At 38.5% G+C, this 72,089-nt stretch overlaps 2 protein-coding genes across 2 annotated transcripts; one reads left to right on the forward strand and one right to left on the reverse strand.

Moving 5' to 3' along the window:
- The first annotated feature begins 26,716 nt into the window (after window positions 1-26,716).
- LOC104221504 (endoglucanase 25-like) lies at window positions 26,717-30,631 on the forward strand. The gene is made up of 6 exons (XM_009772578.2): window positions 26,717-27,397; window positions 27,952-28,262; window positions 28,609-29,067; window positions 29,213-29,348; window positions 29,433-29,605; window positions 29,907-30,631. Exons 1-6 carry the CDS (start codon window positions 27,019-27,021, stop codon window positions 30,306-30,308), a joined length of 1,860 nt encoding a protein of 619 aa, XP_009770880.1. The 5' UTR covers window positions 26,717-27,018; the 3' UTR covers window positions 30,309-30,631.
- Window positions 30,632-31,853: 1,222 nt separating this feature from the next.
- LOC104221503 (zinc finger CCCH domain-containing protein 48-like) lies at window positions 31,854-52,797 on the reverse strand. The gene is made up of 3 exons (XM_009772577.2): window positions 52,596-52,797; window positions 49,468-49,529; window positions 31,854-33,423 (listed from the first exon to the last, which is right to left on the reverse strand). Exons 1-3 carry the CDS (start codon window positions 52,795-52,797, stop codon window positions 32,110-32,112), a joined length of 1,578 nt encoding a protein of 525 aa, XP_009770879.2. The 3' UTR covers window positions 31,854-32,109.
- Between the last annotated feature and the right edge of the window lie 19,292 nt (window positions 52,798-72,089).

Below are 72,089 nucleotides of genomic sequence, written 5' to 3' on the forward strand. Positions count from 1 at the left end.
CCAAATCAAATTACCCCCCCACAGCCCAATCCAGGCAGCCCCAAGTCTGGTCCAATCCAGCAAATCCAAACGACGACGTTTGGTCCCGCTTCATCAAGGACCGTTGGATTAAATCAATCCAACGGCTGAGATACCTTGCCCTTACCCGGAACCCTCTACCCGACCCATTGACCCGACTCAGCCGACCCTGGCATTAAACCAAACGACATCGTTTGGTTTAATGAACTGATCCTGGCCCTTCATTCTACTTGATCTAACGGTTAGTATCAATTCACCTTCCCCCTATATAAATCCCAAATCCCTACCCCGGCCCCTAGCCAAACACCCCCCTCCTTCCCTGTTCATCATCCCTTCCGAAACTCACCCCTAACCCTAGCCGCCCTAGGATCCCACCGCCTGAAACCCGGCGGCATCAACGCCGCCGGTCACCAAAATAACACCCCAGAACCCCCTGAACACCCTTTATCCGAATATGTTAGCCTCTTTGCTCGAATCTTCCTGAAGGTTCTCGAATCTTCAAGCCAAACTCAGATCTAAACCTAACAGCCCCAAATCGACACCATAGTTTCCCCTAACCACCCTAAGTATGGATCTGTTGCTTGTTTGGATCGAATCACTTCCGAGCTTCTCGAATCTTCTTTTGAAGATTCGGACCAAACAAGAACAAACTCAGATTTGTTCTAAATTGACACCAAATGACCCCTAGGTTACCCTCACCCTTGTGTCGTATTTGGTCCCCCTCGAATCTAACCAGAAATGGTTAAGTCCCAAATCGAATCTTCAAAAAACCTAGAAATACCAGACTCTTGGATTCTGCCCAAATTAAATAAAGATTGAGGTTTAATCGACCTTAGTCGAAGTATTTTCAGTGGAAAATACTTCGACTAAGGTCTGTTTGATTTCAAACAAAGTCCGAATCCAAGTTGAGTTCGAGTCCGTATGAAGTTTGAAGATTCAGAGGTATTTTTCTATTTCTTTTGTGTATTCTACGTGTATTGTTGTTTGTCTTAATAGCCTGTTAATTTTTCATGATTTTATTTGATTAATTCTGTCATCTTTGTCTCATGACCGTCTATATGATCAAATATAAAACTATTTCTGTTGGTTGTGATTATTTACAATGTAAGTAATCGACTCGATTAAGTTCGTCGATTAGTTATAATGTGAATTCTCATTTATGATAATGCTAATGGAAACAGTCTGCTTCTATTGTTATAGACTGATTATGGACAAATGTTGTAAATAGTCTACTGATTAATATTTGTCAATTAAATCATGTTTGTTTGCAAATCAGTAAATTCAAATGTATGATGTGTATATATTGTTTTCTGAACAGGGCATTGTCAGTATATTGACAATGCTCCTGTGTATGTTTGATCTTGATTCAATGTTTAAGTCCAGTCTGAATTGTTATAATGATTTCATTGATATGTTGTTATGATGTTAGTTCTGAATTCAGTGTGATTTTACAAATGTTGATTAGATGTAATTGTGTTAGAAGGTTACATTCTTAGTTAGGATTCAGTCCAAAACTTTAGGATTGGTTATAGCTGCTTAAACAGATTTTAAAATCTGTATTGTTAGATTCTGAATTTAAGGCAATTATTGAAATCTGAAAAAATGTTATCCTCCTAGAATCAGTCCGTTGTTTGTGCAATTATTTTTGTGTGAATATTATTCAGTTTGAATCTGAAATCTTTCCGTCAAGTTTCTGTCACTGTTCATCTGGGTTAACGGGTCTTGTTCAGACTTGCTGTGTTATCGGTACATTCTACTGATTTTGTTATTGCTGCTACTGCTGAAATTTACTTCTTCTACCTTCATTTCTAGGTATTTATCTCTTAAAGTTCTATGTTGGAAAAAGATTCAGCATGACAAATCAATGAAGCTTGAATTGCAATTCTGTTTTCCATTTGTCTAAGTTCATTAGTTTAAATTTCATTTTTTTATTTCATGTTAGTTAACTAGTAGTGAATTCAATTTGGTAGCTATGAGTTCATTGTCTTATTTTGAAATTCATATAAAGCTTTGTAATAATGTTAGCCGTTCTGAAATCTCATTTGTTTAGTTATATTTGAACTGTCAAGGTAGGAAACTTGGCGTAAAGTTGGCCATTATTTAAACTTTATGGTATTGTTAGCTAAGTATAGCATAATATGGAAATATCAAGGAAAATATGCTATTAGTTTATTTTGTTAGTTAATTGTTGTTTAAGGCTAGATAATGATTGGTTGCATTTTATTCATATATGGTGTAATAGTGATTATGGTTAACATCAATAGTCAGAAGTTGCATTAGTATCCACTACTATGTTCGCAAACGTCAAAATATGGCGAATAATGTTGTATGCAATATCATTTTATTAAGTCAATTAGGTAGATTTGTTCTTTTTTAAAAAAAAAATAAAAATAATAACAAATGGCCTAGGAATGTTATAATGTGAAAGTTAGTAACAATGGTTCACATAAATTAAGAATCCAATCGGTTCGACGATTATATACATCTTACGTTTAACCATAAGCAGAATTAACAAAATAATTAGGCCTATTAGATTAAAAGCAAGTATATGAGAATAAGATGAGATATACAAATTGCAATACTTTATATCCATGACAATTAGAAATAGAATTGTCACTAAATAAATAATGAAAAATTGTTCAAAAATACTTCTTCCCTTCATAAATCATTTTTGTCAGTTTCATATACAATTCATTCTTTGGCATATATATGTTGTATTTGCTAAAATCATATTTTTATTCTTTCTTTGAATTTGAATAGTTGGGTTGAATACAATTTATATCCGGAAATTATAATTGACGGACAACATTTAATAAATTGTGAATTTCTTTTAAAAGAATTCAAAGACATCCCTTAAATATGAATTTCTCAGTATTCTCATATAAAATGTGTGGATATAACAAACAATTTGTGAAAACTCATAATACCGTTAAGAATATTTGGTGTAATTAGGGATACGTTCGCGTAACCTGATTATACCGATAAAAGCAATTCGAATTATGCGTACGCGCAATTTCAAGCGAATATTTAATATAAGGGATTTCTTCGAGGATGTCAAAATAGTTTCATATAAACCGAGACGTGCAGTTCATTGTCTAAATATAAGGATGATGACGTTCATAATTTTATTTTAAATCACGCACATATGAATTTGTAATAAAGGAAATAATATGGTCAAATTTTATTGTGTACACGTACGCGTGGCACGATTCCCGATAATTATAAAAGGTATATAATACGAATATACGTACGCGTAATTCGTTTATATATTTGTAAACAATAAGTAAAAGCGGTAGTAAAATCATGCAATAAAAACGTATTTAGTAAAAATCAAGATAATTAAGCCAATAATAAAAACAGTTAAGCGACCGTGCTAGAACCACGGAATTCAGAAATGCCTAACACCTTCTTCCGGATTAACAGAATTCCTTACTCAGGATTTCTGGTTCACAGAATAACAAACAGAGTCATATTCTCCTCGATTCAGGGATTTAAAAATTGGTGACTTGGGACGCCTTAAAATTCCCAGGTGGCGACTCTGAAATAATTAAATAAATCCTGTTTCGACTGTCCTTCAATTGGAGAAAACTCCCCACGCGCCCCGCAAGCGCGGTAAAAAGGAGGTGCGACAATTATTATCTTTGGAGAAGGCAGCGAAATTCACTAAACAGTCCATCCCAAATTCTAAGTACTTATTATGATTAATTGTTGAGGGCCCTGCAATTTACATTTTTATTTGGCGAGGCTCGTCTCATTATTTTAGAAGGAACATCCTAAAGCGACTACATTTCTAATGTGTTTGTCTCTAAAAATAGAAGAAAAGATGCATGCTAATTCAATTATATGCTTTGGCCAAATCCAGATTTTTGTTAATCGTTTGATTAATTATTTACAGGGTGAAGAAACGTTGTACCTCATGAAACATGCTTTTAATTTGATAGAAGAATTATATACAAGATTGATGAAATGCTACAACTACTACAAGCGCTCCTTAAATTTAACTCATTTAGACAGGATTAATTAAAACCACTTATTAGAGGATGCGACTAATAATATTTGAAACTCATCCTATAAACTGCCTAATGAAGCTGAAACTCGAGAATCTAAAACTGTATTGTATGTTTTGCGAAATTGAAACGGACCGTTCACCCTACATATTCAAAACATGCTGAAGAACGAGTTTGAATTAACAATCACACTAATGGTTGCATATGCCATGAATTATAGTTACATCCTGTATACCATTAAACGAATTACATATCGTGGTTTAGATCAGCATAAGCTTCGATTAAATACACACTTGCTAATATATTCTCTATTGAACTACAAACTAAAATTTGCATAACTTAACAACATTTATAAAGGGCTGTAAGTAGAACAAACAGATGATTATAATTCCTTCAGACTTTTCAATTCATGCTTTTCATTGTTACAATCAGTTACACAAATATGGGGGCTTGAAATGTGTACCTGGAAATGCTTACAACGAAGAAGCAGGGAAGTCAGTTAGAGCAATAGTAGCATACACCAAACAGCAGCAGTAACAACAGATAGTAACAGAACAAATCCCAGTGCAAGATGCAACTATAGCCAATGGAAAAATAGCCAAATGATAGCAGCACACAGTGGGGTAGAATCAAAACTTCAGATAGACCAAATTCAAGACATAAAACAATGCAACCCACAACCAGTAAACTTAGTTAAGACTTGGGAGGATCAGAATTGATTGAACAGGTTCGAAACAAGTGAAATCCAACAACAATAGGGAAAAGTTTCTGATTTTTTGTTTCTGTGTCTTCTATCTCTCAATGAGTATCTGTATGTGCCTCTCTATCTCCTCCAACCTCTAATCTTTTAGTCTAAAAATCCAGTTCCCAAATCTCCAAAATCAGTTCTCCTTTTAATTCCCAATTTCAGTCCCCTCTAATCTGTCTGAGTTTCTTCAAAAATTTAGTCTGATCTTATTTCCTAATTTTTGTTCCTAGTCCCAATCCCCTTCTAATGGAACTTCTGCCTGTTCTTATAGCCTAACATCAGCTTTCACAGCCTATTAAACAACTCAGAACCTATTCCTTTTCAGCTGTTTTTCCCACTCAAAAATTTAAAATTAGGGAACCCCCCATGATATTCCCTGACAGTCCTTTTAATTGGTTTATTAAACTGAAAGCAGATATGGGCAGCAAGAATATAATCTGACAGCATATGCTGTCAAACTATTTTAATCTTAACAAAGGCCTTTATGCACATGTTGTGCACAAGTGCACATGCCACCAATTCAGATTGCAGCTAACAATCCAATCTTTTCATTTTCAGATTCAAATACAGCAACTATAAGTAGCCATACTTGATTCTTACTTTGATTCAAACAAAGTTCCAGCAGGCAATAGATCAAATTGTTACCATTCGAACAACTGAAATTAATCGACGACATATGTCGACTCGACTATACTAATCATAACATGTACAATCGAAAACCATGATCAGAACTCTAACAGTATCAACCTACAATTCAAATTGTACTGACTAAGCAAAAGTTGTACTGGTGAATCAATTAATCAGTCAATTTCAAAGTTCAATTGATTGCACAGCTCATACACATATACCCATTATCAAAGAATAGAAGAAAGACTCGATCAAACACAGAGGTTCAGGCAAGGCGGACAGGACACAGTCGACCAACAATTGAGAAATAAAATCAACTAACATTTTGGGGCAATAAACAAACATTCAATTACAACAAGACTCATGAACTGATAGAAAAGAACACAAAAATACCTGAAATCTTGAAAATCAGCAAACCCTAACTCGGATTCGAATTGATCTTTCTTAGGGTTGAACGGACTTTAATCGAAGTGTTCTCAAATGAGAAACACTTCGATTAAGGTCCATTAGACCCTAATCACTTGGTTCAAACAGACACAGATCAGTCACGAGGAACCCTAGGGCTCCTAAAAGCAGATCTGGGATTTATGTTTCCCTGGTTAGATTCGGACCAAACCAAGCATGGTTTGGTCACGAGGGAGGTTCGGGGACTGTCTGGTGTGAAACTGGGGTCCGACTCGAATCTTCAAATGAAGATTCGAGAAGGTGGGAGGGGATTCGAGCTAAGTGGCTGGTGGATTTGGGTTCAGGATGGTGAGGTGCATCTATGGTGTTAAGGTGAGGGCCACCGGCGTTCATGCCGCCGGGTTTTTGGTGAAGGGAAATGGGGGCGGCTAGGGTTCCGGGGTTTGTGGTGAGGACGATGAAAGGTAGGGGGGTCTGGCTAGGGGCGTGCGGTAAAGGAATGGGATTATATAGTAAGTGAGTGGTCGATTCCTGGCCGTCGGATGGAGTGAGATGAAGGGTCAGGATCTTTTGGCTGGTAAGGAACGGTGTCGTTTCAACCTAAAGGGGGTTGGGTCGGTCCGGGTGGAATGGGTCGGGTTTGTTCGTGGGTATGGGGAATGCGATCTTGGCCGTTTATCATTCTGAGATCAACGGCCCAGATCAGACCAGATCAAAACGACGTCGTTTGGACGCTCTTGAGATCAGCTGGTCTGGACCGGGGCAAGCACATGCTTTGGGCTCAATTTGGGCCTCGGATTTTGAATGGGAACAAGCCCAAACCTGATTTCAGGCCAATTTTGCACTCTTTTCTTTTATTTTTCATTTTTAAAACAAAACCTAATTAAACAAAATTAAAATCCATTAATTAAACACTTAATACAATTATTCACGCATATTAAAATGTTTAAAAGTAGGTAAAATTAAACAAGGCAACAATCAGGACAAAATGCATATTTTATGATTTTCCATTTAATAACCGGATTACGGTTCAAACTACGCATGACACACATTTTTTGTATTTTGTTTTAATAAAAATAAAATGGGCAAAAATCATAAATAATTAACAACATACCACGTAAAAATCCAAAAATTGTACAGCAAGACCAATTGCTATTATTTTTGTTTCTTTTGGAGTGATTGTCGCGTAAAACAAAAATCACGTGCTCACAATTGGCGAAGAAGATTCTTCGAGCAGGGTACTATTGGCTCACTATGGAGCGTGATTGTATCAATTTCGTGCGAAAATGCCATCAGTGTTAGATACACAGAGATTTGATTCACTCTCCGCCAACAGAATTGCACACAATATCAGCACCATAGCCATTTGTTGCATGGGGCATGGATGTCATTGGACTGATTGAACCTGCAGCTTCCAACGGTCATAGGTTCATTCTAGTGACCATCGACTATTTCAATAAGTGGGTTGAAGCTAAAACTTTCAAGTCGGTAACCAAGAAGGCAGTGGTAGATTTTGTTCATTCTCATATCATCTGTAGATTTGGGATCCCAAAAGTGATCATCACGGACAATGGTGCTAATCTTAACAGCGGCTTGATGAAAGAAGTATGTCAGTAGTTCAAGATTACACACCGCAATTCCACCCCATATCGTCCCAAGGCGAATGGAGCAGTTGAAGAGGCCAACAAAAACATAAAGAAGATACTTCGGAAAATGGTAGAAGGTTCGAGACATTGGCATGAAAATTACCATTTGCATTATTGGGATATCACACTACTGTTCATACTTCAGTAGGTGTAACTCCTTATTTGTTGGTATACGGAACTGAAGTAGTAATACCGGCGGAGGTTGAAATTCCATCCCTTCGGATTGTCGCGGAAGCTGAGATTGATGATGACGAGTGGGTCAAAGCCCGGTTGGAGCAGTTGAACCTGATTGATGAAAAGAGATTGGCAGCTGTGTGTCATGGCCAGTTATATCAAAAGAGAATGGCAAGAGCATATAACAAAAGGGTGCGTCCCCGAAAGTTTAAAGTGGGCCAGCAAGTGCTAAAACGCATCCTCCCACATCAGGTTGAGGCAAAGGGCAAGTTCGCCCCAAATTGGCAAGGGTCATTCATTGTAACCAGAGTGTTGTCCAATGGCGCTTTATGTTTAACAGATATTGAAGGGAAATGCGTCGACATGGATATCAATTCTAACGCAGTTAAGAGATATTATGTATGATTTCTTTTAATTGTAATTGTTGTTTGTTTGTACTTGGCACTTATCGGAGAATGAAATGACGGAGGCAACTTTTTCTTCTATCCAAACACTTTAACCTTTGTTTCCCCTTTTTGAGCCTTATTTATTCTTTCATATCCCTCTTTTGGAAGCAGTAATTAAAATGAAAGAAAAAGAGATGAGAAAAATAATGATAATAAAGACAAAAGGAAGTCACAAGAAAAATAAAGGAATTGGGAACTACGTTTGACCTGATTCCTCAAAGAAGGATACGTAGGCGCCTCGCGGCTCGGTCATAGTGTAACAAAAAAAACAAAAAATATCCCCAAGCAAGAAAAACTGGGGCAGAAGTTGTGTTTATAATTTTGGGAAAGAAAGTTGATTCCAAGAGTTGTAATGTTTTACCCATCAAAATTATTTTGAACCTTTTACCCTTTTTCTTTTAGCCATACACAAAAACCCATATTGATGTCCAAAAAAGACCTCCCGATCAGTATCCGAGAAGTGCCAAGTCATGCAAACGAAAGTCGGAAATAACACTCTGGTCCCCAGCAGAGAAGAGGATCATAAGCTGGAAATGAATTGGTAGCCGAAAGAATCCCCAGCAGAGAGAGTCATATCGATAACACTCCGATCCCCAGCTGGAAAAAATAAAATAAAATGAGAGAGTCTTATCGGTGAAAACCTTCACAGGCACCATAAGGCGACGGGAGTTGAGAGAAATGAGAGAGTCTTATTAGTGAAAACCCCTCGAAGGGCACTATGAGGTGACAAGACAAGATTGGCGGAAAGGATCCGCATTTGGCAAAGGGTTGAGTGCCTGTTTATCCCCAACAAGATGAGGCCGTCCAAAAGCTTGATTGATACAAATAGACTGGGATGATTAATCCGGAATGCATGACATGATCATTAGGATCGGTTATATCATTCAGATAAGTTCTTTTTTTTCCATCTCCCCAATATTTGTTCAGAAAGATTTCTTCTTTTTCTATCTTTTGAAATCATCATTTTTTCATTTCTTGGTCTAAAGACTTTATCTCCCCAGCAGTTTGTTTTTGAAAAGAATTTTTCAGAGCTTATTACCAGTTGCCAAGATGGTGCAAAAACACAATGTGGATAGGACGGGCAAAAGATAAGGCGACAAAGCGAAAAGAAGTTTGTCGCAAGACCAAATGATGAATGGGTCTAGATTCCAAGAGGATCAAATTTCCAGGGGAAGTTGGAGAAAAACAGAAAAAACAACAGTTGAAAAGTTATGGATCAAATTCCAAGAGGATCCCCAGCAGATTTGCGAGATGCAGGAACAACTCCGACAGATTATCGACCAAGTTCCGCGATGGTCGGACAACACAGAGCGGGGAAGGAAGAGAAAAGAAAAACCATCCCCGGCAGGAATATCATCCTCAACAAATAATATCATCCTCGGCAAGTTTTGTAATAAAGCGCAAAGCAGGGAAAGGAAAAAGGGAAGAACCATCCCCAGCAGGAGTGGCACGACCACTCACCACGTTTTAAACTAACAAATTTTTCTTTGATTTGAAGCAGGGAAAGGAAATGTTATTGACAGCGGGAAGACATGGCCACAAAGAAGATTATCAAACTGGGGCAGAAAATTTTCTCTCATTGCGATTTTTTTTTTTTGAAATCAGATAGCCACTTGGGGGAAGATGGAAGATAACACAAGTTTTAAAGGAAGTGGAATCCCCAGCAGTTTACGGGAGAAGGCAATACAAGTTTAAAGAAAGCAATTGATGAATCAAGATAACCCGAGTTTTAAGGGCAGTGGTATTTGAATTAGTGCCATCCCCACCAGTGTTGAAAGGAGGAAAGTAACTAGTCTTAAAGAGGGAAGATAATTCCCCAGTAGTGTTATCCCCGTCAGGTTTCAGAGAAGTGAAAACACCAGCCGGAGGGAAGTGATTCCAGTGGAAGGAAAGCGCCAACTTTAAAGGAAGTAGTCTTTGAAGTGGGAAAATGACATATTTTTGAATAAAACACCGGTGTTATCCCCAGCAGTTTTCGGAGGAATAAGACACTAGTTTTGAGGAAAGCAGTTGAAAAAAGATGATTCAAGTTAGAAGGAAAATGGTTCGGGAGGCAGGAAGGAGCAACGTCAGTAAAACACATTTTTTAGGAGTTGTTGAAGTCAGGAGCCCGCCTGGGGAATGGAGGTGTTACATTTTAAGAAGTTGTCGAGGTCAGGAGCCCGCCTAGAGAATGGAGGCTGAATTATTTTTGAAGTTGTTGTTGAAGTCAGGAGCCCGCCTGGAGAATGGAGGCAAAAATTTTAAGAAGTTGTTGAAGTCAGGAGCCCGCCTGGAGAATGGAGGTGTTATGTTTTAAGAAGTTGCTGAAGTCAGGAGCCCGCCTAGAGAATGGAGGCTGAATTATTTTTAAGGAGTTGTTGGAGTCAGGAGCCCGCCTGGAGAATGGAGGTGTTACATTTTAAGAAGTTGTCGAGGTCAGGAGCCCACCTGGAGAATGAAGGCTGAATTATTTTCGAAGTTGCTGTTGAAGTCAGGAGCCCGCCTGGAGAATGGAGGTGTTACGTTTTAAGAAGTTGTTGAAGTCAGGAGCCCGCCTGGAGAATGGAGGCTGATTTATTTTCAAAATTGTTGATGAAGTCAGGAGCCCACCTGGAGAATGGAGGCTGAATTATTTTTAAGTTGTTGTTGGAGTCAGGAGCCTGCCTGTAGAATGGAGGTTGTTAAATTTTAAGTTGAAGAAGTCAGGAGCCCGCATGTAGAATGGAGGTTGTTACATTTCAAGTTTTGAAGTTGGGAGCCCGCCCATATAACAGAGGAATACATCTCAGTCTTTACATTTCAAAGTCTGGAAGTTGGGAGCCCGCCCATATAACAGAGGAATACATTTCAGTCTTTACATTTCAAGTCTGGAAGTTAGGGAGCCCGCCCATATAACAAAGGAATACATTTTAGTCTTTACATTTCAAGTTTTGAAGTTAGGAGTCCGCCCATATAACAGAGGAATACATTGAAGTTTGAAGTCAGTAAAGCGGAGTGTTACAACGAAGGAAAAAAAAACCAGCAGAAATCAGAAGGAAGACCCCAAGTTGAGCCAGAAGTAAGGAAACGGCAGAGGTGTTATCTTTAAGAAGTTATATCGAAGTCAGGAGCCCGCCTGGAGAATAAAGGTGTTATATTTTAAAAAAGTAATTGGTGTTGAAGTCAGTAAAGCAGATGAATACAATCGAAATCCCCAGCGGGAAACAACAAAAATCCCCAGCAGAGGAAGGCAGTTCAAAATTCGATGGAAAAATAATGCGAAGCTCATGAGAAGGAAATAAACAGTTCGAGATCGGCAGTCAAGGGAGAATACAAGACAAATCAGAAGTAAAGAAATACCAGAGGAGTCACCGAGACATCAAAGCAACAAGAGATACAAGAGCACGGCTGAAGATCTAGATAAGATTTTGTAATTCATAGACTATAGTTCAGTCTAACTTCTTGTTTTCTTTTAGCATGGTGTAATAAGGAGGTTGACAAGCAGTAATAACAACATGCAAGCAGTAATAGCAAAAGGCAGTCCCATGGTAGTTCCAGCTACCAAAACTTCCCGAACTACATTAACCTGATTACCTTTTAGCCAGGGATATGTAGGAAACCTTCGAAGTAAAGGCTCGGTTAAATCTTTGCAAAAAATTGCTTCACACGAAGTATTCCAACGGACAAAAATCGCTCGTATCCAATCACTTTATCTTTGCACAAAAACCTTTTGTGTTTTCGGACAAAGAGGGGCAGCTGTGAGCACGTGATTTTTGCCCTATGTGAGAATGACTCCCAAAAATTCAAAATAAAATAATTTTCCTTTGTGTGCAATTTTGAGAATTTTCGTGGCATTTTTGGATAATTATTGGTATTTGTCTGTGCATGTTTATTTATTAAATTAATAAAAAATACAAAATATGTCACATTTGCATTTAGGATTTAATTCTACAATTAGGAGCAATTAAGTTTGTTTTACAAGAACAAAAAATCATAAAAATAATGTACGTTGCATTTTTAGCATTTAATGTCCAAATTGTATGATTTTATCGTAATTGCTATTTAATTGTGTGTTAATTGTTATTAAGAGTTAATTAGCATTTTTATAAATTAATTTAGTTTTATAGGCTAATTTAGGATTTTTAGAATTTTAGTTTTATTTAAAGAAAAAGAAGCAATGGAAATAAGAAGAAAATCGGACTGAGCCACCTTTTAAATTAAATCAACTAGGCCTAAACCAAATAACCCCTTATCCAACCCCAAAAACCCACCGACCCGGTCCGCCCCTAACCCAAACACCCCCCCCCTTCTTCCATTTTTCATTCCCAACCCCAAAAACCATAAACACCCGCCCCCTCTTCTTTCTCCTTCTTCTTCGAGCCAACCCTCCCATGGTTGCCTACCCCTCCAGCTCCAAGCGACCACCCCCATGGCTGCTTTCTTCTTCAGCGTCGTCCAAACGACCACGTCCATGGCTGCCCTCCGCCTTCATCAGTCACTGCTCCTCACGTCCAGCAGCAACCAAGCGACGAACATCTGCTGTTGCTGCTGCTTCCTTCATCTTCGTCGGAACAACCAGCCTCCCATCATGGCTGCTGCTGCTTCACCCATCGTCATGGCTACTACTACTTTGCCCGTCGTCGTCCAGCTGACGACCAGCAGCTCATGACCATGTCCCTCTCAAAACCAACCAGCCTCATCATCGTCCTCACTAGAAGCTCCTCCTCACGTCCACCATCATCATCGTCGTTCACCTCCAAACCAGCGACGCAACCAGCTCCACTGCCACGCCACTGCTTCTTCTTCCAAGCCACAACTGCTCACCTTAACTCCATCTCTAGTCAGTCGCAACACCAGCCAGCACACCACAAATAGTCGTTCATCTCCTTCAACCCCTGAATACACTTAGACCTAAGAGAAGACATTCGTTTCTATCATTTTCTCCATGAAGACCCAACCACAAAACTAGTTGTTGCTCCACGACCTCACACCAAACGACCCTCATCTCTTAAATCACTCTCAACTAGATCAAATGCCGATCTCCAGCCTTACCAATGACCCTTCCTCTCTAAAACACAATAGAACCACCAGTCCACCAGAAACCACGTGCACACATGCAAAACAGTTTTAAGCTGAGGTTGATTTGAGGTCTTCACCGTCCATTCGAGGTTCCGTTCGAGTCTGTGTCTATTAGTCAAGCACCGAAACAGTGTTGCGAACGAAGTTGTGTTTCATCGGAAGTTCAACATTGTTCGACGTCGGATCGTTAGCATAAAGGTCAGCCATAGTTCGTTCACGGATTTTTGTTGCTTTTTCTTTGGTTTCGTTTTAATATGTGGTTTCATTTTTGATAACATTTTCGCATGATATTCCTACTGCATATTCGTTGAAATTGTGTGTTTGCGCGTTTTGGATGACTTTCCTACTGTTTTGAGTTCGATTGATGCTCAAGTTTAGTGATTGAAATCTACTCGCTTGTTCCGTTAAGTTTGTTCTTATATGAATCTGACTCTGTTGTTAATTCATGAACGTTGTCGATTAGGGGTTTGTTTGGCGAGTTTGTTTAATCAGAGTTTGATTATTAATTTGAAATTGATTAGATGAATTGGTTATAGCTGCTAAAGTTTGGTTAATTGACTTAGGAGGATTGGATATAGTTGATGGGGTAGAATGGTAATTTCAGTAATTTTAGGGGCATTTTCGGGATTTTAAGTTTTAAAAAATAATTAATTTGAGTGCTCTGTCCACCAAGTACTAGTAATATTAAAATAATATATTATTTAATACATAGTGGGGGACAAGACATGTGGTAGTGAGAATTAATACATCGTTTAATATAGTGGGGGACAAAGCATGCAGTAGTGGGGAATAAGGGAATTAAATAAAGAAAAGACATGTGGTAGTGGAAATTAATACATTTGTTTAATATAGTGGGGGACAAGGCATGCAAGAGTGGAGAACAAAACATAATGGTATGAAAAGATTAAAAAATGATTGATTAAAATATGTTGCCCATACCTGTTTTGGGTTATAAATAGGGTCATTTCAAGACAGAAAAGGGGACTGGTTTTTGGAGAGAAAAAAAAAGATCGATTCTCTTTCAGTTTTTCGGAGGCTGGTTTTTGGAGAAAGAAAAAACGAGTTCTCTTTCAGTTTTTTTCAGAGAGTCTAGGCTGGATTTTTAACATTTAAAAGTTCAGTAATTTGAGGAACTAGTACTGTTGCGGTTTCAATTGGTTCTTCCTGAGTTTGCTATTGGTTATTGGCTACTGTTTTCATTGGTGGTCGCTGTTTAGTCTTTTACAAACTTTTGGGGCTGTTCTTTCGAGCTTGTTTGGTTTTCTTCAAATTTTTCTGAGCCTCCAATTTGGTTTGAATTGCTGCTGTTGGGTTGCTGTTGTTTTGCTGTGTTACTACTGTTGCTGACTGCTCCTTCATCTTCTTGTATTTCCATTATCCAGGTACATGTTCTAAAGCTCTCAAATTTAATGGAAAGGCAGTAAAGAGTTGTTGGAATGAATTTCTGAATTTCTCCTGTTTCTTTGTATTTAATTTAATGTATAAGCAGTAGTTCAGTTGATATCGCATAGCATGTATTAGAATGACTTTGGAATGCATAAACTGGACTATTGAATCTATTTCTACAAACATGTGAATATCAATTTTAATTAATCTTAGTTTGTGATTACTAGTTATGAAATATAGTGTTGTTAATTCTTTTTTTTAGTAGTCGTGTAATAGTTTCAAATAGGTTATGCCACGAAACAGGTTCAAATAGTTCGTGGAAATCAGCATGTTGGTTCAATAAGGTTAGTTCTGAAATTGCGAATTCGCTTGAGTAAGCAACATCATTTTAAATAGCAATGTGAATAATGTTAGTAACTAATATTCTCAAATGTTAGTGATTGATTTGGGCCTGATGTCAGTCTTTTAGCATTGACGCATTTCGTCGACAAGTCGTAAAAAGAGTTAAAAAAATGGCTTTGTATTGCACATAGTTAATTCCAATAGTTCAATTCATCTAATAATGTTAGTTTAAATTAATTAAAGAATAGTTAGTTTGTTTTGATATTACTGGGTGTCAATCTCGTGTTCTATTCATAATCTCAACTTTAGTGTTATTAACTAATAGAATAAGGAATGATACAATCTCCCTTGAGTAAGCTCTGTTGCAATTTTCCGTTTGGATTTGTCTTAATCTAATAAACAATAAGAGGCACGAGCTTATAAACATGTAACTAATTAGGACCTCTTCTCTTTTATTTTAGAGACGAACTTAATAGAAAATATAGCCACTTTAGGATTGTCTTTTCAAAAATAAACGAGATGAGCCTCGCCTAGTAAAACTCACCGATTGCGGGGCCCTCACAATTGTATATATATTAAATACTTAGAACTCGGGATCGGACGCTTAGCGAATTTCACGGCCTTTTTCCCAAAAGTAATAATGCGTTAGTCACTGCGCGTACTTTTAATAATTTACTTTCTTAAACTCGGGTGCACACTTATGTGACCCAAATCCAAATCTCAACGAAGTCGAAATATGTCGCTAATCACGGGTAAATTGATTGTGACGTGGTTCGAGATGCATTTCCACGACGTTGCAAATTCCTTTTAAAAATAATGAATGAGACGAGCCTCGACAAACAAAAGTACACAAAGTGCGGGGCCCTCTATACGTGTTGGTAAAATTACTTAGACTTCGGGATGGACCGTTTAGCAAAATTTCGCGGCCCTACCCAAAATAATGATACGCTAGTCGCTTTAGGTGCGTATTTAATAATGTTATCTTCTTAAACTCGAGTGCACATTTATGTGACCCAAATCCAAATTTCAATAGAGTTGAAATGTGTCAATAACCACGGGTGCATTGATGTGACGTGGTTCGAGATAAATTTTCACGATGTTACAATTCTCGGTAAAAATAATAATAATAAAAGCGGTACACAGTTAAAATTTGCACATAAATTCAATGTGTATTAAAAATCAGATAAACAAGCCGAATACGACAGTTGAGAGACCGTGCTAGAACCACGGAACTCGGGAATGCCTAACACCTTCTCCCGGGTTAACAGAATTTCTTACTCGAATTTCTGGTACGCAGAATGTTAAACAGAGTCAATCTTTTCCTCGATTCGGGATTTAACCGGTGACTTGGGACACCATAAATCTCCCAAGTGGCGACTCTGAATCTTTAAATAAAATCCTATTTCGATTGTCCTTTAATTGGAAAAACTCCCTTTGTGTCCCTTAGCGGGGGTGTAGGTGAAAAAGGAGGTGTGACACCAGGAGTGTAGCAACATGCAGTTTAGGCTCGTGTGTCGAGGAGCATCATGATTTGCAGTTTAGGCTCGTACGTCGAGGAGCGTCATGACTTGCAACTTCATGGATAATAATTCTTCAAAAACTTGTCGTTGATAGGGCCAATTCTCATACCATCTGCATCAACCAGCTTGTAAGCCCCACTTGAATAAGCTTCTTGTACGACATATGGCCCATCCCATTTTGAAGTGAACTTCCCTACAGGTTTATAGGAAGTCATTATGGGTCTTCGTACGGCAAGGACTTGATCTCCTACTTGAAAGGATCTCGGACGAACTCTTTTATTGAAGGCGCGAGACAATCGAGCATGATAACATTCAAGACTCTGTTGAGCTTCCAATCTCTTTTCATCAAGAGCTTCCAACTCTGCTAATCGAAGTCGAGCATTTTCTTCATCAGTGATCCTTTCTTGAATAGTAGTCGTAACGAAGGTATTTGACGCTCAAGTGGCAAGACAACTTCGACTCCATAAATGAGTGAATAAGGAGTCGCCTATGTTGGCGTGCGATGATTCGTTCTATATGCCCATAGAGCTTCTTCCATACGGTCATTCCAATCTCGTTTGGATTTGGAGACAATTTTCTTTAACAAGTTGCATAGAGTCTTGTTGAATGCCTCAGCTAGACCATTGGCGACAACATTGTACATCGAGGAGTTACGTTGCTTGAAGCCAAAAAGATCACAAATCCTGTTCATCACCCTATTATCGAATGGCTTTCCATTATCCGTTATTATGTAACGAGGAATACCAAAGCGTAGAAATAATGTTTACTCGGATGAAACTTGCAACATTTTCCTTTTTTACTTCCTTAAGAGCAACAACTTCACCCCATTTTGAGAAGTAGTCAGTTGCAGCCAAGATGTATAGGTGCCCACCAAAGGACTTTGGTAGTGGTCCAACAACATCCAATCCCCAAGCGTCAAATGGCCAGGATGCAACAGTCGGGTGCAACACTTCAGGAGGTTGATGAATAAAATTCGCATGGAATTGACAAGCCTTGCATCTTCGAGCGTAGTCCAAGCAATCTTTTACCATCGTTGGCCAATAATATCCCATCCTTTTTATATGGAAGTGGAGCTTTGGTCCGGACTGGTGTGACCCACATACCCCAGAATGTGCCTCTTGCAAAGCTTGGAGAGCTTCTTCTTCTCCTAGGCATCGCAAGAGTACTCCCTCGAATGACCTTCTGTATAGAGTATCCTTATAGTAAAGGAAGCGAGGTGCACGACGACGGATTTCAGTCCTTCTCCTCGGATTTTCTGGAAGTATCCCATAGCATAAGTAGTCGATAATGGGTTGTTGCCATTCTTCTTTCTCAACTTCAGAAACAGCAACAAGATGCTTGAGTTCGTTTTCTTCACCTTTGACCTCATTTGGCGGTGGTACTACCCATTTTTAGCAGACGGTAACTTGCACTTGGTCAAGCAGGGCTAATGATGAAGTTAGAGCGGCTAAAGGATCAGCCTTCTTGTTTTCTTTCCTTGGTACATACTGAATAGCCACATCGCTGAGCCACCCCATCAACCTTTTTGCGTAATCATGATATTGACGTAGTTCGAGCTTCTTGACCTCGTAACTACCCAAAAGCTGATTGACCACTAACTGGGAGTCACCAAAGACTTGCAATTGCAATTGCAATTGCTTCATATTAACGACCATTTCAAGCCCAAGTATTAATGCTTGATATTCAGCAACATTGTTGGAACAGAGTTGTGTCAAGGTGAAGGAGTATGGCAAGACTTCACCTTGAGGAGTGACAAATACTACACCAGCCCCAGCTCCCCCACGATGCGCAGCACCATCAAAGTACATTTTTCATGGAGGTTGAACTTCAATGACCATTGCGTCCTCATCAGGTAGTTCATCAGTTAGCTCCCAGTCATCAGGTATCGGATGATCTGCCAAGAAGTCTGCCAATGCTTGTCCTTTTACAGCCTTTTGAGGGATGTACAAAATCTCGAATCGTTGAAATTAGAGGTACCATCTCGCTAGTCGATCACTAAGAACAGGTTTTGACATCACAAACTTGATGGGGTTTGCTTTAGAAACAAGAAGGACAACATGAGCTTGAAAGTAGTGCTTCAACTTTTGAATTGAGAAGACTATCACCAAACACAACTTTTCAATTGGCGAATTATTCAACTCATTAGGTGTCATCATCCTGCTCAAGTAGTAAAGAGAGTTTTCTTTCCCCTCACTATTTTCTTGGGCCAACAGTGCTCCAACAGACCTTTCCTGCATCGCAATGTATAGTATAACGACTTTCCAGGTATAGGAGCTGCTAAAACCGGAGGCTTCATCAAGTAGGTTTTGATACTTTCGAAGGCATTGCTACAAGCTTGGTCCCACTTGAAAGGAACGCCTTTCTTCATGAGGAGACTAAACGGTTGGCACCTCCCAACCAGGTTTGATATGAATCTTCTAAGGTATGCTAGCTTTCCTTGCAGACTTTTCAATTCATGGATATCTCGAGGCTCAGGCATTTTCAAAATGGCATCCACTTTGGCTTGATCAATTTCGATCCCTCGATGTCGGACAATGAAACCAAGGAACTTTCCAGAAGTAACTCCAAAGGCACATTTCAACGGATTCATCCTAAGTTGGTACCTCCGGAGCAATTCAAATACCATCCTCAAGTCTTTCATGTGGTCGCCCTTCTCTCTTGATTTCACCACCAAGTCGTCAACATAGCATTCGACATTCTTGTGGAGAAGATCGTCAAAAATATTCTGCATAGCCCTTTGGTAAGTAGCACCAGCATTCTTCAATCCAAAAGGCATTACCTTGTAGCAATAAATACCCTTGGGGGTGCGAAACGCAGTAGGCTATTCATCTTTTGGTGCCATACGAATTTGGTTATAGCCCGACGAACCGTCTATGAAAGACATTGCCTCATAACCAGTAGTAGCATCGATCATCAGCTCTGGAATAGGAAACAAGAATTCATCTTTGGGACATGCATTATTGAGGTCCCTGAAGTAAACGCATACTCGAATCTGGCCATTCTTCTTCCTTACAGGGACAATACTTGAAACCCATGTTGGGTATTTAACTTCCCGAATAAATCTAGCTTCAATGAGCTTGTTAACTTCAGTTTCAATCAGGGGAACCAAGTCCGGCCTAAAACGCCTTTGAGCTTGCTTAACATGGCGAGCACCATTTCTGACTGCAAGGTGATGGACTACTACTTTCGGGTCCAAGCCAGGCATCTCTTTGTAACTCCAAGCAAAGACATCCCTGAATTCTTTGAGTAACTCAATATAAGTGCTCTCTTCATCAGTTTCTAGTAAAGCACTTAGGTAGGTGGGTCTTGGTTCCTCATCGGTGCCAAGGTTAACTTCTTTTAAGGCATCAACTGTCGTCTTCACTCCTTCTTCAGGTTTAGGTGGAGCATCTTTTGCATCTTCATCTTTTTGAGGGTCCCCATCATTGAAGGATATGTGATAACACGGCAAAACATCCTCCAATTCCGCATTATCTTCCATCGAAGACGAAACACCATTCTCGCCTTATATAGTGACATGATACGAAGTACCTACACTTTCTTCATCCTCGTCACGTTCTTTAGTGTAGACCACAATATATGGCTTTACCTTCAGTACTTCTTCACATGAAACCACCAGTTTTGTTTGTCGCCTCATTCTGGAAGGAACCAAACTCTGGAAATCCTTAGAGATCTCCTGATTTTTGGGTGAAGCGGGTGTTCTTGTATTTCGATGATTTTTCTGTAACTTATTCCCCTTATTTAATGGACCCAATCTCTCAAATACAGAAGTTCTCACAGTTGATTTTCCAAGCTGATCAAAGATAGAAGGCCTGCTAGAAGCGGCAGATTCGTCTTCTACAGTGATATAATTGCTACTCGCCCTTCTTATTGAGATGCGCACTAGTGATAGTTGCTTGTATCCCAGACCTTCACGGGGTTGCCTCGTTGAAGCTTCTGATGGGAGCTTCCCTAACTTTGACGGCTCGTTGGATTGTATTCAGCTTTTGCAAATAGCTTGTAAGCGTTAGGATCGAAACCTTCATCTGTTCGATTTGTAGGGAGTGCCACATTCTGCAAATGATTTTAGGCTACAAACCCTGCAAGCGGCTTTGAGGACAACTTTACTGCCTCAATTCGTTTTACCGGAAGAGTTAACTCCCTTAGCGTCTTGGTTTGGAGATTATGTGATCCGCCCTCGTCTTTATTCCTTTTAGGGACATATTGGAGCTCGGGACTTACTTTCTTTCCATAAGACGCAATACCCCCTTTATAAGATTTACTCACGTTGGCGGGTACCTCCTCAGTAACAGTTTTGGCTTTACCAATAGTCACATCAGCTCTTTTAGTTATGGGTTCATCATTCTTGCTTTTCATACCATCATCAACTTTCAGCTCCTTCACAATGCGGTTCTTCAGGTAGAACTTTGCATCGGCAAAGTGTGACTCAGCCTTGGTGAATGGCTCATCATCAGAAACTACCGTCTTCTCGACTTCACCCTCGTAGTATTTTAAACATTGATGGTAGGTAGATGGAACAACTTTATTCTCATGTATCCAAGGCCTCCCAAGCAAAACATTGTATGAAGTCTTCGCGTCGATCACATGCAGCCATGCACTTGATTGCATATCTTCAATAGTGATTCCCAGCCTGATCGTGCCTATGACTCTTTGCCCGCCTTGGTTAAATCCTTGGATCATCACATGACTTTCTGAGAGTTCGTTCATGGGAATACCAAGTTCTTTCACAGTATGGATTGGCAAAATGTTCACTGAGGATCCTCCATCAACCAAAATCCGATCTACCCTTTCATCGCGCATATAGCCAACCAGGTATAATGGGCGGTTATGAGGAGTGTCACCTAGCAAAAGATCGTCATTTGTGAACGTGACCTTTTCCTCACAAACATTAACTTCTTGAGGAGTGGACTGATGGGCTTTTCTGAATATGGTGCCAACGGTAGGTCATCACTCTTTTCTTCCCCTTTGTCAGCATGGCAACAAGAGGCATCAATGCCCTCATGGGAAATCTTCGTGCGAAACCAACTTGGTAAAAACTCCTCCAAGGTCACTGGATTTCGTGGCTTTTGAGGGTGGTGCATCTCCACTTTTGCTTTCTTCAAATGGCTAACTGGATTCTTTTTTATTGGTCTTTTTACCATCATCTTCCTTGTTGGTTGTTCCATTGATTCTTTTTGTGGGCTCCTTTTGTGGCGCCTACGACGAGTCACCAATGCCCAACCTTCATCATCATCAGGTTGGTTGACTTCAGCTTTGTCTCTCTCCAGTAATTCTTCATTTTTAATTTCTTTAAAATTACATAATTCATCCGGACTGAATGTGCCAAAGGTGATAGAGACTTGGTTTGCGCTTGCTTTCTCATCTTCAAGTACGATCTTCTTTTCGCGAGCCAAGTCCATGACTTTATCCTTGAAGACAAAGCACTTCTCTAGAGGGTGGCTTACAAGTCGGTGATATTTGCAGTAGTTTGGGTCATTTGTTTTCTCAGCTTCATTTAGTCGCTTCATCTCCGGAAGCTCGATGAGATTTAACTCGAGGAGTTCTTCGAAAATGGCTGGCACATCAGAATCCAGGAATGGGTACTCTTTCTCTTGCATTTCTTTTAGAGTCAGCTTCCCACTTGGCTTATCTTGAAACGAAGTGGATTTCATACTCTGCTTCTTGCTCTCTTTCGTCGTGAACTTCACAAGTGACGTATTGACATTCATAGCTTATTTGCTTTCAGACTTGGGTACGAACTTGCCCCACTTCCTGACTTCTTGCTTGTCATTCACTTTGCGAGGTTCATAGATGGGTAGCCTTTCATTTCCAGCGGAAGCCATGCTCAATTCCATATCATGGGCACGAGTTGCAAGTTCTTTAAATGTACTAGGCTTGATACCTTGCAAAATGTAGCGCAATCCCCAATGCGTGCCTTGGATGCACATCTCTATGCCTGAAGCTTCACTAAGCCTGTCTTTGCAGTTGAGGCTTGCATTCCTCCAACGATTGATAAAGTCAATAACTGGTTCCCCCTTTCGTTGACGAGTATTTGTAAGCTCTATCATACTCACTGTGCGTCTTGTGCTATAAAAGCGATTGAGGAACTCTTGCTCTAGTTGATCCCAGCTGTCGATAGATCCAGCCTCGAGGTCCGTGTACCAGTCAAAAACATTTCCTTTTAGCGAGCAGACAAACTGCTTGATGAGGTAACCTCCATAAATCCCAGCATTGTTGCACGTCTCAACGAATTGCGCAATATGTTGCTTTGAATTACCTTTACCATCAAATTGTTGAAACTTCGGAGGTTGATAGCCAGCAGGCATCTTCAACATATCGACCCTTGCAGTGTACGACTTTGCATATGTAAGGGAGGATTTGGCAGCAACTTCATATTTGTTCTTAATGGTTCCTTCGATGAACTCCTTCAGTTGATCGATTGGAATCATCCCTTCAGATGAGACAGGGATAGCCTTAGTGGATGCTGCTTGTCTTGGGGAGAGTCACTCTCTAGAACTTCTGGGAGCTTGCCGGGTGCATGGGTATATTCTTCTTCCATCAAGATTCCCACCCTATCTGTTAGCTTGTCAATTCTAGCCTCTTGATTTTGCATGCATTTGGTCAAGCCAGTGATTGCTTCCGTCAAGTTTGCCAACTGCTCCTCCATAGATGAAGTGTTTGTCACCATGGCTTGAATGATTGTCATGGATGACGGAGAGTAGCATGGATTTTCACATAGATTGATCCTTGACCGGCTCACGCTATGTGGTGTAAGTGGGGAGGATCCATCGCTTGAAGCATCATCATCTTCCTTCACAGCAGAGTGCTTGGAGCCGGAGAGGTCAAGCAAAGCAAGAGTTTTCTTGATCTTTTCAGCAACATCGCTTCCTCCTTCAGATGCGTTTGTAGAAGATCTTGCTCCTTTTGAGGATGAAGATCCGAAAATAGGGGTTGATGCAGACGACACTTGGGGTGCTTGTTGTCCTAAAGAGCTTGCTTTGCTCCTCGTAACTGGTCCGAAGCTTCCAAAGGTGACATCGAGGATGCTTTCCACATCAGCATAGAACCTGGAGTTAGCAGCCTTGGTGGATGTTGATTTGGAGTTGATTTTCTTCGAAGCCATTTCAATGTTCTTGAACTCTGGTGATTGAAAAGTTGAGATGAGAGGTAGAGATTATCCCACTGGGCGTGCCAGAATTTGTAGACAATAAATTTGCGTCGAGAAAATAAAATCAAGACCGAAAAATATCACAACAATCGTAGTATTTTATTTCAAATATTTGAGTGTACAATCTCTATGAATCCTCTGATTTTTCTTTTCAATGGTAAATAAATTCAAGGGCCTTTGAGCTTGATCTTGAATATGTATTTGTTGCCTCGAACGATGATCTTGTTCTTGAGCTTGGGCTTGATTGCTTGAACTTGACCTTGATTTGTTCTTCGTTCTTGAACTTGCACTTGATTTCTTGAACTTAAACTTGAAGCCTGAAACTTGTGGAGGAATTTGCAGCGTTTGATCCACGAGCTCTTTCTTGCTTCTTGTTATAACTTCTGGTGTCCTTTCTGAGTTATGAAGACTCCTATTTATAGTTGTGGAAGGGAAGAGTTGTGATAAGAACAAACTCTTTCCGACAAATCAAATTGAAGTGTGACATGACTGCATTTGATTGGCCAGAACATGTCACTTGCACACGTGGCACGATTTCATTGGCCTTTTAGCGCGACTGGACACGCCTTGTCATTTTGACACGTGGTATGGTCCTATTGACTCTTCCGCTTGACTTGGCACGCCACGTCATTTGACACGTGGCACCAAACTGGGCCTCTAGGAAGATGACATCTTGAGCTTAATGAAGCGGGCTCATCACTTTAGCTCAATTAAATGGGCTAGCCCAATGGATTAAGACTTATTTATTTAATCTATATATATTGGACTTATATAATTAATTCAATTATATTAGCCCATAATATTTATTTGGACTAGTATATTTAAATATAGTCCAAATTATTTATTGAATTTAAATTCAATAAATTTTACATGCCTACACCGTTCTAAAAGATAATTACCAGTAAATTGTGTATTTTTTTATTAATATATAATATATATATTTTATATACAATATATTTTTGTATATTTAGCTAGTCATGAATATAATTATTTTTTATTAACCGGTAATGCGTAACTTACATTAATTATTTTGTTCAATGTAGTTGATTATTGGGATCAATGAAAAAATAACATGGAGAAGAGACCAATAAATTAGGTTAGATAAGGGGAGGAGTAATTGACAAAACAACAAAGAAAAGTCCCTTCTAACTAAACAAATACTTCACCTCAAAAAAAGACATCCTTTGCCGACACTCCACGTGATGACTTTGTTATTTTTTCTTCTCTCACTCTCTCTCTCCTATCCTTCACATGCAGCCGCGTGATTATCTTTAACAAAATATTTTATTTATTCTTCTAGAGAAAACCGTTGAGTTGGCAACATTTGCTAACTAAACATGATATGTGGTCCAAGCTGGATTTGATGATTAACGTTAAGCATATTGTTATAGACTGGGATCTTTTCTTTTGGTTTTGTATATATTTATTTATTTGTTTGTTGGGTTAAAAATGACAATATATACTTATCAATAAATCTTACAAGCAAAGTATTACGTTGTCAAAGTTGTTTTAATCATATCGCACACTTGTTTGAATTAAACGCGTATGGAGGGGCAGGATCGAAGTGGGGAACCCTCTGTTTATCTCTTTTGAATTTCAACATGTAAACATGCCTTTTGCCTCAAAATGAATTGTCGAATATTGAATAAAAAGGACCCATATTAAAACCATATGTCAATTTATTCAAGCTCATTTTACTTTAAAAAAAGTATTCAATATTTTTCTAAATGATAAATAACAAGATTCGTTGCTAATAAAGGGTCAACACATCTAATGTTTTCTGTGATTTTCAATATCAAGTTATTAATCTTGTTTTATGTATTTTTAAAATATAGAATTTACTCTGTAATATCAATTTATTTGTAATTTACATATTAGCAATCACATAAAAATATTATAAATCACAACTTATTTCAAGTGAAAAATTGGGACAACAAAAGAGCATTTTGGAAGTAAATATTGGAGAAAGGAGAGTTTTTTTGTTTCTTTCCTTTTTTTTAAAGGAAAGTCTTAAATGAAAATACTTTTTTAATTGAACTAGGGATTTGGTTTGCCGCAAATCATTGCATGACAATAGCACTTCTCCTCTGGAGATTCTACAAACAGAAAAACCAGACCTCATAAATTACAAGTGGGGGATGGAATAATATTATTGTGTCCCTGTCTTTTTCCCAGCTGCAAAAATCATTTTAAAATGTACTTCGGACAAATAATTAAGAGTGTCATTTTTTAAATATTCAGACAATTTTATTTACTTTCATATTCTGTTGAACATGCTGTGGCTAAACGCAATCCAATATGTCAGCTGGTTCCCTCTTTGATAAGTATTACTCTAGCTGCCTCTTTCATCCGCCATCTGGCATTTGTTAGGTGTATGAAAATGATACCAAAAGCCTTGTAGTGAAAGTCAACTATGCAACTCAAGCATGAAAACAGTTTAGAAAGAAAAAGAAGAATGAATTATTAATCTAGACTAGATGTCGCTCATTTAATCGTTTACAATTAAAATAATCTGATGAATATATAATTTATATATATAATATCATATATTTATGTATACTAAGGTAAATAATGAATTCGAATGGTTATTATCAGTGTAAAGATCCGATAACAATTTACCAAAACACACAACATAATTCCAAAAGATAAATACCAATAACGAGGGTACTTAATTCAACAGCATTAATATGTGTCATTGAAGTGTATTTCTCATGCAGCATGCACAATGTTTTGCATGGATTACAATGGAAATATATACAATCATTTGTGTATTTTTAGACAGAGTAATTCTTTACCCAATCATGATGTACCAATAAGTAGTGAGTAATTCTTATGCAAGCTTAATGTCCCGACTAATTGACTAAATTACCTTTATCCACACACACAAAAAAAGTAAAATATTGGCCAATACTCTTACCTAGAAAATAGAAAGTAACTTTATTTGGCCATAAATAATATTTTTGTATTTGTGAAGAATGAAATTCACTATTATTTGAAATACTAACAAAATGTCTAAAAATTCATTTTAACGGCTAATTCAAGCTCACTTGTAAGGAAGTAAAACACAATTAGAGAAGGATTGCAATTAGACAGAGTGTCATTGTCCATTAGCTGTCTCGTCAGTGTCATCAACTAGTGTAGTAGTACAGCTTTTTTCTAGTATTATTATATTATTTCTTCTGCATTACTACACTGTTTTTTTTTTTTTTTTTGAGTTCGGTACCAGTAATATAAAAATATTATTTTATACAATCAAAATGCCCAAAAAACAGCACCATTACAGCTTCATATCCATTATTGCCACTAGATTTTCTATCCCACTTTCCCATTTTGGCCCTCCCCTCTCGATCCACACACAATTCTTCAACTAAAGTTGAGTCCTTAGCTGAATAAAAACAGTCGATCAAGACTTGCCCAGTTCAGCATTTTCTGAATCTTATAAAAAAGATCCAAAATTTGCATGTTTTGAGTTTGTGGGTTTCTTCTTTCAGCTCTATATTGAGTACCCAAAAATGAGTATGTACGGTAGGGATCCATGGGGAGGACCGTTGGAAATCCACGCCACAGATTCAGCCACAGACGATGACAGGAGCAGAAACTTGGGGGATTTTGATAGGGCGGCACTGTCGAGAAATCTGGACGAGACACAGCAAAGCTGGCTGTTGGGTCCAACGGAGCAAAAGAAGAAGAAGTATGTGGATCTTGGTTGTATTATTGTGAGTCGGAAGATTTTCAAGTGGACTGTGGGCAGTATTCTTGCCGCAGCTTTATTAGCTGGATTCATTACTATGATTGTTAAGCTTGCACCTAGACACAAACACCACAATCCCCCACCCGATAATTATACCGTCGCTCTCCATAAAGCCCTCATGTTCTTCAATGCCCAGAAATGTGAGTCATCTTTTTTATATTTGTTTTTTTTGGGGGTAAACTCTTCCAAATGTGTGCTTAAAAATGTCATTGTTATCTCATTGCATATTGGATCTTATTGTCTGGATTTGGCTTTTGATTGACTAATAGGTGGAAATGATATGTGTTATTGATGCATGCCTTAGTCCTCTGAAATAATCTTCTTGTTTTGTTTGCTTTAGTTTGGAAATATTTATTACTGAATTATTTTCCCCAAATTTTGGGTTGATTAAGATGATCAAGGTCATTTTATGAAGAAAAAAAATATTATCTTTCCACTTATTTTTATATGGTCTGTGGAATGGCTCTACGTGCTAATAAACAAAGGCCTTTGACTTAAGATTGGAAGATTACTGCATTAGTTGCTGTTTGTGATTTGAGATGCAAAAATATAATTTTGACTTAACTGATTTAACATTAGACTCTTATGGATTTTAGTGGTTCATTTTTTTAACCTAGTGTTTGAATGCTGTATCTCGGTCGTTTTTGGTGGTTATAGCTCAATTCTTTTGCTAATCCTCTGTTGGTATTTACAGCTGGAAAATTGCCCAAACACAACAATGTGTCATGGAGGGGAAATTCATGTTTGAAAGATGGCAAGTCAGATGATTCAACTATGTTCAAAAATTTGGTTGGGGGATATTATGATGCAGGAGATGCAATCAAGTTTAATTTTCCTCAGTCGTTTGCTCTCACCATGTTAAGTTGGAGTGTGATCGAGTATAGTGCAAAATATGAAGCTGCTGGTGAGCTCACTCATGTTAAAGATATTATTAAGTGGGGTACCGATTATCTCCTGAAGACCTTCAATTCCTCTGCTGATACCATAGACCGCATTGCTGCGCAGGTAACTATCATTTATTTTGCATTGTGTAAATGTGTAGATTACAATTTTCTCAACTAGAGAGTTAAAGTTTCTTCTATCATCAGTAATTAGCATTCAACTGGAACACGTTATCACTGCCTTGTTCGTTTGAGTCAGAATCATGATTATAACCATTATACTTCTCACACTTGTGACAACTGTAATCTCTTGGGTGTTTTTTTAACTTTCACCAATTCTCATTCTGGTTGCTTTTTGTAAATCAGCATCAATGACTGCCTGAGATTTTATTTTCACAGTGTTTGAGATCAATAATGAACTTACTTAGACTACTCGATCTCATTGGACGAATTCTGTTATATTTGTATAGGTTGGAAAAGGGGATACTTCCGGAGGGAGTACTGATCCCAATGATCACTATTGTTGGGTGCGTCCAGAAGATATTGATTACGATCGGCCCGTGACTGAATGTCACGGCTGCTCGGACCTTGCTGCAGAGATGGCTGCTGCTCTGGCTTCTGCCTCCATTGTTTTTAAGGACAATAAGGCTTATTCACAAAAACTTGCACATGGTGCTAAAACACTCTTCAAATTTTCTAGAGACCAGCGTGGTAGATACAGTGTCGGCAATGAAGCTGAAACCTTCTACAATTCTACTGGTTACTGGGATGAGTTTATATGGGGTGCAGCTTGGCTGTACTATGCTACTGGAAATTCTTCATATCTTCAGCTTGCTACCACTCCTGGTCTCGCCAAACATGCTGGTGCTTTTTGGGGAGGCCCTGATTATGGTGTGCTCAGCTGGGATAACAAGCTCACTGGAGCTCAAGTAAGTCAACATCGCCTCTTGTATTCTTGAATTATCTTCTAATATTCTTTTCCAGTTATTGTTATTGAGACTTGTAAACTAGGAGGTTTTATTTCTTAGAGGGTTCAATATTTTGCTGAAATGCTGCTTTTCATTTTCTCTTCAGGTGCTACTGAGCCGCATGAGACTGTTTTTGAGTCCCGGATATCCTTATGAAGAAATTTTAAAGACATTTCACAACCAGACGAGCATAATCATGTGCTCCTACTTGCCAATCTTCACTTCTTTTAACCGCACAAAAGGTAACCATGCTTTATCTGTTTTGCATGTAAAGTTTTTGTAATTTGATGTTCTTATTCTGAAACAAATCTTTTGGGCAATTCCAGGTGGGTTAATCCAGTTAAACCATGGAAGGCCTCAACCTCTTCAGTATGTAGTCAATGCAGCTTTCCTGGCTACCTTGTTTAGTGACTACCTTGAAGCTGCTGACACTCCTGGATGGTACTGTGGACCCAATTTCTACTCCACTGCTGTCCTGCGTCGATTCGCTGAGACCCAGGTAAATGAAACTCTGCTAATTTAAGTTAGTAAGAGTCTCCTTTCTTACTCTCGGGTTTCTCTTCTACTCTATCTTGTCAATGGTTGTGGTGCATGCTATTCCATAATCAACTTGATTTCTCTCTGCACCATGTGCTGAGGATGAGTGGACTAGATTGGCCTCATATATGGTGTAGGGACAGTTAATGATTGATAGTTAAGTGCTAGAGTGTGTAGATAACGAGGGACACAGTATAAGCATGTTCTGTTGTAAGGTGTAAACCATTTCTGGGGTTAACTTGGTTGTTTCTTCGACTTTGTAGATTGACTACATCCTTGGCAAGAATCCCAGGAAAATGAGTTATGTTGTTGGCTTTGGCAATCACTACCCTAAGCGCGTTCACCACAGAGGGGCGTCAATTCCTAAAAACAAGGTCAAGTATAACTGTAAAGGAGGATGGAAATGGAGGGATTCATCTAAGGCTAATCCGAATATTATTGTTGGAGCCATGGTTGCTGGACCAGACAAGCATGACGGTTTCCACGATGTCCGTAGTAATTACAATTATACAGAGCCTACTCTTGCTGGAAACGCTGGTTTAGTTGCAGCTCTCGTGGCTCTATCTGGAGATAGAGACATCGGAGTTGATAAGAACACGATATTCTCTGCAGTACCACCGATGTTCCCAACTCCACCTCCTCCACCAGCTCCTTGGAAACCATAATTCTTTTGATCTTTAAACATCGTCAGTACCTCTGTCTTGTGTGACTATAGGTTCCTTATTTTTGATACTGTGATTGATATTGGAGTCTGACCCCATGAATTTTGAAGTTAGATGAAAACAGGAATATGCACCTTGAACATATAAGCTTGGGCATGAATAGGACTAGCAACTGAATCTCTTGAAGAAATGCCCAATGGCATGTCTGTTTACTTGGAACGTATCAATATATGGTATGTATGTATGTGTATGTATGTATGTATGTATGTGACCAAACTAATAACGTATTCTTTGAACACTAGAATCTCACTTACTGGTTCTCATTACCTATTCTCCACTTTACATATGGAATTTTTTTTTTACAAGTAGGCAAAATATTTTATTAATTTAAAACAATGAGATGTTGCTGGACTTGTATAAAAGGTCAGTCTGAACTACAAAGCTTCTATATCTTGTAAAGATCTAAGTAAATTCTAAAATATTTTGGGGAAATGACATTGTATAATCGCTTTAAAATAATAGTCGAAAAAATGTAGATTATATATATATATATATATATATATATATTTTCGTATGAAAGGGGAGCCTTGCCTTGGCGTAAGTGATATCATGTGATCAGGAGGTTATGGGTTCAAGCCGTAGAAACAGTCTTTTGCAGAAATACAAGGTAAGACTGCGTGCAATAGACTCTTGTGGTCCGATCTTCCCCGAACCCCGCACATAGTGGGAGCTTAGTACATCGGGTTGCCCTTTTTTTTTTTTTTAATATATACATTTATGTATTATATATATATATATATATAAATTTTATACAATTTTCCAATTATCGGATATAAATAATTTCGGCCGCGGGCTAAAAGTGATTTTTGCCCAAATATTTTCCTCTTCATGTACAGCCAAGAGATCACATCATAAAGCTAAGGTGCTTAAACGTCTATACTTGAGGATATGGATAAGATGAAGCATTAACAAGACTCTATTTTACCACTCTATCTTTGATTATGGTGGCTAATTTCTTTTCCACCTTTTCTATAATCCCTTGCCAAAATATAAAAAAAATTGACTTGTGTGCTGCTCCAAAGGCATATCCAAAGAAGCGGTGGAAAATTGACCAATTTGGCATCCAAGTTACTGATTGACTGTCTAATCATTCCAAATTTCCACCTCATTCACATGGTATGTGTTGCTTTTATCCAGAGTAATAGTACGTAGTCCAGATGTTACCTCAAACGCCAAGACAACTCTCAAGTGTCTTAATTGAATCTCATTTGCAACAACCATTACCAAATGTATTGTCAGCATACAATGTGGGATATTTTAAGTGCAGAATTTCCTCCACTGTCTACTTTGAAGCCATTGATCTTAGTTATACAGTACAAATTAATTAGTGCAACATCTAACTAAAAGCTTCCATTACCAAAACAAACAAGTGTCGGACATGAAACTAAATCACGATCAACTAAAACAACAATGAATTCGTCCAAAGAGGGCCAAGAACACAAATGCATAAAAACATGAGTTAATATTCAAGAGTACACAAGACTGTATGAGCTACATCAGTATCCTTTGGATTTACATGAATACAAGTACAAAAACCAGAAGAAAAGGACTTGAGAGCTCAATGATAGTTAAAGCAACAAAACGGCAAGGCTATATAAGAGGTACTACCTCTGAGAAATCAAAATTGGTACTATTTGTATTCTTGTTTGCAATTGGTACATACATTTCCTCAACAGGAAAAGAAAAACAGAAGACAGTAATGCTAAAAACTACAGTGTCTCTTTGTAAATACGGCTACCCAATCTCAAGCTGTAGTTGTACTGCTGGATTGATGATCAGTTAACCACTTCCAGACTCTAACCTGACCTGATTCACCACCTGTAAACAATAAACCACCAGGACCAATCTCGATGCGCCGGACAGCCTGCTTAGAAAATATTCTCCCCCTCTCCGAAAAGGAAGGCAGATCATAAACGCGAACAGTATTATCACTGCAAGAGCACAGTAACACAGGCTTTGCTTCTGAGTCATGCACACCACATAGAGTCAGCACACCACTGTCCTCTTGATGGGTATATGTAACCTCCAAATTCCCGCTCTCGTTTGCAGCCCAGACCTTGATCGTTTTATCCAACGAACACGATAAAAGGAAGTCTTCCCAACAAAGAACAGACATAACTGTACTTGTATGATCTGTCAAGACTTGTAAACACTGAAAAGTTTCAAGGCTCCATACTCTTATTGACTTGTCCATGGAACCCGAATACAATATATTGCCCGCTCCAGCAAACAGCGATACCACGTGATGTGTGTGTCCTATCAATGTTGCAGCTCGTTCAAAATTACTCCCATTAACAAATCTCCAGGCTAATATCGGCCCCTCCTCTGTACCAGCAAAGAGCATATGATTATTGTCATCAAAGACAAGAGCATAGACTTGTCCAATTGGACCATTAAGGCTAAGGACAGTTCCTGTTTGAGTGTGTCTTGCTTTGACAAAATTAGGCAACCCCACAAAAATCCACGGCCCTTCAGTTAACATACAGCCAATTTCACCATCTAAATTGAAGACCCCTGCATCTGTTCCATATTGACAATCCCACAATCGCACAGTCTTGTCCGTGCTCCCCGAATAAAGCTTATCGGAACCTGAGGGCAGAGCAATACCTGTAACAACTTTTTCGTGCCCTTGGAGTTGCGCCAACAATGTGAAACAATTCCCTGTAGTCCAAGAATGCAAATACTTACAGCTGTTTCCATAGTTACACTTCTCTTTAACCCAATATTTACAAACAACTTTCTCCGTCTTATTATTATTCGTCACAACTACTCCACCACCACCAGCCGCAGTAGTAGTAGTAGTACTACTCCTCCGCCATGTATTATTGTTGTAATTCTTCTTCTTCTTCGGATTATGATCATCGGAAAACCGCTTCGCATATTGCTGCTGCTGCTGCTTTGGCCATGATGGTTCCACTAATTCTCTACTATGTAGAAATTGACAGGGAAACCTATTACAATTGCCAGCCAACCAATGTTTACATACTACTAATTTTTTAGTAGTACGTTGTTTGTGATCTTGTGAAGGATGAAGACGACCCATCAGCCCCAGTTGTAACTGTTTAACCAAAAAATGAAATTTTAGTCAAAGCTAGAATTTAGTATTTCGTGTCCTTACAATTGATCAGATGTCTCCCTTTTATAGATATCTTGGAAATATACGTTTTGCCCAAATCATAATGAGGTTATTATGAGTTATTAAAGACATTTAATGCTACGTTACATAATCATTATATTCAATACAAATTTTCTAACGTATTCCACATTCAATGCCTATTAAATACCATATCTGCACTCTTTTCTATTGTCAGATTCATTCCTTTTGATTCTCGGACATAAATTACTTAGATAGGTACGGGTGCTGGGTTATTTATATTCCTGCCCGTGCCTCTTCCTCTGCCATTTGCTCGTATCTGTTGCAACTCGTACCTCTTGGCTAGTTGTAACTCTTTGGCCATTTGACTTTTACGTGTTTCGACACGTATTCGTCACGTCATATTTAAAATACAATTTTTCCCAATACACTAACATGTTAGTATCCATTACTGACCTTTACAATACTCTGTTCTATGTGTGAGTGATTTCTCCGAGCTTAGAAAGAGAGAGACAGAGCGAGAGTGATCAATAGGGTTTGAGAAGCTCAATTAAAGAATGAACATATGATTTTTTTTATTTTAATTAGGGCCTATTTAACGTTGGAATAACCTAGTCCTAGTCCTACAAGGAATAACCGAAACTTATGTAGTTACTTGATGAGCACTGAAACCTAAGACATACGCGTTCTTTAGTCAAGCCAAAACGAAAAATATGTACATAGTAGTTACTTGAGGAACACTGAAACTTACGACGCGTTCTTTAGTTCCACCAAGGGGTCGTTTGGTAGGGTGCATAAGAATAATACTGAATAAGATGTATTAGTAATGCTGATATTAGTTATGTTGGTATTAGTTATGCTGACATATTTCTTGTCCATTGTTTGGTTTGATGTATTAAAACATTGCACAATTTCTAAAAGAATTGTTTGTTTACAAAAATACCCTCAAAACCAGTCCATCACTCTAACTTTTTAAAAGAAATATATATTGAGAAATGTTTTTATATGAAAAAGTTTTAAAAAAATTATTTGATTTGTTTACCTATATTGTAATATAGAACCAAATATTTATTTATAAAAAAGGAAATATGCTAAGTATTTATTTATTTACTAGAGATATAATTTTATTTCTCACTATTTGGATTATTTTATACTTACATTAATATATTAACTAGCATATTTTAATCAAGCATAAATTTTGATGGCCAATTTTGTCTTTAACTAAGCTAATGCATGTAGTAAAACCCATTGCATTGCTAATACCATTTTTTACTGCATTAGTTATGCATAGGATAATACCAAATAGGATGTATAACTAATGCATGCATAACTAATGCATAGGTTCAAAATATGTACCAAACAAGATATTATTAATACATAAAGCTAATACATGCATTATTTTATCTAATACATTCTACCAAACGACCCCTAACAATATTGCGTTTTGATGACTTACAACAACATATAAATGTCAATATATAGTAATTTTTTTTGGTCAAATGAAAAATTACATATATATTAAGAACTACATTATAGTGTACTGGTTAGATGGAGGTACTGTAATCGAGAGGCAGATCCAGGATTTTAGGTTTATGGGTTCTTATAAAAATTTCGAGTTGATATACAATACTAACTTAATGAACGGACTGGGTTCCAAGCTAAATATTCTTATACATTTAATGAATTTTTCAATATAAATACAGGTTCTAGACAAAAGCTACTGAGTTCAGGGGAACCCGTAACTATTGAACTAAATCCGCCCCTGCTGTAATACCCATAAAACGGGCATATTTTGTTCTTGTATATCAATATTACATGCCAAAAAGTGTTTAATTACTTCAGTTCCTAGAATGTTTGCCCAAAGTACATAATTTGCATACACCGAAGGAACTACTAGTATTGTAGTGTTAGTAAACTGTATTTATAAAATAATTCTGAAAAATATAAATAAACATAAACAGAAATGTAAACGAAATAATAAAAACCAATTCGAGCCCACTGAATTCACAGTGTTTCCTTAAGAAATTTAATTCCCTCCTAGTACCCAAAGTTATGGATTATTTCCTCCCAGGATAGAACGAATTACACACTGGTGTAGTGGTACTTCAAACCCCAGTGTTTCAGCGAACACAAAGTTCGGTAGCAAATCACACTTACTGTTGCTTTCTTTGATGTTAAAACTATGCAGAAGAAGGAGAAGAAACTCAGAAAATCGTATGAAAATTCTGAGCAGAATAGTCTTGTATTTATAGCCAAAGTTGGCCTGAAATCTGAAGAGGTGCAACTCTTCAAAATGGTTGTTTATGCAAAACGGTCATAGCATAAATGCCATAACATAAATGGCTATTTACTCAACAATAAAGAGGGAAAATTGAAGAGGGTAGTTAATTTTCTGTTACCAACACAGAAAAACGGATTGGGGGATTTAATACTAATATTAATTTTAATATTAATATTCTGTTATTAATACAAATATTTAATAACATTTCTGTTAATATTTTACTATTAACAAATAAATTTGGTCCAAAAAATTAATCAATCAATCGATCATTTGACCAAATTCAAATCCGAAGCCGAGCGAGCGACGACGGCGCGAGGCTTGCCTTCTTTTAAAAAAAATATTTAATAACATTCCGAATCCGAATCCGATTCCGAAGCCGAAGCCGAGGCCGAGTGGAGCGAGCGACAACGATGATGACGACGACGACGCGAGGTTTGCCTTCTTCTCAACTCCTTAAGAGCTAGAAGAAGAGCAATTGCTTAAATACCCATAAAAAACCTCTTCCTCTTCCAATATGGGACAATGTCCCTTTGCCGAGGGGGAAAACTTAAAATTTCACTCAAAAAGTTCATTTCCCATTCACCCTCTTTTAAGCCTCATTAATGCTTTAAAAAATCCCAACATTCCCCCACATGAATGGGGAATGGCTATATCACGGAAATATACATGAAAAACTGTGTGATTCACAAGCAAAGAATAATTGCATCTGGATAAGTAGGTTCTCCGTTGAACTTTCCGTAATGAACTTATGTCAGATATACTCGATCAATCGGTAGATTTGATATCTTTGAACCGTCGAACTTTGGTGTATACCTAGACAACCACAAGTCACACAACCAACCCTTAACCGTCTTTAGTTCTCATTGTTGTGTTCGTTTAAGCCATGAACACCGCCTGGTTTCATAAGTGCATAGAGAACTGACCTTGCAAAATTCTCCTTGAAGCGGCTAACACTTCACGCTTACATATGTGATTCCTAAACGTGTCATCCCGTAGATACACTATTTGATATACCCCGTATCAAATTTAGAAATCATTAAAAAGTCTTAATGCTTTATCCTTGGTACTGAATATTGTCTCATCACGAGAATGGACCAAAAGTTTAGTTGACAATGTTGAACTGTCATTAATGACTTTGTTTGATCTCCTTGAACCTAGATCTTGGGATTTCCAGTCTTCTAGGTAGAGTTACTGCCACTATGACTTGTTCTCGGCCATAGTCCCATTCCCCTTGATGATTTTTCAACTACCTCTCTCGTTATGCCTTTTGTAAGTGGATCCGACACATTATTACTTGACTTTACATAATCAATCGTGATAATTTCTCTAGAGAGTAATTACCTAACGATTTTATGTCTTCGTCGTATATGACGAGATTTACCATTATACATAACGCTCCCAACCCTTCCAATTGCCGCTTGACTATCACAATGTATACATATTGGTGTCAATGGTTTGGGCCAAAATAAATTGTCTTCCAAAAAATTCCGAAGCCATTCAGTTTTTTCACCGGCTTTATCTAAGGCTAGTCCTATAAGGAATAAACGAAACTTATGTAGTTACTTGATGACAAACTTAAGACGTACGCATTCTTTAGTCAGCCAAAACGAAACTTACGTAGTAGTTACTTGAGGTGCACTGAAACTTAAGACGCGTTCTTTAGTTCCACTAACAGTATTGCGTTTAGATGACTTACAACAACATATAAATGTCAATATATAGGGTGTGTTTGGTACGAACAAAAACGTTTTCCATGAAAAATATTTTTCTAGAAAATGAGTGGTTTTTATTACTTATTTTCCCATGTTTGATTGGTGAGTGAAAAACTTTTCTCGAAAAATATTTCTAATGCTTGGTTAGGGAGTAGAAAATATTTCTCAACGTTTTCCGGACTCTATTTTCTTCAAGAATTTAATTATTCTTATAAAAATACACACAAATTCAAAGGAACTAATATGTTATTTTACTATTTTTTTTTACGCAAAAACAACGTTGAGATTTAAGCTCCATACCTAAAAAGGAAATACTCTTTTTTTGGTTGAAAAGAAAGTACTACTTCTACAACATGAAAATAAAGTAGTCATTTTGTTGAGATTAAAAAAAAATACTTTTTCAACATCGTGAAAAGAAAATTAAATACTCATTTTGTTGAAATGAAAGAAAATACTTTTTACTACACCATTTTGTTGAATTGAAAAAAATATTTTTTCTATATCATGAAAAGAAAGTACTGTTTTGTAAAATAAAAAATACTTTTTATATCAAGAAAAGAAAATACTCATTTGTTAAAATAAAAAAAAAACTCTATCTATAACATAAAAAAAGTATTATTAATATTTTTCTATTTAGGGTGGGTGGGTGAAGGGGTTTGGGGTTGGTAGGGATGAGAAATAGGGTGGGGAAGGTTGAAAAAGAGTTTTGGAAAATATTTTCCCTTCTTTTGATAGGGAAAACAATGAGTTAATAAGAAAAATATTTTTCAAAATATTTAAGCCAACCAAACATGAAAAAATTAGAAAATATTTTCTGAAAATATTTTCATTCGTACCAAACACACCCATAGTAATCTTGATAACGTAAAAATATAGCATTTCATAAATAATAAGTATGTTGTAGCCTATTAAAGTAGATGATACAAATTATTTACATTATCAGTAAATAGGGAGGCACACTTCCGCAAAATTAAAGCTCTGTTATAAATATATTATATTATAGATGTTTATTTGGTACTAGTAAATAAGCTTCCTGAAGAAGCTTATTCATATGAGACTCCATCGTAAACATGTTTATCTATTTAGTATTTTATTGGAAATAAGCCTTCTGAAGAATTTTATCCTTTGTATACTCTGTTATGGATAAACATTATCCCCAGTGAAAGATTATCCATACCTAGTATAATAAGCTTATCCTTTCAGTACTCTGTTGTAGATAAATATTATTACCGGTAGAAGATTATCCATACCTGGTACGATGAGCTTATTCTTTTGGTATGTCGTTATGGATAAATATTACCCTCGGTAGAAGATTATCCATACCTGGTACAATGAGTTTATCCTTTTGGTACTCCATTATGGATAAATATTATCCTCGCTAGAAGATTATCTATATCTGGTATAGTAGCAGCTTACACAACATCTTCCTTTTTTCTATAAATAGAGGAGATTTCAGTTCATTATGTACATGAGTTTGAAGTCGAATAATATATCAGTTTCTCTCTATACCTGTCTTTACTTTATAGTCTTTATTTTATAACACGTTATCAGCACGAGACTCTGCCATCTCGAGCAACTACTTTGAAAGTATCTGAGGTACGAACTTTCTTTTTTATATAATGTCAAATCTTTCTAAACTTGAATTTGTAGCCCTGGATATATCGGGCAAAAGTTACATGTCTTGGGCTTGATGTTGAGATTCATCTTGATGCGATGGTCTGGCAGACACCATCAAGGATAAAAATCAGGCATCAAACCAAGACCGTGCCAAAGCAATGATATTCATACCCCATCACCTTGATGAGGGCCTGAAAATGGAATATCTCACTATTAAAGATCTAGTCATACTGTGGAATAATTTGAAAGATAGATATGACCACCTGAAGATGGTCGTTCTTCCACAGACACGTTATGATTGGACTCATCTAAGGCTACAAGATTTTAAATCTATAAGTGAGTATAATTTTGCTATGTTCAGAATTATTTCCCAATTGAAATTATGTGGTGATAATATTACTGATCATGATATGTTAGAGAAAACTTTCACCATATTTCATGCATCGAATATGCTCCTGCAACAACAATATCGAGAGATGGGATTTAAATAATATTCTGATCTTATCTCACATCTTCTAATAACCGAGCAACATAATGGGCTATTAATGAAAAACCATGAAAGTTGACTTACTGGTTATTGTCCATTTCCTGAAGTGAATGAGATGAACTTCCACCAAGCTAGACGTGGAAGAGGTCGTGGCCCCAGTCGTGGTCATGGCCATGGTCGGGAAAGAAACTCTAATCATGGTAATAATAATGCACCAAAGAACCCTTCTCACCACCAGCAGTGGAAAAGGAAGGAACAAAAGCATGAAGCGGTGCAAGCACCAAATGCAAAAAATACATGTTGTAGATGTGGAGGAAAAGGACACTGGCCACGTACCTGCCGTACGCCAAAGCACCTGGTTGAGCTTTATCAAGCCTCCCTGAAGAAGACAGAGAAAAATGCTGAAGTAAATTTTATTTCTGAAGATAATTTAGACTTCATGCATTTGGATGTAGTTGATTACTTTGCACTCCCAAACAGAGAAACAAGTCATGTATCGGTGGTGAATCTGTAGAAATGTAAATATTTTAATTTTTGTTGTTTGTAATAGATAGTATGGTTATATAATTGTTGTACATAAATAAAAGTTATGTTTTGATAATGATGTTTACTATAATATATTTTATTTATGTCATTTTGAAGAATATGGATAATTCTCAAATTATATTTGGATCAAAGAGAAATCATGAAGATATTTGTGTTATTGATAGTGGAACAACTCTTGCCATATTCAAGGATCAGAAATACTTTTCTTATTCGCATAAGGAAAAAGCAAATGTTTCAACAGTTTCAGGTAATGTAAGTTTGATTGAAGGCTCCGGAAGAGCCATTATATTTCTGTCTAAGGGAACAAAATTTATTATAGACAATGCCTTGTTCTCCTCCAAGTCTCGAAGAAACTTATTGAGTTTTGTAGATATCCGTCGAAATGGGTATCATGTTGAGACAATATATGAAATGAACGTGGAATATCTTTGTGTTACAAAGTATATTTCTGGCCAGAAATACATTGTAGAAATGTTACCGACTTTATCTTTTAGCTTATACTATTCAAAAATTAGTACAATTGAAGCACACTCTATCGTAAACCTGAAGTTTACGGATTCAAATACTTTTGTGCTTTGGCATGGCTGTTTAGGCCATCATGGATCAATAATGATGAGACGAATTATTGAAAATTGTTGACAACCAATTTTGGCCTTCCTTTTTCATAATCAATTTCTCTATGCTTCCTAATTCTTAATAACTTACTAAATATATTTTACATATTTTTATCCAAAATATTTGCTATATTTTTCTAGCCTCAAGATTTATAAAATAAAATGTAATTATTAGACTTAAAATAATTTAGTATATTTATTTATTGTATTTATATCGTTATTATTATTTTAGTTAGTTAGTCACTATCATATTATTATTTAATGCTAATGCATCGTAATAATTAATACAAACATTATTTACCAAAATATATTTTATTTCTCTATTTCTTATTCTATATACAAATGCATATATACTAAATATTAATTTTTACAACAATATAATATAATATATTTTATTATAAATTAGAATTATGGAAGCATAGTAATTTTAAAGTGAAAAAGGACTTTTAAATGTAAATTGGATCATCTTGGTAAAATTCAATGTTATTTAAAATGGGACCAACTCTTATAACACATTTTCAGATTTTTAGACCCCATAAATCAACTAACCAGGCTCACAAAATAGCCCATAAAATAGCCCATACCCGCCAACCCATCTGCCTAATTCTTTCATCTACATAAGCGCCACATGAGCCTTTACATCAGCGCCACATATGCGCCAACGGTCCTAATCCCATAACCAACACACGCCTAACACATGCCCTCCTCATCCCTTCACACTTTGACCCCACACCTTGCCACATGGATTCATCAGATCTAGTCCATTTTAAATTAATAGTCAAGATCATTTCTTCTATCTTCTAGAGAATTCCAAATAAATGCTTTCTTTCTTTTATTTTATTATACCTTATTTACTTATATCAGGATTAATCTCAGCCATTAGATGCATCTAATCCAATGGTTAGATTTATTTCTAAAATTAAAATTAAATTTGACTCGGGTTCCATCTCTTTCCCTCTTTCAAAGAAAAGAACGCTTCTTTTCTCTCTGCCATAGCAGAGGGTTTTGGCTTCTTCTTTTTTTTCTTAGCAAAATTTGATTCTCATATCATATAATCAGAAATTTGTGTGGCCATTCTAAGGAATTATCTGCAAACTCAAGCACTTTGACTGAAGAATTCAGTCACAATCCAAAATCCACTAAGGGTCGTGATGGTGCCGGACACCACTGCCAGGCAAGCCAACACCAAGAAGTTAATTAAATTTCTATTTTAGTCTTCATTGAAATCATTCCTTTTATACATTAAATAATAAATAATGAAATTTATTGAAATAAGATGATGTCTTTAACAAACTTAATATTTAATAATTCCATAATCATCCCAAAACCCGGTGTCACAAGTGCATGAGCTATAGTCAAGATCATTTCTTCTATCTTCTAGAGAATTCCAAATAAATGCTTTCTTTCTTTATTTTATTATACCTTATTTACTTATATCAGGATTAATCTCAACCATTAGATGCATCTAATCCAATGGTTAAATTTATTTCTAAAATTAAAATCAAATTTGACTCGGGTTCCATCTCTTTCCCTCTTTCAAAGAAAAGAACGCTTCTTTTCTCTCTGCCATAGCAGAGGGTTTTGACTTCTTCTTTTTTTCTTAGCAAAATTTGATTCTCATATCATATAATCAGAAATTTGTGTGGCCATTCTAAGGAATTATCTGCAAACTCAAGCACTTTGACTGAAGAATTCAGTCACAATCCAAAATCCACTAAGGGTCGTGATGGTGTCGGACACCACTGCCAGGCAAGCCAACCCCAAGAAGTTAATTAAATTTCTATTTTAGTATTCATTGAAATCATTCCTTTTATACATTAAATAATAAATAGTGAAATTTATTGAAATAAGATGATGTCTTTAACAAACTTAATATTTAATAATTCCATAATCATCCCAAAACCCGGTGTCACAAGTGCATGAGCTATTTCTAGAAAATCAAATGAAGTGCAATAACTGTCCGGAATACAAATTGGACAGAAGGTAAATACTATACACTAAAAGAGACTATGCCGACTCCGGATCGCCTCGAGAGATGCAGCTCACCTAAGTCGTCGTATCATCCATGCTGCTACACCCATTAGGCCGCTAGGGGTATATGTGCATGTGCAACAAAAATGCACATCAAGTGTAGCATGAGTACAAAAACAACGTGTACTCAGTAAATATCCCGTCTAATCTCGAAGAAGTAGAGACGAGAGGTCGACTTCGACACTTACTAGTGGTCTAATAATAATATATCAATAATATAGTAAATCGAGGGTTTTTATAAAAAAATGGTTGTAACTCAATAGCATGAAGCAAGTAAATAATTCTCTTATTCATAGGAAAATTTCCAAATTAGTTGTCATCATTTATACATTTATTTTCAATCCGGGGAAGCAATATCCTCATTTATAAATATCAAGGCTGTCACACCTCCTTTTTCCTACACCCCCGGAAAGGGCGTAAGAGGAGTTTTTCCAATTAAAGGATAATCGAATCGGGATTATTTATTAAAGATTCAGAGTAGCCACTTGGGAGATTTATGGTGTCCCAAGTCACTGGCCGAATCCCGAATCGAGGAAAAGATTGACTCTGTTTAAAAGTCCGTGAATCAGAAATCCGAGTAAGGAATTCTGTTAACCCGGGAGAAAGTGTTAGGCATTCCCGAGTTCCATGGTTCTAGCACGGTCGTTCAACTATTATATTTGGCTTAATTATCTGATTTTAAATAATTATGAACTACGTGCAAATTTTAACTTTTTAACCGCTTTTATTCATTTTTTAGAGAAAATTACAACGTCATTAAAACACGTCTCAAACCACGTCACATACATGCACCCGTGGTCTTTGACATATTTTAACATCGTTGTGATTTGGATTTGGGTCACATAAATGCGCACCCGAATTTAGAAAAATAATATTATTAAATTAACGCGCCTAAAGCAATTTCGCGTTTGCAACTTTGCGAGGGCCATGAAATTTACTAAATAGCACGCCTCGAGTTCTAAGGGTAAACAAAATTAATTAGACGTGGGCCATGCAATTGTCATTTTTGTTTGGCATGTCGCACCTCAACTTACTCTAATTAGAGCATTTCTAAATTAACACACGAGGGCCATAAGTTGTTATTGGTTTGAATGACACACCTCAAAATATCAAAAGAGTCTAATTGATTAAGGAAAAGAATCAACCCCCAGTAGTTCAAAATATATATAATGCTAAAGGCCTGAGCCAAATTTGACACCCACGAATCAACACTCAAGGGAAACGGACCAACGACATTGAGCTAACCCAAACGGGCCTCTAAAGCAAGATTAAAGTGTCCTCTTGGATAAGAAGACCTAAGCCCATGACACAAGAAGGGCAGGAACCTTAATACCTGAGGAAAGAGATAGAAATGGATTACTTGCTTCTCCAAAGGCCTCACGCGGTTAAGAAGCTGAAAGAGAAGCTACTGGGACTGGGCATGGGCATCCTCACTGACGCTATTTAGTTATTCGGGATCAGAATTCACACTATAGAAGACGGGAATTGAGTTATGATTGATGAAAGTCTGCTATGTATTAAGTAGTAAAAAGAGTCTCAATTGACTAGCATCACCCTTCACTCAAAAATTCCTCAACGCCATATGCAGAATTCTAATTCTGGACAAGCTTTCAGATTCAGGCCCAAATTTATCAGCCCTAAGATTGCCAAGCTTGTCTAGTTAGCTAAAAACGATGATCAACATAATATCACCATGGAGCATTGAGCCGTGTGAACAACTTAATCCATGGCTTAAAATAATTGGCAAAAATTAACTAACTGAAAGAAAATCTGATTTTATTTTAGCAAGCATGGAATTAAAATTAGTCTCATGAAACATGCATACAAATTTCCCATTTATCTTCTGTTTTAACTATTACAATAGGGACGAACATAGAAGCATTTGAGATTCAGAATTAAACAAGCATCGAGTAACCATATGCTTAACTCAGATTTTTGGAGCTGTTCTTTAACAGACAGTTTCATGCTATTTGGGCATTTTTGCTCAAGACATGTGAATGGTAAATATCAATCCTATAGGTTAATCTAAGAAACAATAAGAGTCTGAATTACACCCTTCAAATGGAACTCATACTAATGATGTTGATATCAACAGATAATAAGCAAAAAAAATACCCAAAGCTTAAGCATTCTAATCCACGTTACACTATAATAGTCCTTTGGAGTCCTTTTATACAAATCTGAACATTAAGATTCATGCAAATCACTAATAATTTGGAACACCTGATTCGTTTAACACTACAAATGATCTCAAAATTGAAATGGGATGATTTTCAGAAGTGTAGAAAACAAAACATATGCTGAAAACTAATTCTCATGTATTTCCAACTTCAAACAAATACTTGGCTTCTTCATTTCATAGGTCAAAGGAATGAACAATACCTGGAAATTAAAAAGAAATCAAAATGTAGGGGTCCGTGTTCTACAACAGTAGAGCAACAACAGGATTCAACACCCAAACTCAATAAAACAGCAAAAATGGCCAACGAAAGCCAATGGAACAGTAACTACCCAATAGAATTCAACCCAAAACTTTAAGAAATCCAAATTTAAGCCATCTCAAACATGGAAAGAATCAGAAAATATTTCAATCACTGAAAACTTCAACACTCAAAGCCGAGAAATCAATGGAACAAGTTCAGAGTTTCAGCCGTGAATATTTTCAGAATTTTATCTCTTCAAGTCTGCCTTCTAAGGAAAGAAAAGGTGCCTTTATAGGCAAGCAAATAGGGCAACCTTTCAGATTTTAGTTCTACCCTTTAAGCCCTTTTCAAATTTGCTTTTAGCTTAGATATCCCTAAAATTTTGACTTGTTAACAATATGAAATTCAAATTAAAACACCTACTAGAAGCTTCCTATTTCTGTTATCAGAAAGATTTCCTCAACCAAATACCCAAACTACCCCCCATGCCCTTGTTATTTACCTTGCTAACCAAACAAACTTGGGCTCAAAACAATCGGGCATCTTGAATTGGGTCATAAATGACTCAAACCCAAGGCTGGTTCCAAATCAATCCAAATGAACATTCAGAAACTCAAATTCTGACCCAAAACCCCAACAAAACTAAGTGACAGTAACACGAATAAACAATTTGACTCTGTGTTGACTATTACCTTGACAGTTATGAATTAAAAAGAGATAAGATTAATAATAACAAAGTTGACACTGCAAAATCAACCCTAAGCGGGTTTGGAATAATTAAACAGAGGTACTAACAAAGTCGTGCTTAATAGATCAAAACAGGTAAAGAAACCAATTTGGGAAAATAAAACTTAACGAAGAGCACAAGAACATGACCAACTCTCAAACAACACAATTAACCCAATTTCAATTGAATTGACCAGAAAAAGGAGGAGAGGTGAACCAAGAAATGAAGGAAGGACTCACCGACTAAAACTCGAACCTGGGGCTTGGCACTCCTAAATAACGTCAAGTACTTGTTCTTTATCAAGGACAACTCTGCATGTACGGGTTTGGATTTGGATTCAAAAGCTCGGGCTTCATATTCAACATTCGATGAGTTCCAGACAGATTCGAGGGGAGCTGGTCACAGATTTGGGGAGAGGGGGTCGAAGAGGCACTAGGGTGCCGATTTGGTGGGGAAAGGTGGGGGCGCCGCCACCGGAACACATTGAAATTTCAGGGCGGCTGGTTAGGGTTTCAGATTTCGATTTGAAATTTGATAGGTTCTGGGTGGATTCGAGGAGAAGTGTTTGAGGATCTGGAGAGAGGGAAGTGAGAAGAACATTTGGTGTTGTACCGGTGGCGATTGGCAGTGACGCCGCCATGGTCTGGGGTTGGGGGTTCAAAGGAGGCAATTTAGGTTTTATTCCTGGTTTTTGAGAGGGGTCCATGTGAGAGGTGAGAGACGGGGTGGATAGGGGCATTAGGACACTTATATACTAAGGGACCCCGTGTTCCCAGCCGTTTGATCGAGAAACCTCGACGGCTGGGATTGAACACTGGTTAAACGAGGTCGTTTTTGGCTATGGTCGAGATTGGACTGGGTGGGGCGACTGGGCTGTGGGTTAGGGGTGGTTTGCGTTTGGGCCTGAGAGTTTGGACTTAAAGAGTAGCCCAATTCTATTCTCATTTCCCATTAATTCTTTTAGTTTCCTTTCTTTTCTCTTTTTTTTTGAAAATTAAAACTAAAAAAAAATCCTAAATTAAATTAAAAACCAAACTAACTCATTAAAAATACTAACTAATCCTAGATAATTAACACCACTAATAAATTAAATAAAAACTACATGAAAATCAAAAATTAGAGTTAATGTGTGTGAAATGACTATTATTGTGATTTTCTTTTTATAGAACAACTTAATTACTAAATAATTCTTAAAATACAAAATTAACTCCTAAATGCACATGCAACACATTTTTGTATTTTTCACTAATTAAAATGCACAAACAAAAATGCAAACAATTAACAGAAAATGCCACGAAAATCCACAAAAATTGCAAACACTGAAAGAAATTATTTTGTTTTGAATTTATGGGAGTAATTCATATAGAGAAAAAATCACGTGCTCACAGCTGCCCCTCTTTGCTGGGAAACACAAAGAATTTTCGGGCAAAGATAAAATGAGTGGATACGAGCAATTTTTGTCAGTTTGAATACTCCGTGGGAAGCATTTTTGAAAGAGTTGACCGCACCCTGCTTCTGAGGTTGCCTGCATATCCTTGGCTAAAAAGGAATCAGGTCAGTGTAGTTCAGGAATGTCTAGTAGCTGGGGCTACCATGAAGTTGTGATTTCACTGTTGCTGCTGCTGCTACTGCTTACTGAACCCCCTTATTACACCATGTCAAAATAAAAAGACGCTAGACTAGACTATGATCTATGCTTTACTAAAAATCCTATCTATATATTCAAACTTGCTCTTGTGGTTCTTGTTGCCATGCTGACTTGTATTCTCCTGGTGAGATCCCTTTGTTGCCGCCTTGAATTGTAATCTGAGATGTTTTCCCTTTCTCCAGGTGGACGCCTGACTGCTAACTACACTTTGAGATGTTTTTCCTTTCTCCAGGTGGATGCCTAACTACTGAACTGTATTTTGAGATGTTGCCCCTTTCTCCAGGTGGACACCTGACTGCTGAACTTGAAATGTATTCCTATGCTCTCTAGGCGGGCTCCTAATTGCTAAACTTGAATGTATTCCCATGCTCTCCAGGCGGGCTCCTGACTGCTAAACTTGAATGTATTCCTATGCTCTCCAGGTGGGCTCCTGACTGCTAAACTTGAATGTATTCCCATGCTCTCCAGGCGGGCTCCTGACGGCTGAACTTGAAATATATTCTCATGCTCTCCAGGCGGGCTCTTGATTGCTGAACTTGAAATGTATTCCCATGCTCTCCAGATGGGCTCCTGATTGCTAAACTTGAATGTATTCCCATGCTCTCCAAGCGGGCTCCTAATTTCTAAACTTGAATGTATTCCCATGCTCGCCAGGCGGACTCCTGATTACTAAACTTGAATGTTTTCCCATGCTCTTCAGACGGGCTCCTGACTGCTAAACTTGAAATGTATTCCCATGCTCTCCAGGTGGGCTCCTGATTGCTAAACTAGAATGTATTCCCATGTTATCCAGGCAGGCTCATGACTGCTAAACTTGAAATGTATTCCCATGCTCTCCAGGCGGGCTCCTAATTGCTAACTTGAAATGTATTCTCTTGTTCTCCAGGCGGGCTCCTGACTGCTAAACTTGAATTGTATTCCCGTGCTCTCCAGGTGGGCGCCTGACTACTGAGCTTGAATTGTATTCTCCCTGTTCTCCAACTGGGTACCTGATTTCAACAAAAATAGACAAAACAAAGAAAATTTCTGCCCTTATTTGGTAGCTGGGCACATATGTGAGTGTTAAACTGAATCATGTTACCAACTATTACTAAGAATTTTAAAACTACATCCCATTATCTAGAAGGGTCCCGAAAACTCCTAATTGAATCCTATCTTAAACCTGCAACTTTGAAGCCAACTTATATTCCTTTGGGATACATTTATACTAGATTATGCTACTCATGATTGTTTTGAATTTTAAACTAGGTCCCATTTTGTAGGAGGGTCCTGAAAACTCCTAATTGAATCCTATCTAAAACATGCAAACTTTGAAACCAACTTACCTTCCTCTATGCTATTCATGATTGTTTTGAATTTTAAACTAGGTCCCATTTTCCAGGAGGGTCCTGAAAACTCCTAATTGAATCCTATCTAAAACATGCAAACTTTGAAACCAACTTACCTTCCTCTATGTTATTCATGATTGTTTTGAATTTTAAACTAGGTCCCATTTTCCAGGAGGGTCCTGAAAACTCCTAATTGAATCCTATCCAAAACATGCAAACATTGAAACCAACTTATCTTCCTCTATGCTATTCATGATTGTTTTGAATTTTAAACTAGGTCCCATTTTCCAGGAGGGTCCTGAAAACTCCTAATTGAATCCTATCTAAAACATGCAAACTTTGTAACCAACTTACCTTCCTCTATGCTATTCATGATTGTTTTGAATTTTAAACTAGGTCCCATTTTCCAGGAGGGTCCTGAAAACTCCTAATTGAATCCTATCTAAAACATGCAAACTTTGAAACCAACTTACCTTCCTCTATGCTATTCATGATTGTTTTGAATTTTAAACTAGGTCTCATTTTCCAGGAGGGTCCTGAAAACTCCTAATTGAATCCCATTATCCAGGCGGGACCTGAGAATCAAAATCAAACCTGCCTAGTTCTTGCCTTTCCCTTGCGGAGGATTTCCCCAGAACAACCAAAATTTTTTGCCCCTGTTTCAATCAAAGAAAAATCTTGTCAGTTTAAAATGTGGTGGTTAGTTGATGGCATTCTTTGCTGAAAGTCTCTCCGCTGCCGTACTTTGTTTTGATTGTCTTCCTCTGAACTGGCTAAGAACCGCTTGACTTTCTGTCTGACTTTCAAACCCCATGACCTTTGACGACCCGAGTGTTCTATACCCATACTTTTGTTTTACACCTCTGGCCCCTTTATCTGAACCTTTGCATCTCCCTTGAAATTGCCAAAGTATTTCACCGATGAAACTTCTGGTGACCTCTTATATCCTGCTTTACATCATACTGTCTTTGGTATGTTCTAACCAAACTGTGCTTCGCAATTTTGGAAGTTGGTAGTGAGCTTTGAAACTCTTTCTTTATTGCTCAAACAAAATCGACATTGAAACATCTTAGAGGAATAAAACCCAAAAGAAAATGAAATGCAATGACTTTGCGAGTTAAGGATAAGAAGAATCCAAAACCGGATGACTGCTAAAAGGGAGAAAGAAAAGAAACTTATCTGAGTGGAACAGCTGGTACCAATGATCATGACAGGTATTTCGGATTAATCAGCTCAATCTGTCCAACCAATCAACTTTCAGTTGCCATACTTTGCTCCGGAATTCCACAACCTGATTTTTTCGCCAAAACCTTGACCTTGCTCGGGCTGCGGTGCCCTGAAGAGTTTTCACCAGCAAGCATCTCTCATTTGTTCATCTCTCAACTCACTTTCGCCGTACGGTGCCCGTGAGGGTTTGCACCAATAAGACTCTCATTTTCGATTTCTCTCAGCTCCCGTCGCCTTATGGTGTCCGTGAGGGTTTTCACCAATATCTCTCTCATTTTCATCATTATTTTTTCCTGCTTGGGTCAAAGTGTTGCCCCTGATATGAATCACCTCCACTTGCTTGACTTGAAATTTTTCAAAGATTGGTCGGAAGTTCTTTCTTTGGACTGTAATGTGGGCTTTTGGATAGGGTTAGAAAGAATGGGTCTCAAAGGCTCAAAACAATTCAAATGGGTTCAAAATTACAACTTTTGGAATCAGATTTCTTGCAACAACCACAAATTCTGCCTAGTTTCTTTGCTTGGGGACTTTTAGATTTTTGTTTTGATGGGATCAAACCGTGAGGCTGCCTACGTATCCTTAAAAGGAATTAGGTCGAACGTAGTTCATGTCATAGGAATTACTTTGTTGTTGTGATTTTTCTTTCCTTTTCTTCCTCTTTCTTCTCTCCTCTTTCTTCTTTTTCTCTTTTTGTTGTTTTTTTTGCACGTGCGTTTCTGAACTTTGCTACTGATTCCAAAAGAGGGGTATGAAAGGAAATAAATGAGTCTCAAAAGGGGTAACAAAGGATAAAGTGTTTAGATAGCAGAACAAAATGCCTTCGTCATTCCAATCTTCAAAATATGCTAAGTATAAACAAATACAATTTAACCAAAGAAATCATACATAATATCTTTTGACCGCATCAGAATTGATAGACATTTCTACACATTTTCCTACTATATCTGTTAAATATAAAGCACCATTGGACAACACTCTTGTTACGACGAATGGCCCCTGCCAGTTTAGGGCGAACTTGCCTTTTGCTTTAGCCTGATAAGGAAGGATGCGTTTCAATACTAACTGACCCACTTCAAACTTCTGTGGACGCACCTTCTTATTATATGTTCTTGCCATTCTCTGTTGATACAACTGGCCATGACACACTGCTGCTAATCTTTTCTCATCAATCAAACTCAGTTGCTTCATGCGGGTTTTGACCCATTCGTCATCATCAATTCCGGCCTCAGCGACAATCCGAAGGGACGAGATTTCAACTTCCACGGGTATTACTGCTTCGGTGACATACACCAACAAATAAGGAGTTGCCCCTACCGAAGTACGAACAATAGTGCGATAACCCAATAACGCAAAAGGCAGCTTCACATGCCATTACCTAGAACCTTACACCATTTTTTGGAGTATCTTCTTTATGTTCTTGTTGGCTTCCTCGACTGCTCCATTCGCCTTAGGGCGGTATGGGGTATAATTGCGATGTGTAATCTTGAACTGCTGACATACCTCTTTCATCAGATGACTATTGAGATTACCTCCATTGTCTGTAATGATCACCTTTGGTATCCCAAACCGGCAAATGATATTTGAGTGCACAAAATCAACCACCGCCTTCTTGGTTATAGACTTGAATGTTTTAGCCTCTACCCACTTGGTGAAATAGCATATGGCTACCAGAATGAACCTGTGCCCATTTGATGCTGATGGCTCAATTGGCCCAATGACATCCATGCCCCATGCAACAAAAGGCCACGGTGCAGACATCGTGTGTAATTCAGATGGTGGAGAATGAATCATATCTCCATGCACTTGGCACTGATGACATTTACGCACGAAACTGATATAATCTCGCTCCATAGTGAGCCAATAATAACCTGCTTGGAGAATCTTCTTTGCCATCACGTACCCACTCATATGCGGTCCACAGACTCTAGAATGTACTTCGGTCATAATAGTTGTGGCCTGCTTAGCATCTATGCATCTTAGCAGTCCAAGATCTGGAGTCCTTTTGTACAAAACCCCTCCGCTGAAGAAAAAGCCGCTTGCCAACTGCCTAATTGTTCTCTTTTGATCACTTGTGGCTTGTACAGGATACACCCCATCCTGATATATTCCTTGATATTATGAAACCAAGGCTCACCATCAAGTTCTTCTTCCACCACATTATAGTAAGAATGCTGATCATGTACCTAAATATGCAAAGGGTCAACATAAGCCTTATTTGGGTGATGTAACATTGACGCTAGAGTAGCCAAAGCATCGAAAACCTTATTATGGATCCTTGGAATATGCCTGAACTCTACTGATTAAATCCGTTGACAAAGATCATGCAAACATTGCCGGTACGGTATAAGTTTTAAATCCCGTGTTTCCCCATTCCCCTTGGATCTGGTGCACCAGAAGGTCCGAGTCTCCCAAGACCAAGACTTCCTGGACACCTATGTCTGCAGCCAACCTCAAACCCAAAATGTACGCCTCCTACTCAGCCATGTTATTAGTACAGTAGAAACGAAGTTGGGCGGTAACAATGTAGTGATGCCCCGTTTCAGAAATAAGTACGGCTCTTATCCCAACGCCCTTCATGTTAGCAGCTCCGTCAAAGAAATGTTTCCACCCTGGCTTTTCAATTGGTTCCAACTCATCAATATGCATTACCTCTTCATCAGGGAAGTAAGTCTTCAAAGGCTCATATTCTTCATCCATTGGGTTCTCAGCCAAATGATCGGTCAATGCCTGGGCTTTCATTGCAGTCCTAGTCACATAGACGATGTCAAATTCTGTGAGCAAGATTTGCCACTTTACGAGCCTCCCTATAGGCATAGGCTTCTGAAAGATATACTTTAACGGATCCAAATGAGAGATGAGGTAAGTAGTGTAAGAGGACAAATAGTGCTTCAACTTCTGTGCTACCCAAGTTAGGGCGCAACATGTCCTCTCAAGTTGAGTGTACTTAACCTCGTAAGACGTGAACTTCTTGATGAGATAATAGATGGCTTGCTCCTTCCTACCGATGATGTCATGCTGACCCAATACACAACCAAAGGAATTGTCCAGGACCGTCAAATACAGAATCAAAGGTCTTCCCGGTTCTGGTGGCACCAACACAGGCGGGTTTGACAAGTACCCTTTTATCTTATCAAACAGTTCCTGACACTCATCTGTCCACTTGACCGCGACATCTTTCTTCAGCAGTTTGAAGATAGGCTCACAAGGTGTCGTAAGCTGAGCAATAAACCTGCTGATGTAATTCAATCTCCCCAATAGACTCATCACCTCAGTCTTGTTCCTTGGGGGTGGCAACTCTTGGATTGCTTTGATCTTTGACGGGTCCAATTCAATACCTCAATGGCTGACTATGAATCCCAACAATTTTCCAGATGGCACACCAAATGCACATTTTGCAGGACTGAGCTTAAGATTGTACCTGCAAAGCCTTTGGAAGAATATTCTCAAATCTCTGACATGATCAGACTGCTTTCTGGACTTTATGATTACATCATCCACATAGACCTCGATCTCTCTGTGTATCATGTCATGGAATATGGTTGTCATTGCCCTCATGTAAGTTGCCCCAGCATTTTTCAAACCGAAAGGCATGACCTTGTGGCAGTATGTTCCCTACGGCGTGATGAATGCGTCTTTTCTGCATCTTCCTCATCCATTAAAATCTGATGATAGTCGCATAGCAATCCACAAACGACCCAATCTCGTGTTTGGCACAATTATCAATCAGAATGTGGATATTTGGCAATAGAAAGTTGTCCTTGGGACTCGCCTTATTGAGATCACGGTAATCAACACATACCCTTGTCTTGCCATCCTTCTTTGGCACATGTACTACATTGGCTAACCAAGTGGGATACTGAGTGACCCGAATAACTTTTGCATTGAACTACTTAGTAATCTCTTCTTTGATCTTCACACTCATATCAGTTTTAAATTTCCTTAGCTTCTGCTTGGCAGGAGGGAATACCGGGTCAGTGGGCAGTTTGTGAACCACCAAATCAGTGCTTAAACCTGGCATGTCATCATATGACCATGCAAAAATATCTTTGTATTCAACCAATGCTTTAATTATCTCCTCCCTGAGTTGAGGTTCAAGATAGACATTTATCTTAGTTTCTCTGATATTGTCTGGGTATCCTAAATTGATTGCTTCTATATCACTCAGGTTAGGCTTGGGTTTTTCTTCAAAATGGCTTAATTCTTTACTAATCTCTTCAAAGGCCTCATCCTCGTCGTATTCTGATTCATTATCACACTCTATTTCTTGAATTACTATTTCTGAATTAGATTGGCTTTAAGGACTGGGCCGAAGATTCCTCATGCATGTCATGTTATTGAAACTAGCATAAAAAGAGCTATACAAGGAAGAAAAGAAAACAAAAATAAAACTATCAGGAATGAGGAAAAGGGAAATTTCATTTCATTGAAATTAAAATATAACAAGGTTTATACATCCAAACAGACGGAACAAAAAATCCGAATTACAACCCTAGAATAATCCAGATAAACTGAAAGAAAATCAAAGAAAACTACCAAAACTCCTTCCTGGTGGGGTGAGGAGTAGCTTCCCAATTGTTAATATTTGCACCAGGCCCAACAAATTGCACATCTGCCTTGCTAGAACCCTCTCCAACTGCCACCATGTTCATCTCATCGAATTATTTCTCAAACCTTTCAAGCAACTCTTTATCAGGACCAGCCACAGGATTGGGAGCTGTTGTTTCTGGGAGTTTCTTGGCGCCGGACCTGACAAATGATCTGGAGAGACATGGTATGGGCTTTGGGAGGACCCATGCCCTATGTTTCAGCTTTCTGGTTCTTTTCATGTCCGCAACTGTGGGCTTGAACCCCAAACCAAATGTATCCAAGTTTTTGGGGAGAGACACCGGTTGTACGATACCTTGCAGAGATGCACCCAAACCCTTGCCTGGTATAAAACCATTTTTTAACATTTCAACGACTACCATGACTGCTGCAGCGGCTACCCTCGGCACTGGAACACACTTCCCTTCTGGCATTTTCTCTACTAATACTGTGTCAAAAACCTGATAAACCCATGGCCCCTTGTCGTCTTCAAACTCTATGAATGGAACAATGGAATCATTATGGGCACACAAATTATCCTCTCCATGCACAACAATTTCCTGTCTATCCTATTCAAATTTGACCATTTGATGCAGAGTTGATGGGACCGCTTTTGCAGCATGAATCCAGGGCTGACCCAATAGTAGATTGTAAGAAATAGCCACATCGAGCACCTGGAACTCCATGGTAAATTCAATGGGCCCTATTGTAAGCTCAAGAACTATGTCCCCGACTGAATCTTTCCCTCCATCGTCGAATCCCCGAACGCAGATATTGTTCTTGTGAATTCTTTCATCATCCACCTTCAATTTGTTCAAAGTGGAGAGAGGGCAAATGTTCGCACTGGTACCATTGTCGACCAGTACTTGGGTAACCACAGAATCTTCGCATTTCACCGTGAGATAGAGGTCTCTATTTTGCTCAGTGCCCTCCATGGGCAATCATCATCAGAAAAAAGTGACTTTGTTTACTTCAAATATCTTGTTAGCTATCTTTTCCAGGTGGTTTACTGAGATTTTGTCAGGAACGTGGGCCTCATTCAGGATCTTCATTAAAGCCCGACGGTGCTCGTCTTAATGGATCAATAATAACAATAGTGAGATCTGAGTCGGTGTCTTCCTCAACTGCTCTACAATGGAATAGTCCTGCACTTTCATCTTTCTCAAGAATTCCTCTGCTTCTTCTTCGGTCACAACTTTCTTCACTAGCACTGGGTTGTCTTTGGAGCTTTTAGCCTTCCTCAATTCTTCGAGGGCAAAGCATCTCCCCGATCAAGTTAAACCATGGGTCTCACAAATTTCTTCTTTAACTTCTTTGCCCTTGTAAGTCACTGTCACTCGTTCATAATTCCACGGGACCGCCCTACTATTGACTATTGGTAATTGAGTTACCAGCTTGATAATGATAGGATCTATGCGGTCACCTTCCACAATTACAACAAGCTTGTTCACCACTCCTGGCACAACCACTTTTGCTCTTTCATGTTTCCCTACAACGTCACTTGAGGACCCCTTCTTGACCACCATAGATGGTTCGCTATTTGCCCCATTCAACTTGATCACAGACTTCTCACTTATTGACTTTTCAAATGGCCTGGCTTTACTGGACCGAATCATCATGACAGTTTGCGAAGGCTTCTTAGGCTTCCATTCATTATGCACTATCTAACTCATATTTGTCTCATGATGGGCTGACAATGGGTTCTGGTTAAGATTAGGTGCCTCCAGATCTTGGACCTCAATCCGATTAGTATCAATGAGCTCTTGAATAGCTGTTTTCAATTGCTAGCATTTCTCTGTGTCGTGCCCTAGAGCACCAGAACAATATTCGAAACTCACAGAGTGATCAAGATTCCTCGAGGGAGGATTTGGCAGTTTCGGCTCGATCGAACTCAGTATACCCAATTGTCTCAACCTGTGGAACAAATTGGTATAGGATTCTCCCAATGGAGTGAAGGTTTTCTTCTTATGCAACCTCTCATTCTTAAATGCTTGGTTGGGCCGGAAACCTGATCCAGGAGGGTTTCAGTATGCTCTGAGGGGGTGGATAGGCATTTTGTGGAGCTGGGTATGTATTTTGTGGGACTGGCACATGCCATTGTGCGTGGGCCGGAGGTTGGCTATATGTTTGGGCATGGTGGACAGAAAAATGGGGGACTGGTGGTGGGTAGTAGTGTTGTGGTGGGCTATATGGGGTATGAGGATAGGTTTGGTGGTGGGGTCGAGGTTGGTTATAGTAATGTGATGGACCCCTGGGTCCGAACCAAGCTCCTGAATCAATCGTTGCTACATCCTCTTTCTTCTTCTTTCCAATTACTCCCCTAGTTTCGCTTTGAATGGCCTGAGTGGTTGCCTTGATAGTCGAGTAACTCATGATTTTGTTTGTCTTGAGCCCTTCTTCTACCATACTGCCCATCTTTACCACTTCATTGAAAGACTTGCCTACAACTGATACCAGATGACCGTAATAAGTAGGTTCTAAGGCCTGCAGAAAATAATCCACCATTTCACTTTTTTTCATTGGAGGCTCAACCCTTGCTGCCTGCTCTCTCCACCTAAAACCATATTCCCTGAAACTTTCATTGTACGTTTTCTCAAGTTTTGTCAAAGATAGACGGTCCGGAATAATCTTGAGATTGTATTGGAAGTGGCAAGCAAATTCCTGGGCTAGATCATCCCATATGTACCATCTCCCGTGATCCTGCCGTGTACACCATTCCAGCGCTGATCAGCTCAGACTTTGACTGAAATACGCCATTAACAGCTCGTCTTTTCCGCCAGCTCCCCTCATTTTGCTATAGAAACTTCTCAAATGCACCACTAGATCACTGTGCCCATCATACAAATCAAACTTGGGCATCTTAAACCCTGCCGGCAATTGCACATCTGGAAATAGACATAGATCTTTCTAAGACACAGTTATTTGACCTCCCAAACCCCGCATGTCCCTGAATGACTGTTCCAGGCTTTTAACTTTCCTGAACATCTCCTCCTATTCGGGATTTTTAGATGGTTTTTCAGTTTCCACAGGGAGGTCAAAATAAGGAGTGTAGGAATAGGGTTCGGGAACCTTGAAAGTGAGCTCCGGGGGGTAATACTGGTTGTCGTAAGTCTGGAACAGAGGCTCACTGGAGGATCGGTGTAATGCAGGAGGTAGAGGTGCTACAAAAATAGGAGTGACTGGTGGAGGAGGGTGCGGGACTTGTTTGGGTGGTGGAGCTTGTGATGTATGGGAAGTGGTGCCATAGCAGTGTTGGTAGAGGGGAAAGGCCGGAGATGAGTTCACAGTGGGAGGTTCCTGGGTTTGAGCCAATGGTGGGATAAAAGCAGGGTTGGCGGGGTAAACTGGCGGTGGGTGCCCTTTTGCCCGTGCTTGGTACATTTCAGCCATCTGCTACTTCAGCTTATACAACTCATCTTTCAGATTAACCTCTGATTCTTCCACCTCTTTTAACGGATCGACAATACTCGCCTCAAGTTCCTGGTTGGCCATGTTCAGCTTGTTTTGGACCCGGTGTTGTAGGAGTGAGTTGCCATAATGCCAATCAGATTAACCACCTACCTGACTGGATGTTCATCAATAACAAACTTGTTAGCGATTTAACCACACATTTGAAGAGTGAATGCACCTAAGCAGTTAAACGTTTCTATTATGCATTTGATCGGTTGCTTGCGTCATTCCGGCTTTTCCTTATTTCCATTTGCAACTTCTTCTCCTTTCTTTTCACTTATGCCTTTCTATGCTTGATTTCTCTTTGTTTTATCCTCTCATTTCTCTCTCTTATTTTGTCATTGTTTCATTCTCACGGTTTCTTTCTCTCTCTTCCTTTTCTTTTTGCACTTATTTTTTCTCTCCTTTTCTTTTCTTCATTTTTTACTTATCACTCTTTTCTTTATTTTGGGTTATGATCGAATCCTATAAAGATTGCCTACATATCATGACCCCGCATGAATCAGACCGAGCGTTGTTCTAGAGAAATAAATAACAAAATATTTTGGGATTTTCAATTTTAATAAAAAGCAAATGTTTTGATTACAAAGACTCAAAACTAACAGACTCCAAAAGCAACTATCAGACTCTGATGAAAAGACGCAATACAGACTCCAAAAATAAACTATCATAATCCAACAAAAGAAAATACAGACTCAAAAACAATTGACAGACTCCAGCAGAAAGAAAAAACAGCTAATAGACTCTAGCGGAAAAGGAAATATAGACTCAAATGAAAATCATGAAAACATTAATGCTCCTGGTGCCCACCGGACATCATTCGGTCTCGCCGTGGGCCTATATGTGAGATCCCTTTGAAGTCTATCCAAGTCACTCATTATCTGTTTAACAAATGTCATCACTGCCGCGAAGAAGGTGGTGCGAGTCATATCCTCATAGGCTTGGCACTTCACAACAATGTAGTCGGCGACGGTTCTAATTCTCTCTCTTATGACACCTTTTTCTTGCAACAAACGCCCGATCTGCTGGGTCCTGGCTTCCAAAGTTTGCTCAGACACATGATTCCGCTCCTTAACTTGTTGCAAATATATTTCTAATCGTGCCAATGCTATATAACAATGTCCTCTTTCAGCCTTGAAATCTTTCGCCTGTTTGATCATTTTGTTCTCCGTGGTAATGACCTACTTTTTTATCCTCATTGTCGTACTTTTCTTTTAATTGCTTAATTAGGCGCGTTCGTTCATCCACGTTCTTAGCCAATTGCTTTCGAGCCCTGGCTAGTTCATTTTCTGCGTTGTTGAGATCAAAATTGTATTCGTCCACTTTCTACCTCATGTTATATATAAGTGTTTCATCTTTGGCACTTTGGGCGGGGTTTTCTGCCGCTACTTTCATTTTCTGAATTTGGGCTCGAAGGGCCTCGTTTTCTTTGGCTAGCTTTTTCTTTTCACCTTCGTCCGCCGCGGCTTACAAGCTATTCTCGAATTGAAGTTCTTTGACTTGTTTCTCCAACTTTCCTATTGTGGCCCTGTACTCATTCTCCTTGGCCAACCAAGCCCACTATTCTTGCGACGCCTCAACGAATTCCTGAATGTGAGGCTTTTTGGCTGGTCTTTCTAGTTCGGCCCTTGCAGTATTCTTCTTTCTATACGAGACAACATAGGCGGGTGAGACTTCACCTCTAGATAGGTCACGCACTCGAGTGTTCACCGTCAAATACTGGCATTCGTTCCAAATAGAACGAACTGTTTCTTCATGAAATTGGACGTCGGAACTGATCTCAACCGCATAAACACTAAGATCTTCATCTAGGTGCATCACCTGACACCTTCCCAACTGTCTCATCACCCGGTAAGGAGCATAGGGATGAATACCCTGCATACCCATTAGGAGGAAGTAAGGACCAGTGGCGGGCATATACACAATTTCTTCAACAAGAAGCCAACCCAGTATCCATTCTTTTTGTCCCGCAGTGATGGAATGAAGGCGGGATACCCAATCTCCAAACCCCTCTGGCAGCTTGAACCCTGAAATCCTTGTGTCAAACTCTTCAATGCAACTTTTTTCTGTGGATCCGTGACTCATATACTGACGGCGATGACACAGGTTCTCGATCATCCATATCTATAATAGCAAATTGCATCCCTCGAAGAAATCTTCCCCAGCTTTACAAGCTGTGAGAGCTCGGTATATCTCAGACGCTATCATAGGGGCAAGAGTGCTCTTGGCATTCGTAATCAGGACCTTGATGACTCCAGCCACCCGCAAATCGATATTCTCGTCTTTTCAGGGAAACACCACAAGGCCTAAGAAAGCTACCATGAAGGCGAAACGCCTATGCTCATCCCATTTTGTTCGGTTCCCTTTGCTACAAACCCTGCTTTCCGGATCGTTGAACCCTCCTACATGCCTGTACCTCTGGTATATAAAATGTAGAGTGGAAAAACCACCCTCCAACTTGGAGTACGGGACTCCCTTGCTTATCTTTAGCAAATCCATGAATTTGTGAGAGTTAACGGCTCTTGGCGCGATCAGATACTTATGCCTCAGCCCTTCAGTACTTTCCATGTAACCTGCTATCTCTTCCAAGGTTGGGGTGAGTTCAAAATCCGAGAAGTTAAATACATTATGGGTCGGGTCCCAAAACGTAACCAAAGCCTTTATGATATCTCCTCTAGGTATTATCTTTAACAACCCGGTGAGACCTCCCAAATGTAGACTGACCTTATCTTGCTCCGATTTTCCCAGATCCTCCCACCACATATGCAACTCCAAAGGGATCTTGTTCCTAATTGTTATTGGCAAACATTGACTCGTGCTCATTCTGCGCATTTATTAGACTGATTAAGTAAAAAAAATCAAGACTCATTTGACTCAAGGACAAAGTTGACACTTTTTTTTTTCAAATTAAAAATAAAATCCGGTTTTGCAAATACGACCTTCTAGCACCTCGAAGACGAAGATTTTAAAGCTGTGCTGGCTAACCGGCGAAAACCTTGAAAAATGATCACAGGCGGTTGTTCTTGCAAAAGCAGCCTTCCGGCATCCTTTTAGGGACATTCGGCTATTTTTAACAAGAATGGCATCACCCTAATTATTTTCAAATAAAAGTAAAAATTTTTGTTCTTTTGGGCTATTTTTGCAAAAGGGAAGTTGGACCCAATGAGGGTTGCCTACGTATCCCACACCCTGTGAGAATCAAATCGGCGTAGTTCAGGCAATTTTAAAACAAAAACCAACATTTTTTTTCTTTTTTTTTTTAAAATAAAACATTTTTTCCTTTCAAAATTTCAGCAGAGTTTCAGTACCATTTGGACATTGGTTTCTCAAAACAGGTGATTATCTCACTTAGCCCTCACACTGCTATTCTCTTTTTTTCAACTTTCTCCTATTATTCAAAAGCCGGTCAGCATGCGACTCCGAAGCAAATAAATGCACAAATAGCAAGTAAGATGCATCAGGATGGTCTTTTCATTTCAGGTACACTTGTCCTAGACAGACCCAACCCCTGTGTTGAGTCTCCAAAATCAAAATGCACATGATGCAAACAAAGGTTCCTACTAGGGATCTGGCATAAGGTATTGTCATACTAGGTTTAAAAACCTGGGTTTATTTGTTCTAGACCTGGCTTACCCGAGCGAACAACTCGAGCCGAGGGGGGGCTGCGTACCGGTAACCAAAAGATCATCCGGCTTTGCAACTTGTCCGAACCTTGTTCTATTTGGGATATGACACTAACAGAAAGAAGTCACGACCAACGTGCACTCCTCGGGAGAGAGAAGAGAGGGGTTTCGTGGCAGTTTATATACAGTTCAGACAATATCAAAGCGGTAAAAGCAACATTTAACACATTAGGTCCAAACATGTAATAAAATCAGATAATAAATAAAGCCAAATATAACAATTCATCCAAGCTCAAATTTTGAACCCTCAACCAGAGATTCTGGGTTCTTGTCCCCAGCAGAGTCGCTAGAGCTGTCACGCCTCCTTTTTCCTACACCCCCTGAAAGGGCGTAAGGGGAGTTTTTCCAACTAAAGGACAATCGAATCGGGATTATTTATTAAAGATTTAGATCCGCCACTTGGAGATTTATGGTGTCCCAAGTCATCGGTTGAATCATGAATCGAGGAAAAGATTGACTCTGTTTAACAGTCCGCGAACCTGAAATCTGGGTAAGGAATTTTGTTAACCCGGGAGAAGGTGTTAGGCATTCCCGAGTTCCGTGGTTCTAGCATGGTTGCTCAACTGTTATATTCGGCTTAATTATCTGATTTTAAACAATTATGAACCTACGTGCAAATTTTAACTTTTTAACCGCTTTTATTCATTTTTTAGAGAAAATTGCAACGTCATTAAAACACGTCTCAAACCACGTCACATAAATGCACCCGTGGTCTTTGACATATTTTAACATCGTTATGATTTGGATTTGGGTCACATAAAAGCACAACCGAATTTAGGAAAGTAATATTATTAAACTAACGCGTCTAAAGCAATTTCGCGTTTGCAACTTTGCGAGGGCCATGAAATTTACTAAATGGCACGCCTCGAGTTCTAAGGGTAAACAAAATTAATTATACATGGGTCATGCAATTGTCATTTTTGTTTGGCATGGCACACCTCAACTTACTCTAATTAAAGCATTTCTAAATTAACACATGAGGGCCATAAGTCGTTATTGGTTTGAATGGCACACCTACAAATATCAAAAGAGTCTAATTGATTAAGGAAAAGAATCAACCCCCGGCAGTTCAAAAATATATATTATGCTAAAGGCTCGAGCCAAATTTGACACCCACGAATCAACACTCAAGGGAAATGGACCAACGACATTGAGCTAACCCAAACGATGCCATATGCAGAATTCTAATTCTGGGCAAGCTTTCAAATTCAGGCCCAATATGGGCCCAAATTTATCAGCCCTGAGATTGCCAAGCTTGTCTAGTTAGCTTAAAACGATGATCAACATAATATCACCATGGAGCATTGAGCTGTGTGAACAACTTAATCCATGGCTTAAAATAATTGGTAGAAATTAACTAACTGAAAGAAAATCTTATTTTTTTTAGAAAGCATGGAATTAAAATTAGTCCCATGAAACATGCACACAAATTTCTCATTTATCTTCTATTTTAACTATTACAACAGGGATGAACATAGAATCTTTGAGATTCAGAATTAAACAAGCATCGAGTAACCATATGCTTAACTCAGATTTCTGGAGCTGTTCTTTAACAGACAGTTTCATGATATTTGGGCATTTTTGCTCAAGACATGTGAATGGTAAATATCAATCCTATAGGTTAATATAAGAAACAATAAGAGTCTCCCTTCAAACGGAACTCATACTAATGATGTTGATATCAACAGATAATAAGCAAAAAAATACCCAAAGCTTAAGCATTCTGATCCACGTTACACTATAATAGTCCTTTGGATTCCTTTTATACAAATCTGAACATTAAGATTCATGAAAATCACTAATAATTTGGAACACCTGATTCGTTTAACACTACAAATGATCTCAAAATTGAAATGGGATGATTATCAGAAGTGTAGAAAACAAAACATATGCTGAAAACTAATTCTCATGTATTTCCAACTTCAAACAAATACTTGGCTTCTTCATTTCATAGGTCAAAGGAATGAACAATACCTGGAAATTGAAAAGAAATCAAAATGTAAGGGGTCAGTGTTCTACAACAGCAGAGCAGCAACAGGATTCAACACCCAAACTCAATAAAACAACAAAAATGGCCAACGAAAGCCAATGGAATAGTAGTTACCCAATAGAATTCAACCCAAAACTTTAAGAAATCCAAATTTAAGCCATCTCAAACATGGAAAGAATCAGAAAATGTTTCAATCACTGAAAACTTCAACACTCAAAGCCGAGAAATCAATGGAACAAGTTCAGAGTTTTAGCCGTGAATATTTTCAGATATCTCTTCAAGTCTGCCTTCTAAGGCAAGAAAAGGTGCCTTTATAGGCAAGCAAATAGGGCAACCTTTCAGATTTTAGTTCTACCCTTTAAGCCCTTTTCAAATTTGCTTTTAGCTTAGAGATCCCTAAAATTTTGACTTGTTAACCAAGCTAACCTACTAACAATCTGAAATATAAATTAAAACCCCTACTAGAAGCTTCCTATTTCTGTTATCAGAAAGATTCCCTCAACCAAATACCCAAACTACCCCACATGTCCCTGTTATTTACCTTGCTAACCAAACAAACTTGGGCTCAAAACAATCGGACATCTTGAATTGGGTCATAAATGACTCAAAGAGCCCAAGGCTGGTTCCAAATCAATCCAAATGAACATTCAGAAACTCAAATTCTGACCCAAAAACCCTAACAAAACTAAGTGACAGTAACACGAATAAATAATTTGACTCTGTGTTGACTATTACCTTAACAATTATGAATTAAAAGGAGACAAGATTAATATTAACAAAGTTGACACAACAAAATCAACCCTAAGCAGGTTTGGAATAATTAAACAGAGGTACTAACAAAGTCGTGCTTAATGGATCAAAATAGTTAAAGAAACCAATTTGGGAAAATAAAACTTAACGAAGAGCACAAGAACATGACCAGTTCTCAAACAACACAATTAACCGAGTTTCAATTGAATCGACCAGAAAAAGGAGGAGAGGTGAACCAAGAAATGAAGGAAGGACTCACCGACTAAAACTCGAACCTGGGGCTTGGCACTCCTAAATGATGTCAAGTACTTATTCTTTATTAAGGAACAACTCTGCATGTACGGGTTTGGATTTGGCTTCAAAAGCTTGAGCTTAAGATTTAACATTCGACGAGTTTCAGATAGATTTGAGGGGAGTTGGTCACAGATTTGGGGAGAGGGGGTCGAAGAGGCACTAGGGTGTCGATTTGGTGGGGAAAGGTGGGGGCGCCGCCACCGGAACACATTGGGATTTCAGGGCGGTTGGTTAGGGTTTCAGATTTCGATTTGAAATTCGACGGGTTCTGGGTGGATTCAAGGATAAGTGTTTGAGGATCTGGAGAGGGGGAAGTGAGGAGAACATTTGGTGTTGTTCCGGTGGAGATTGGCGGTGACGCCGCCATGGTCTGGGGTTGGGGGTTCAAAGGAGGCAATTTAGGGTTTATTCCTGGTCTTTGAGATGGGTCTGTGTGAGAGGTGAGAGACGAGGTGGGTAGGGGAATTAAGACACTTATATACTTAGGGACCCCGTGTTCCCAGCCGTTTGATCGAGAAACCTCGACGGCTGGGATTGAACACTGGTTAAACGGGGTCGTTTTTGGCTATGGTCGAGATTGGACCGGGTGGGGAGACTGGGCTGTGGGTTAGGGGTGGTCTGCATTTGGGCCTGAGTGTTTGGACTTAAAGAGTAGCCCGATTCTATTCTCATTTCCTATTAATTCTTTTAGTTTCCTTTCTTTTCTCTTTTCTTTTTTTCTCTTTTTTTTGAAAATTAAAACTAAAAAAAATCCTAAATTAAATTAAAAACCAAACTAACTCTTTAAAAATACTAACTAATCTTAGATAATTAACACCATTAATAAATTAAAGAAAAACTACTTGAAAATAAAAAAAATAGAGTTAATGTGTGCGAAATGACTATTTTTGTGATTTTCTTTTTATTGAACAACTTAATTACTAAATAATTCTTAAAATTCAAAATTAACTTCTAAATGCACATGCTACACATTTTTGTATTTTTTACTAATTAAAATGCACAAACAAAAATGCAAACAATTACCAGAAAATGCCACGAAAATCCACAAAAATTGCAAACACTGAAAGAAATTATTTTGTTTTGAATTTATGGGAGTAATTCATATAGGGCAAAAATCACGTGCTCACAAAGGCAAGCAATACAAGCATGTGCAAATCATGCCGAGGACATACAACCCGATCCTACAATATTTAAATTGTGCACTGCCATAGGGTCGAATGTCGCGAACCATAGATGCATCTATTTAATCTACCAAGGCGTTCGGCCCGTTCCACAATATATAAACACATTCAAACAGTCAAATCAAGAATTCATCAAAGAGCAATTATTCAGGAAAAGACAAGTTTCTCTTTTAAAAGTCAAGAAGTGATATCTAGCCTTGTAGAAATTTATACATTTGATATGTGTTTAAGAATTTTTAAATTGACAACAAGGTTGCAAATATTACAAGTAAACATGTTTTTGGGCCCTAGACTACCCGAACTTAAGCATAATAGTAGCTACGCACGGACTCTCGTCACGTCGTGCGTACATAGCCCCCCCAAATAGGAGCACATAATTAGTTAAATCACCTATGGGGACAATTCCCTCTTACAAGGTTAGAAAGTAGACACACCTCGCTTCGAAGTTCCATAAACGGCATTACACGCCCTTCTGAAGACTCAAATCGATGCACAACATTCCAAAACTAGCCAATAATTATGTAAACCCATTAATACATATTCAATTACTCATAATAATCTAATTTATAGCAATCCCTAACCCCAATCGAAAAGTTGACAAAAATGTCCTCGGGACCACGTGCCCGAATTCCAAAAATTTTCGAAGATAAAGTTTACCCACAACCTCACGAACTCAAATATATAATTAGCTCTCAATTTCATATCCAAAATCGTGGTCAAAATCCAAGAATAAAAATTTCCTAGGTTTTCTTAAAAATCCCAAAATTTCTAATAATTTACATAATTTTCCATGTTAAAATCTAGATATAATCCAAGTAATTAACTTGCAATAGGCGGGAATCACTTACCTTGACATGGATGATGAAAATGGAGCTCCAAAATCGCTGCTAGGTCGTCTCCCATGGAGGAAATGAGATACAATGATCCAAACCCATTTATTTACAATTCTACACTGCCCAGATGACTCTTCTTTGCGTTCGCGAGACCCCCATCGCGTTCGTGAAGAAGAAAATTCCCAAAAACCATTTTTCAAACTCTTTTCAGATAGCCTCTAGTATAATTGCCATAACTTTTTGTACAAAACTCTAAATGACAAATCGTTTAATGTTTTGAAAACTAGACACCAAGATCTACAACTTTCATGCTTTGGTTATCGACAAATTCCTTATAGATTTTGAGATATTGGCTGCCAATATTAGCCCTATGCAATACAAATTGCTTCTTCATATTCCCAGATAGCCTGTAGTGTACCAACCATAACTTATTGTACACATATCCAAATACTAAATGGTTTACTTTTCTGAATACTAGACACAAAGGGATACAACCTTTATTTTTAGATCATCTCCAAATTACTTATAGATTGCGAGATATGAGTCTCCGAAGTCAGACCTGTGCAACAGAGATTTCCTTCTTCGCGAACGCGAGCATCTTTTCGCGAACGCGAAGAACAGAGTCCCTGAAGCCAAATCCTTCTTCGCGAACGCGAAGAAAAACACAAGACACCAGCAACAACTATTGAAAAATAGCCCAAAATGATCTGAAACCATCTTGAAACACACTCGAGGCCCCCGGGCCCCCGTCCAATCATACAAACTAGTCCCATAACATAACACGGACCTGCTCGAGGCCTCAAATCACATAAAACAACATCGAAATAATGAATCGCACCCCAATTCAAGCTTAATGAACTTTAGAACTTCAAACTTCTACATTCGATGTCGAAACCTATCAAATCACGTCCGATTGATCTCAAATTTTGCACACAAGTCACATTCGACATTACAGACCTACTCCAGCTTCCGAAATTGGATTCCGACCCCGATATCAAAAATTCCACTTCCGGTCAAACTCCTCAAAAACCTTCAAATTTCTATCATTAGGCAAATGACTCCAAAATGACCCACGGACCTTTGAATTCACTTTCGATCGCGCTTCCAACACCACAATCACCATACAGAGCTATTCCCAGACTCAGAATCCCAAACGGACATTGATAACACTGAAATGCACTTCAATTCAAACTCATGAAATTCTTCTAAAAATGCTAACTTCCACAATAGGTGCCAAAACATTTCCGGGTCTTCCAAAACCTGATCCGGACATATGCCCAAGTCCAAAATCATCATACGAACCTGCTGGAACCTTTGAATCCTGATTCTGAGGTCGTTTACTTAAAAATCCAATCTTAATCAATTCTTTCAACTTAAAGCTTCCGAAATGAGAATTCTCTTTCCAAATCAACTCCGAACTTCCTGAAATTCAATTTCGACCATGCGTACAAGTCATAATACCTAAACTGAAGCTGATCATGGCCTCAAACTGCTGAACGACGCTCTAGAGCTCAAAACGACCGGCCGGGTCTTACATTCTCTCCCACTTAAACATACGTTCGTCCTCAAATGTGCTAAGAACTGCGCTGGAGTTGTCCGAAATCACTATTTAACACCTCGTGCACCTACCCGTGCTACTACAACCCAGTTGAGCATATTAGCTCGGTCAATTTTGAAGATATTCCCTTTTATTCAAGGAAATAATCTTAGAGCCCAATTCCAACATCCGGAATTCTCTGCCAGGCCTGCTTCCAATATATGAACACCGTATCAATCACTACACGAGGTACCAGAACATGACTGTATGCCTTTGCTGAATTCTCACCATGCACTACATCATTCACAGGACTATTATAACATTCTCTGATCATAATAACCGACATTCCCTAAATCTAATGCTCACAATGCACCTCATGATATATATAAGTCTTGTTCCAACTCTCGCAATACCATCACTATGGAAGAGATGTGTAGAAATTCATAACCAACTGCCGAGTCAACAAATCATTGAGTTTATACTTCTAACAAGAACCATTACCTCATTCTGAACAAAATAATAATCTTTGCTCTTTAATATACTTCATATAATTCAACTGCACTGATCCTAGATCCAATAATCTCGTCTCACCTAGTACGAACTGCTCAGGCAATAAGCCATCACGGTCATGATCAAAAGTCCCATATGATGCCACAATATGCCAATAGGCCACAAGCTCGAACGTGATACATAAGGAAAATGAACTCTGGAAGGGACTACTCAACTCACGAAACTAATATGAACTTTCCTCAGAAAATGGGAAACAAAACACACAAAAACAGATATAGGGAGATGTACTCAACATCACACTATCGCGGCATGCAACCCGATCCAAAAAACATACCCGTGGCGGCGTGCCACCCGATCCATACATAAAATTCACATAAGAAGATACACACCGAGCAAAATAGCTCATTACTACAAAATACCGAATATCAGCCACAAGCACGCTAAGTGGATAATACCATCTCTGGGGAGACAGATAGCGTCATAAGCTACAAAACTCAAGCACAACTTAAGTGCGATATATGATCTGAATCTCAAGAGCCATCCTGCTCACATAACACCATTACTATGCGGGACCTCAACACACAAGAAATTTATCAAGCCATTTCGCAACTCACATGGCACAATATAACATTACATAAAATAGCGGAACGCGAAATAATATCCAATGTCCGATTACTCCTCTATAAGGAGAGCTATGCTGAAATGAACACATACGGCCTGATATAGAGCCCATACTCATATTTAAATCCATTCACAGACCTCAAGCCGATTCTGATAGTACCAAACTAGGCCAATAATCTTTCCTGGGTCCATAATAACCCCTTTTTCCCTATAACACACAAGAACAACCGTCCAATCCGGAACAACCTTCCGCGTTCCACAACCAAATGAACCGAGCGCCTTTCAGGCATAAATTCTCAATTAGTGATAGTACCACAATTTCCATACTTGGTTTAAATCCTCAATCAATTAAGTGACTACACGTCACACTTATACAATTTTTTCGTGGGATATGCTCCCATGGATTTCCGCACCAGGTAACAAGTCTGCACATCCATACTACCAGCCATACAAATGCGGCAAAGCGAATCAAGGATCCACAAGTCAATACACAAAACCTCTTACTCATGACACTGATCTCAGGTGACACTGAAGATAATACCAGCTTACTCTAAACATTAAAATTCTTTTCCTGCTCATCCGAGACCGTGACCTCCTTATCAACACCGAACTGCAACCTTGGTTTTCAACTTTCAAATCCCACGCTACTCAAGGCACTTAATCATGACAATGCTCAAGAGTACATGAATTTTATCATAACTCCTGAACCACTAATAGGGTAAACACTTCATCATATAGAAGCCTTTTACTTAACGCATTTCAAGGGAACCATTACAACCCGTGACTAAATTCTCATAACTGCAGAAAATCTCAACCTCAAGTAGTGTTCTAAACCACCATAACTCTTACGGGATCCATCTGCACATAATAGGCCATAATACTTGAAAGCCTCCAAATAAAATCAATTACGGCGACCGTCAAACCTCACACGCATTACTGTAATCAAGTGTATAACTTAACACGCTGAAGGAACTAATCGTTGCCACCATTATACCAATTCAACAATTGTTGACTGATTTTAATTCTTCTAATTTATTCTGGGCTTGACTTAGAAATAATAGTAGCCCCATTCAACACATCACAAACCCAAATCCGCACTCATCCTGACGAGACCATGCCGTCTCAATTCCTACGAACCATCTCATACCCTCCTTATGCGCATATTCACATCCTCAACTGGTACACCCAATTTGATAATTCCTCTATGAATCTGAAGTCATTTCTCTCATTCCTCTCAATTTATACCACAGACCGAAGATAACACAGAACACTCCAAGCTCCTTATCATAATCTGCTGCAAAAGCTCGATGCTCAACCATACTATGGACTCGAAACCCTTAGGCACCACACCTTAACCTTTGAACCCACTAGGAACGTTATTGAGAGTCACCCACTCTAACTTGGTCCCGAATATAATCAACTACAAGGCTTTGCTAGCACATGACCACCCTCTCAAAGAAGCACCCAGCCGAATCACCTTACTTGCAACTCACTTCTACGTGAAGCATAATTGCTGAGTCTTCCCAAAGCCCGAACATGATTGATGATGCCAATTATAGAACACATTCTTCAATTCCTTTGCTCAAATTGCCACTGATGTTATCTTTCCTTAATCATAGTAACCCATCAATATGCTGATAACTAGAAATCTAATAAATATGCGACCAGGAAATCCAACCGTAGGCAGTGGGACTCTCCCACTTAGCTTGAAGCTACTATTACACAACTTTGGAACCCACCAAGATTCTTTATCTCTTATTGAGATGACCTTGTGCAATTAAACTACCAAATTCCTCGAAATACTTCTGTTAGCATTTCATGAACACTCTAAATCTCTAGCAACATTCACATATTAGACCTATTACCGGATAGCCAGTAAAATCCTTTGCAGGAGCTTCACCAACCATGCAACCGCTGACCTATTCATAGGAGATAACCCACCTGAGCCTGTGCTCATTCACCAGCTGCACAAGTCCATTCACTCCTCGTGGACATCAACTAAATGTGCAACAATATCTTCCAGTTCAAAGTTATGTTGTATCCTTCTTCATATCACGCAGCTCTTTTTTGTCATATCAAATCTCCCGCTGTTATGCTAGCCAATATTTTAAATTAAGCTCGTAGACCTAGTCATTGTCCACCATGAATCCCAAATCACTCAAAACTTTTCTCAGGGAGTGTAGTCATCCTACCACAGAACCCATATGCTACTCTCCCCCAAAAGCGAATTGAAGAAAACTATAACACCAACGAACTTAACGTATTCAACAAGGACAATGACACCACATCACAGATGAAAATTCCACCACGCTCAAAAATACCAAGTCTTGTTACTCCATCAAACCAAACTTGAACATTCAGAGCCCGATTGCCTCTCCTCCGTTGGAAATAAAATTCTGAATCTCTAAATCTTGCATTGAGTAAACATCCTTCCAAGTCATTCACTGCTTCAACGCATAGACAAACATTCTACCATTACACCAATATTGTGTGATAGCAATGCACGAATCATCCTAACAATTAATGCCAAATCTCAAAACCTTAGGTAATACTGAT

This window comes from Nicotiana sylvestris, chromosome 1, assembly GCF_000393655.2.
Source record: "Nicotiana sylvestris chromosome 1, ASM39365v2, whole genome shotgun sequence".
Lineage (NCBI taxonomy): Eukaryota > Viridiplantae > Streptophyta > Magnoliopsida > Solanales > Solanaceae > Nicotiana > Nicotiana sylvestris.

Bases quoted from the DNA above. Each gene is read 5' to 3' on its own strand.
- LOC104221504 (XM_009772578.2), top strand. From the start codon at position 27,019: ATGAGTATGTACGGTAGGGATCCATGGGGAGGACCGTTGGAAATCCAC. The intron at 28,263-28,608 runs GTAACTATCATT...ATATTTGTATAG, and splicing joins TAGACCGCATTGCTGCGCAG to GTTGGAAAAGGGGATACTTC. The intron at 29,349-29,432 runs GTAACCATGCTT...GGGCAATTCCAG, and splicing joins TTCTTTTAACCGCACAAAAG to GTGGGTTAATCCAGTTAAAC.
- LOC104221503 (XM_009772577.2), bottom strand. From the start codon at position 52,797: ATGGATGAAGAATATGAGCCTTTGAAGACTTACTTCCCTGATGAAGAG. The intron at 49,530-52,595 runs GTACTAATAACA...TGATTGAAACAG, and splicing joins CGCCCAACTTCGTTTCTACT to GGGCAAAAAATTTTGGTTGT. The intron at 33,424-49,467 runs GTTTGATTTTGA...TTGGTTAAACAG, and splicing joins GAAAGGCAAGAACTAGGCAG to TTACAACTGGGGCTGATGGG.